The sequence below is a fragment of the Salmo salar genome, chromosome ssa22 (assembly GCF_905237065.1).
Source record: "Salmo salar chromosome ssa22, Ssal_v3.1, whole genome shotgun sequence".
In the NCBI taxonomy this organism is placed as follows: Eukaryota; Metazoa; Chordata; class Actinopteri; order Salmoniformes; family Salmonidae; genus Salmo; species Salmo salar.
In genome coordinates, this window is record NC_059463.1 from 3,753,490 (window position 1) to 3,825,578 (window position 72,089).

A 72,089-nucleotide genomic window follows, 5' to 3' on the forward strand; every position below is an offset into this window, starting at 1 on the left:
AAGAAATGAGAGAACATCTCCAAATTCAGGTGTGCCATGCCCAAGAAGACTTGAGGTTGTAATCGCTGCCAAAGGTGCTTCAACAAAGTACTGAGTAAAGGGTCTGAATACTTATGTAAATGTGATAGAATAAGGCTGTAACGTAACAAAATGTGGAAAAAGTCAACAGGTCTGAACACTTTCCGAAAGCACTGTTTAAGAAGGTAGAGCAGCACTTTTATTATGGACAGACTTCTTCCCATCTTAGCTATTGTTGTATCAATATGTTTTGACCATGACAGTTTCCAATCCAGGGTTACTCCAAGCAGTTTCGTCACCTCAACAATTTCCACATTATTTATTACAAATTGTTTAGAGTTTAGTGAATTAGTTTTCCCAAATAAAATGCTTTTAGTTTTCGAAATATTTAGTACTAACTTATTCCTTTCCACCCACTCTGAAACCAACTTCAGCTCTTTCTTAAGCATTGCAGTCATTTCAGTCGCTGTAGTAGCTGACGGGTATAGTGTTGAGTCATTTACTCAAAGCCAGTGGCATGTCGTTAGTAATAATTGAAAAAAGTAAGGGGCCTAGACAGCTGCTCTGGGGAATTTCTGATTCTACCTGGATTATGTTGGAGAGGCTTCCATTAAAGAACCCTCTGTGTTCTGTTAGACAGGTAACTCTTTAGCCACAATATAGCAGGGGGTGTAAAGCCATAACACATAGTCTGCTGCTGGAAAAATGTATGATCGATAATGTCAAAAGCAGCACTGAAGTGTATATATACAGTACCAGTCAAAAGTTTGGACACACCAACTCATTCCAGGTCTTTCCTTTATTTTTACTATTATCTACATTGTAGAATAATGGTGAAGACATCAAAATTATGAAATAACACATATGGAATAATTTAGTTACCAAAAAGTGTTAAACAAATCAAAATATATTTATATTTAAGATTCAAACTCTAAAAGGTCTTTACCTATCACATCTATAAACAGTCAACTTATTCATCATAACCTTGTTTCATATAATCATGCTGAACAGCTGTACTTATGATTCAGCACTACATAAATTGGTTTAATGATTTACTAGCTAATTAACCTGTTAGGGCTAGGGGGCAGTATTGACACGGCTGGATAAAAAACGTACCCGATTTAATCTGGTTACTACTCCTGCCCAGTAACTGACATAATTTAATGTTTTGCTTTCGTTGTAAAGCCTTTTTGAAATCGGACAGTGTGGTTAGATTAACGAGAGTCTTGTCTTTAAATAGCTGTAAAATAGTCATATGTTTGAGAAATTGAAGTAATAGGATTTTTAAGGTATTTGAAAATCGCGCCACTGGATTACACTGGCTATTGCGTAGGTGGGACGAATTCGTCCCGCCTAGCCCAGAGAGGTTAAATGGGAACACAGGAGAAACATACACACTCTGCACCGGTTATTGACTGGAGACGTAATACGCTGAAAATAAATCCCTAGTGGAATGACAACAACATTGATGCTTGTTAAAGAAGAGATGGGGAGAGAGAGAGAGACACAAACACTAACCTCTTACATCTAGACGTTCCGCTAGCGGAACACCTGCTCCAATATCCAATGATAGGCGTGTAGCGAATTACAAATTCCTCAAAAATACAAAAACTTCAATTTTTCAAACATATGACTATTTCACAGCATTTTAAAGACAAGACTCTCCTTTATCTAACCACACTGTCCGATTTCAAAAAGGCTTTACAGCGAAAGCAAAACATTAGATTATGTCAGCAGAGTACCCAGCCAGAAATAATCAGACACCCATTTTTCAAGCTAGCATATAATGTCACAAAAAACAAAACCACAGCTAAATGCAGCACTAACCTTTGATGATCTTCATCAGATGACACACCTAGGACATTATGTTATACAATACATGCATGTTTTGTTCAATCAAGTTCATATTTATATCAAAAACCAGCTTTTTACATTAGCATGTGATGTTCAGAACTAGCATACCCACCGCAAACTTCCGGTGAATTTACTAAATTACTCACGATAAACGTTCACAAAAAACATAAATTATTTTAAGAATTATAGATACAGAACTCCTTTGTGCAATCGAGGTGTCCGATTTTAAAATAGCTTTTCGGTGAAAGCACATTTTGCAATATTCTGAGTAGATAGCCCAGCCATCACGGCTAGCTATTTAGACACCCACCAAGTTTAGCCCTGACCAAACTCTGATTTACTATTACAAAAGTTTGATTACCTTTGGTGTTCTTCGTCAGAATGCACTCCCAGGACTGCTACTTCAATAACAAATGTTGGTTTGGTTCAAAATAATCCATTGTTATATCCAAATAGCGGCGTTTTGTTTGTGCGTTCAAGACACTATCCGAAGTGTAAATAAGGGTCACGAGCATGGCGCATTTCGTGACAAAAGATTTCTAAATATTCCATTACCGTACTTCGAAGCATGTCAACCGCTGTTTAACCTGTTAGGGCTAGGGGGCAGTATTTGCACGGCTGGATAAAAAAAATGTACCCGATTTAATCTGGTTACTAATCCTACCCAGTAACTAGAATATGCATATACTTATTATATATGGATAGAAAACACTCTAAAGTTTCTAAAACTGTTTGAATGGTGTCTGTGAGTATAACAGAACTCATTTGGCAGGCAAAACCCTGAGACATTTTCTGACAGGAAGTGGATACCTGATGTGTTGTATTACATTTAAACCTATCCCATTGAAAAACACAGGGGCTGAGGAATATTTTGGCACTTCCTATTGCTTCCACTAGATGTCACCAGCCTTTACAAAGTGTTTTGAGTCTTCTGGAGGGAGATCTGACCGAACAAGAGCCATGGAACGATGATGGCCCATTAGACACCTGGCGCGCGAGTTCATGTTGGGTACCCTCGTTCCAATACGTTATAAAAGAGTATGCATTCGTCCACCTTGAATATTATTCATGTTCTGGTTAAAAAAGGCCCTAATGATTTATGCTATACAACGTTTGACATGTTTGTACGAACGTAAATATATTTTTTCCCCTCGTTCATGACGAGAAGTCCGGCTGGCTTAGATCATGTGCTAACAAGACGGAGATTTTTGGACATAAATGATGAGCTTTTTTGAACAAAACTACATTCGTTATGGACCTGTGATACCTGGAAGTGACATCTGATGAAGAGAATCAAAGGTAATGGATTATTTACATAGTATTTTCGATTTTAGATCTCCCCAACATGACGTCTAGTCTGTATCGCAACGCGTATTTTTCTGGGCGCAGTGCTCAGATTATTGCAAAGTGTGATTTCCCAGTAAGGTTATTTTTAAATCTGGCAAGTTGATTGCGTTCAAGAGATGTAAATCTATAATTCTTTAAATGACAATATAATATTTTACCAATGTTTTCTAATTTTAATTATTTAATTTGTGGTGTTGACTTGACTGCCGGTTATTGGAGGGAAACGATTTCCTCAACATCAATGCCATAGTAAAACGCTGTTTTTGGATATAAATATGAACTTGATAGAACTAAAAATGCATGCATTGTCTAACATAATGTCCTAGGAGTGTCATCTGATGGAGATTGTAAAAGGTTAGTGCATCATTTTAGCTGGTTTTATGGTTTTGGTGACCCTGTCTTTGACTTGACAAAACATTACACACAACTCTTGTAAATGTACTGTCCTAACATACTCTAAATTTATGCTTTCGCCGTAAAACCTTTTTGAAATCGTAAAACGTGGTTAGATTAAGGAGATGTTTATCTTTCAAAGGGTGTAAAATAGTTGTATGTTTGAAAAATTTGAATTTTGACATTTATTTGGATTCAAATTTGCAGCTCTTGAAATGCACCTGCTGTTGATGGAGTGCACCACGGGGGGGGACGCTAGCGTCCCACCTAGCCCATAGAGGTTAAAATCAATTTTTATGCCATTTTTCTTGTAAAAAAGCGATAATATTCCGACCGGGAATCTGCGTTTAGGTAAACAGACGAAAGAAAATAAAGCATGGGGTCGACTCGGGCACGAGCCTGAGTCTCACAGTACTGTGACCAGCCACTACCCAAACGCGCTACTTTTTTTCAGCCAGAGCCTGCAAAGCCACGATTCAGCTTTTTGCCGCCTTCTGAGAGCCCATGGGAGCCGTAGGAAGTGTCACGTAACAGCAGAGATCCTCTGTAATGGATAGAGATAATCAAGAAGGGCAAGAAATTGTCAGACAGGGCACTTCCTGCATGGAATCTTCTCAGGTTTTGGCCTGCCAAATGAGTTCTGTTATACTCACAGACACCATTCAAACAGTTTTAGAAACTTTGGAGTGTTTTCTATCCAAAGCTAATAATTATATGCATATTCTAGTTTCTGGGCAGGAGTAATAATCAGATTAAATCGGGTACATTTTTTATCCGGCCGTGAAAATACTGCCCCCTAGCCATAATAGGTTAACATTGGTACATTCAGAAACTACTCTCACATACAGTAACCACATTGCACACGAATCGCTGCCCGCTTTGTGTAAGAAATGCCTGGGTTTGCTGGGGATCTCTCGGTGAACAGTGCAGCCTTGGAAAGGAGGTTGGGGCCTCCCGAGTGGCAAAGTGGTCTAAGGCACTGCATCGCAGAGCTAGCTGTGACACTAGAGATTCTGGGTTCGAGTCCAGGCTCTGTCACAGCCGGCCACGACCAGGAGACCCATGGGGCGGCCCACAATTGGCCCAGCATTGTGCGGGTTAGGGGAGGGTTTGGCCGGCAGGAATGTCCTTGTCCCATCGCGCACTAGAGACTCCTGTGGCAGGCCGAGTGCAGTGCACGCAGATACGGTCACCAGGTGTATGGTGTTTCCTCCGACACATTGGTGCGGCTGGCTTCCGGGTTAAGTGGGCATTGTGTCAAGAAGCAGTGCGGCTTGGTTGGGTTGTGTTTCGGAGGACTCACGGCTCTCGACCTTTGCCTCCTCTGAGTCTGTATGGGAATTGCAGCGATGAGACAAGACTGTAACTACCAATTGGTTACCACGCAATTGGGGAGAAAAAGGAGTAAAAAAATAAAAAAGGAAAGACGGTTGGGCCTTTTTGTGGCACGTTTGTAAGGCTCTGATTGTCCGAAATGGTTCCAACAAGTCTTCTATTGTTGTCCTTCTTTGTGCTGTGCCTTCCAAAAGTATTCATCTCCTTGGCGTTTTTCCTAGTTTGTTGCATTACAACCTGTAATTTAAATTGATTTTTATTTGGATTTCATGTAATGGGCATACACAAAATAGTCCAAATTGGTAAAGTGAAATAAAAAATATTACAAATGGAAAAGTGGTGCGTGCATATGTATTCACCCCCTTTGCTATGAAGCCCCTAAATAAGATCTGGTGCAACCAATTACCTTCAGAAGTCACAAAATTAGTTAAATAAAGTCCACCTGTGACTAATCTAAGTGTCACATGATCTAACCTGTTCTGAAATGCCTCAGAGTCTGCAACACCACTAAGCAAGGGGCACCACCAAGCAAGTGGCACCATGAAGACCAAGGAGCTCCCCAAACAGGTCAGGGACAAAGTTGTGGAGAAGTACAGATCAGGGGTGGGTTACAAAAAAATATCTGAAACTTTGAACATCCCACGTAGCACCATTAAATCCATTATTCAAAAATGGAAAGGATACGGCACCACAACAAACCTGCCAAGAGAGGGCCGCCCACCAAAACTCACGGACCAGGCAAGGAGGGCATTAATCAGTGAGGCAACAAAGAGACCAAAGATATCCCCGAAGGAGCTGCAAAGCTCCAGCAGAGATTGTAGTATCTGTCCATAGGACCACTTTAAGCCGTATACTCCACAGAGTTGGGCTTTACAGAAGAGTGGCCAGAAAAATACATTGCTTTAGAAAAAAAAGCAAACATCTTTGGTGTTTGCCAAAAGGCATGTGGGAGACTCCCGAAACATACGGAAGAAGGTACTCTGGTCAGAGTAAAATGTTGCTTTTTGGCAATCAAGGAAACACTGTCTGGCGCAAACCCAACACCTCTCATCACCCCGAGAACACCATCAATCACCATCACACCATGAATCATGGTTGTGGCAGCATCATGCTGTGGGGATACTTTCATTGGCAGGGACTGGGAAACTGGTCAGAATTGAAGGAATGATTGATGGCGCTAAATACAGGAAAATTCTTGAGGGAAACCTGTTTCAGTCATCCCGAGCTTTGAGACTAGGACGGAGGTACACCTTCCAGCAGGACAATGACCCTAAGCATACTGCTAAAGCAACACTCGAGTGGATTAAAGGGGAAACATGTAAATGTCTTGGAATGGCCTAGACAAAGCCCAGACCTCAATCCAATTGAGAATCTGTGGTATGACTTAAAGATTGCTGTACACCAGCAGAACCCATCCAATTTGAAGGAGCTGGACCAGTTTTGCCTTGAAGAATGGGCAAAAATCCCAGTGGTTAGCTGTGCCAAGCTTATTGAGACATACTCCAAAAGATTTGCAGCTGTAATTGCTACAAAAGGTGGCTTTACAAAGTATTGACATTTGGGAGGTAAATAGTTTTTGCACGCTCAAGTTTTCAGTTTTTTTGTCTTATTTCTTGATTGTTTCACAATAAAACATATTTTGCATCTTCAAAGTGGTGGGCATGTTGTGTAAATTAAATGATACAAACCCCCCAAAAATCTATTTTAATTCCAGGTTGTAAGGCAACAATATAGGAAAAATGCCAAGGGGGGTGAATACTTTCGTAAGCCCCTGTAGTTGTGTAGTATCCAGTGACTTGTCATGTATTCCTGAACAGAATTAGAGTTGACTTTCCTTTCATTCACTCTTGAAGAGGCTTCTTTGAAGATAGGCTAGCCAGCCGTATCGATTGTTGGAGCAGAGTAACAGGATGGTCCTACTTAAATTCTCTTTCAAAGATACTTTACTTAGGACAGCTAATCAGCCGTACCAGTGATTGTCCGGGTGGTGGGTTTATCATCTCCACCTGATGTTGAGATTCAAAGTTCAAACCACTTTAAATACACAGCTGCAGCTTCACTACCTTGGTCAATGTGTTTTTTTTTCATAACCCATCATTTATACAGATTGCTTGAAAGCTGCAACTCCGGCCGGCTACTCACTGTGCAAAGTTTGTGGAAAACAATTATCTCTTATAGCTTCTCAAATCACATCCCTCTCATAACAAAAACACTTTCATCATTGTTAATATTACATGCACAACGCATAGTATGGAAACTTTGTATAGGATACGAGCATCTGCTAAATGACGTAAATGTAAAAAATATAGGTATACTTTCCAAGATACAGTATTTCCTTTCTAACATTTTTTATGACATCACAAAATAACAAACAAACTTACATTAGTAAGTCTGACCATTCCCCATGTTCTATGTTAGAAATGTTGTTCCAGTATTTGCTTTTGAACGTGTTAGAGTTTCAGCTGGAAAAAGTGTTGAAAAAGTACATTCCTTTGGTGAATCTTGAGAGCGCAGAACTGAATTTTCTCCCTTGATTTACAACAGGGCGTAAGTTGGTCCTCATGAGAGCCAGTTTCATCATAGCGCTTGATGGTTTTTGCGACTGCACTTGAAAAGCTTTCAAAGTTCTTGTACATTTGCAGATTGACTGACCGTCATGTCTTAAAGTAATGATGGACTGTTGTTTCTCTTTGCTTATTTGAGCTGTTCTTGCCATAATATGGACTTTTACCAAAAAGGGCTATCTTCTGTATACCCCCCTACCTTGTCACAACACAACTGATTGGCTCAAACATATTAACAAGGAAAGAAATTCCACAAATTAACTGAATTTGAATTGTTTGTTGAACCCCTTTATCGACAAGTTTCCCAGGAGCCTAGCTTCACCCTCTCCTCAAGCTAGGTCACTTAAAGCTATTTGTGATGCTCTGGGGTATGCTGATGTCTGGAGAACCTTTCATACCTCCAACAGAGTTCACATTTTCTCTGCACCTCATGGATGTCGGACTAAAATAGATTACATTTTATGCCCAGGACATGTTTGCAGACTGTTTTATCTGCTAATATAGGAAGCATAGTCATATCTGATCATGCTGAGGTGATCCTGGAACTACAACTCATAGGGGCACCCAATCCATCAAGACATTGGAGATGGAATACAACCATTCTTAAAGACCATACACTTACATCATATTTTATTAGAGTTCAAAGCATTTTTCTCTACTAACTCTCAATCAACAGATAACCCCTCGCTCCTTTGGGAAACATGTAAAGGGTACGCCAGGTTTCTGATTATGTCATACTCAGCCACTAAGAGGTGGAAAAAAACATGTAAAGCAAAAAAAGTTAAAAGGGTGAATTGGCAACTAAAGAGAAGGACTACATTCAAATTCCCACTCCTGCCCTTACAAAGCAAATATCAGTCCTTAGATCAATGTTGGACTCTCTCCTAACACAGGACGCTGAAAAGAAAATTTGATTTGTCGGGCAAAAGCTTTATGAACATGGCGATAAACCAGGAAAATATTTGGTGTACCTAGCTAAGAAGAGAGCAGACTCAGTCAATTGCTACTATAACTGATTCTAATGGCAACCATTTATATGAACATAAATGGATAAATGAGTCATTTAAGAAACTCTATGCAAATCTTTTTTCCTCAGAACTAACAAATGATGCACCCAAACTGATAGAGGACATATTTTCTAAGATAGTTCTTCGGAAATAGTTTGGAGCCCAGAGGTCTCTCCTTAATGCCCCTATTACAGAGGAAGAGACAATGTTTGCAATTGAGAATCTGCAAAATGGTAGGGCCCCAGGGACCAGACGGGTTTAGTAGTGTGTTCTATAAGGAGTTCCATGGACTGGTCCTTGAGCCATTGCTTGATATGTTTAACCACTCATTTTTAGATGACCGCCTCCCTCAAACGCTGAGGGAAGCTAACATATCACTTATTCTCAAAAAGGGAAAATGCCCAGTCTTGTTCCTTGTACAAACCTATTGCTCTTCTGAATGTGGATAGAAAATTGCCTTCTAAAATCCTAGCCACATGACTAGAGGACTTATTGCCATTAATTGTGAAAGGGGACCAAACTGGCTTCATTAAGGGCCGTAACCCATGTAATAATGTCAGGTGGTTTCTTAATGTTATTCAAGTCTACCAATGAAGTGCTGTGGATGGTCTTGTGCTCTTCCTAGATGCTGAAAAAGCATTTGATCGTGTGGAGTGGTCCTACCTATTCTTTGCTCCAACTACATTTTGTCTAGGTGACAACTTTATAAAATGGGTTAAGGTTTTAAATTATGATCATCAGGTGACTGTCCTTACTAATGGGCTAAGGTCAAATAGCTTCACACCACATAGAGGTACTAGATAGGGCTGTCCTTTGTGCCCTGTCCTATTTGCGCTCCTTTTTTAATTATTTGTAACCTTTATTTAACTAGGCATGTCAGTTAAGAACAAATTCTTATTTTCAATGACAGCCTAGGAATAGTGGGTTAACTGCCTTGTTCAGGGGTAGAACGACCGATTTCTACCTTGTCAGCTCCGGATTTGATCTTGCAACCTTTCGATTACAAGTCCATGCTCTAACCACTAGGCTACCTGCCATTATGGAGCCACTGGCCGATGCAATCTGTGTAACACCTGCTATACAGTGTCTGCTTGGTGATGTTCATCATAAAATAAGCTTGTACGCTAATGATGTTTGATATTCATCTCCAGCCCCGAGACTTCCATTACATATCTTGTTAATAATAGGCTACAAGAATAATTTAACTAAATCAGAGGCTATGCCACTTGGTAGTCTTCACCCTGTACCTACTACCTTTCCCCCCTTTCCTTTTAAATGGTCTCCCTCAGGTTTTACGTATCAGGGTATATTCGTAACTCCTAAGTTCCAGCAAATGTACAAAGCCAATTTTGTTCCCTTATTTGATACAATAAGACAGGATCTGGAGCGCTGGAACTCTTCTGATTTCATGATTGGGTAGAATATCCCTCTTGAAAATGAACATTTTACCTAGACTACTTCACCCAATCCAAATGATCCCAATCTTTCTTTCCAATAAGGTAATGACTTAATTTAAATGGCTGGTTAAGTTCCTTCATATGGAGAAAATGCAAGCCAAGACTTAAGATGTAAATATTACAGCTGCCAGGCTTGATCTGCCCAATATTAGGCTTTATCAGTGGTGTGCCCACCTATGTTATATTTCTGACTGGATCCCAAATAATGATGACTCTATTTGGTTAGATATTGACACTTCTTTTTCAAAACATCCCTTGCAGGATCTTTTATTTTCCCGAAGCTTCAAGTCAGTAAAAGATCACTGCAATAATCCCATTACACTTTACACAAAGCATGGAGAGCAGTTCAACATTTTTGGGGGAAAGGTCCAAACTAACCTTTGCTCTTACCTCGATTCTTAACAACCCAGATTTTGTACCAGGATTGCTGGATGCTGGCTTTAACATTTTGGCTTGATAAGGGCATTGGCAGACACAATTACTTATTTGTTGATAAGATTTGATTGTCATTTGAGCAGATGGTTGAGAAATATCGACTCCCAAAGCAGGACTTTTTCCGCTTCCTACAAGTAAGACATATTTTGAAGAGCACCACCTTGATTGGCAACACTGATGTATCTGTCATTGAAAAAATGTTTTTTTTTTGCTCACAAAGGAAAATGTCTGTTCGTTTATTTTATGATGCTTTGAGGTCCTTTTCTACTGTTGACACACAGGGTCAAGCGAGTGTGGGAGAAATAATTGTCTGCTTCTATTGATGAAGAGACGTGGGAGGACATTTGGAGATATGCAAAAACAAAATATATCTGTAATCGTACTAGAGCAATCCAAATAAGAATAATACACAGATTGCATATTCCCAAATCACGACATGCTTTTAGCCCCTCCTCCTCCTCCTCCTCATCCTCTCCTCAGTGTCTTAAATGTAAAACTGATACAGGCACCCTAACACATTGTTTATGGTCATGTTCCAAATTACAAAGATACTGGTCTAATGTTCTTCAAGAAATTGAAAAAATCCTCGGGGTTGACCTAGAATTGGACCCTGTTTCTTTGCTGTTAGGTCTCCCTTGTAGGCATATTACTTCTGTGGGTAAGAGGAGGCTTTACAACATCCTTACCTTCACAGCGAGGAAAAACATCCTCTTACAGTGGATTAATGAGAAGGTCCCTTCTATTCTTTCCAAGATGGCGTAGCAGTCAGACGTCTATATGTCTTGTCCCGTCCCATGTATATGTTGTTTTCTTCGTATATATTTTTTTGATTTTTTATCTCAATTTCCATCTACGGACTGAACATATTCTCCTGCAACCCGCCTCACCCAATGTGGTACGGATCTGATATTTTTTACACTTTAGAACCCTCATCAGAATCTAGCCAGCTAACTAGCTACTAGCTAGTAGTCAGTTAGCCACTGCAAACGGTCATCACCGTTAACTCGGACATCAGCCAGCCTCAGCCTGGTCAATTCCTGCACAGCGCAATATCAACCCAGAGCATATCGGACTGCTTTCTCTACCACATCTCCGTATTCCTCCCGCAAGCTCTGAACCTTTACACCGGATCATCGCAGCTAGCTAGCTGCTATCCGAGTGGCTACTCCTGGCTAACGTCTCTGTTCCGAAGCAAGCACCAGTTAGCATGGAGCTAGCCTCGAGCTAAGCCCATCTCCAGGCTAGCCGAAGAGGTCCTTTACCCAGATTTCTGGGTGTGGAAGAATAGATTAAAGGCATAATGTACAGACAAGGGTATGGTAGGATGTGAGTACAGTGGAGGTAAACCTAGGCATTGAGTGACATTGAGAGAGGTTTCGTCTCTAGAGGCACCAGTTAAGCCAGGTGAGGTCACCGCATGTGTGGGGGGTGGAACAAAAGGGCTATCTAAAGCATATTGGGCAGGGCTGGGGGCTCTACAGTGAAATAAGACAATCACTAACCAAAACAGCAATAGACCAGGCATATTGACATTAGAGAGAGGCATGTGTAGCCGAGTGATCATAGGGTCCAATGAGTAGCAATAGATGAGTCAGGGAGCCGATTCAGTAGTATCTACTACTACGCTAGGCGAGCTACTATCACTACCGCTCTGAGATCAAGGACTGTCGCCTTGTAGATTAGGTCATCTGTCCACCAAAGCCTTTAACAGGGACACGACTGTCAGAATTGGAGGCTATTTTACTAGCTTGTTGAAGATTACAACTAGCTAACTGGTAAATTAGACTTTTCCCCAAAGCCCGTTGGCAAGACCGCCAATACATACTCACCTCGCACAAAAGGCTTGAAATGCTTGAAGTTGGTCATTACTATGTGGTGTTATTTCTCCTTTTCAGAAAGGTCCATGACTGAGTTTTTCTCCCCAGTTTTTGTTGGCTAGGCAGGTAGCCTAACTTTAGCTTGGCTTGTTGAGTTCTCTAGTGGGGTCGTTTCAAATGTACGAGGAAGCATGTGCCTGCAAATAGTGTGCATATGCAACCAATCAAAAAGTCGTTCATAATACCCTCCATTCATTAAAATCACAATTTAACCAACACACAACTATTTTTGTGACGACCTGGACCAACCGCTTGGTTTTGAAGTATTGAAACCAAACCATATGGATTTGAATGAAAAGTATTTGAATAAACATGAAAAGGTGAATGTAAGAAGCATAATTTCAAATAGGCTACATCATATTAAACAGCATATACACACTCTAAACAGGTCAGGAGCCAGACAGGGAGCCTAAGAAGGAACAAAAATGAATTATTTAGGCTATATTATTTCAATTATTTTAATGGGCTGGTAGGAACATAAAGCGCTCAGTATTTAAAAGACATTTTGTTGTATTAAATCATTATAGTCTATAAATTGCAAATATAAGCTGTAATTTACAAATTAAATGAAAAATGACTTACTGGTGCCTTTGAATTCATTTTTTGAAACACAAGTTTGGCCGGTCTGTGGCCTCAAGCTGGAGAGCAGGCCAGCAGTGGAGAACACCCTCTCCACACTTGCAGAGCCACTGGGGATGCTTAACACTCTTTTGGCCACTCTAGGCAGAGATGCAGAAGTTTGTTTTCTATAGGTAGGCCTAAAGGTTACTAGCCCAACCACTTGGCTACCTGCCGCCCCGTGAAGTGAGCGCTACTGCAGTGAAATTGGAATGGGCGAGAAGGCCGATGGTCCAGCCTTTGGGAATCTCGCTCAAATTGGGCAAATTGAGCGTCTCCTCACAAATGTATTTTATTTATTTAACTAGGCAAGTCAGTTAAGAACAAATTCTTATTTACAATGCCAGCCTACACTGTCATTGTCACATACTCTGGTTGGGGAATGCTGTCAGCATGGCCGTGGCCTTTAAAATACATCACTCATTGCTTCAAGCCACACCTCGCCACACCCACCAAACAGGAGCAAACGTACCTCAAAGTCTGTTCAATAACGTACAAAAACGTTTTTGGGAAGTGTTTAGTTCAGTACAAACCGTTCCGCAATGTAGCAAACGTTCAAGCGAACTGAGCGCACCTCAGAACAGTGAGTCACAGCCAATGCTGTATATATAAATCATTGGTCACAGCTCGCCGTGTATTTACATGGTTTACGCATCAGCCAGACTGTATCCATGTAACGGAACAGAATGTTAGCTCGCTAGATCAGGATGGTTCGTACGAGGCTAGATGCGCGTACGCATGGTCTAAAGTTTGCGGGGAGCTGAGTAAATTTTTATAAATGCCAACTTTTTGCGCACACACATTTTGGGGTGTATGTTGTAAGTATGCACGGTTTATAAATGAAGCCCCTGGGGTGTAATCATTAGTCCAAACTAAAACAAGTTTCTAATGGAAAAATTCCGGTAGATCCCTCCCCGTTTCATTCCGTTTGCTTCCGATTTAAGAAACGTTTTGCAACAGAATCGGCGTACTGAATACAGTTGTTAATGTGTCAAGTCTTTGAGATACCAGAACCTAGTACCTGGTATTTTGGTATTTTATTAGCATCCCCATTAGCTGTTGCGAAAGCAGCAGCTACTCTTTCTGGGGTCCACAAAAAAACATGAAATAATACAGAACATTAATAGACAAGAATAGCTCAAGGACAGAACTACATCAATTTAAAAAAGGCACACGTAGCCTACATATCAATAAATACACACAAACTATCTAGGTTTAAACGGGAGAGGCGTTGTGCTCTTCTCAGGAACATTGGAAACTGTAAGGCTGATGAATGTAAAAATACTTACTGGAGTATAAGTATAGAAGTAGTCGTCCTGTATTTCATAAAATAAGAGTTGGCTACACCATAAACAGTTTTCCATTCATACAACGTGTCTGGTAAATTTCCACCGTAGATATGCCATGGTAAACGAGGAAATACTTTAATGGAGTTGTACGGAATGATTTTCAAACAGACAAATCGCCTGTAGTCTGCACATAAAGTATGACTAAGTTGTTGTGACGATAATACCAACCAGAGGGCGAAATAGTCTGGAAAAATGTTGGCTGCAATCAAGGCTAAGAGAGAACCTCAACATCCGCATTAGGGAGTGGTAAATTGCTGACAAATGTTGGTGGCAAACGAGATCAACTGTGCAGGTGATTTTAGGGCATATTGATGGTTTGAGACATCAGCTGGCGATAATCTGGTGGCTTTCGATGGTTGCAATTGGCCCTGTATCTCCTTGGACACCAGAGGCTCACCCCAGCCTACAAAAAGTTAATTCACCTTCAAGAAAAAAAAAAAAAATCCTAATGCTTAGGTTTAAACGTTAAATGTGTTTGCTACCTGTCAGGTATTTTATCTGTCTGTAATATCGATTTGTTAACATTTGTAATGTCTTCAATGTAAAATGTAAGCGTTTTTATTGATGTGTTGGACCCCAACAAGATTAGCTGGCATCAGTTAATGGGGTTCCTAATAACTTCAAATTCCAGCCTACAATATTGCTGATAGAATATCATAACTGCATTGATTTCAATAAATAGTTTCCTCAGTTATTTACAGTAGACATAATAGAACCAATTTCTTATTTAGGGTCTTAATGGGCTCTAGCATTTCAGTGTGCCAGGTTTTTTCAAGCCCCTTCATTATTTATTTGCATTAAAGTTCAGGCTTTAGTAGTCAATGTCAAATTATATTTATGAAAAGTTGTGTTTGTAAGACATTCTTACTGTGGTTCCAAGATGTCGCCCCTGCCTGGCCACCTGAAACAAGAGCCTGCCAGAGGCTGAGGGCTGCAGCTCCTCTCTGGGCCTCCCGCCATGAAGGAACTGCTCTCCTTGTGCTACTCTTCCCGTGTTGCAGTGAAGCTCAGGCTCCAGTGGTACATTTTGTGTCCAATTTTGTAAGACATAATTCAGACAATTTGAATGAATTTGGTCAAAGTAACACATTTTCTCTCTCACCCTTTTGAAATCAAACATCTGATCAAATTACTGGTTATTCCTTTAAGTTCTTAGAAAAAAATACATGTGGAACCTGTCCAATTTAAGCCCATGGATCTGGTTGGGTGAAATGTGGTGCTTCTGTTACAAAAGGGCACAATTCTTTGCTCTAGCTTCTCCATTATTGCAGCATAAACAATATGCTTGGAACTACAGCATATGAATCAAACAGTAAACACAAAGGGATAATAGTGGTAAAAATAAAGTGTGACAAAGGCAAACATCTGTTTTCAACAAAAATGTTTTATTGAGTGAAATGGAAACTCCAGACAATGAACCTCTTTGGCCGTGGAAAACAATCACACTTGGCATTACAAGTTTGCTTTGCATATACCAACAAATCCCACCTGCACTTTTTGCGATAGAGCTTTGGCAACTTCATTTGTCAACCAGAAATAAGGACAATCATGAAAAATGAAAAGAAAACAAATAATTCAAAAGTAATAAGAAAATACAATGCGTCTTTCAGCTCTGGTACTGGAGTTGCACAGAAGAGAATAGAGAAACTGCGGAAATAAACAGTTAAACCTTATATTTAAATTACTTCATGCCTAACCATTCCTTAAGCCACCCCCCAAAATGTATATTTTTATTAAATTACTTATTTAAGTATACATCATCTCCGCCATATGTGACATTTTCTTGGGAATATAAAGATAGTACTCCATGTAACCAGAAAGATCCTCTATTGTGATGTCATCAACATAGGCCCGAGCCTGTTCGGAACAGGAACGCGGGGAGGTTGTTGTGGTGGACCCATCGGTCTGAGTTCTCTGTTGCAGGGAGGTCTGGGACGTATCCTCTGGGCTCGCCAGGTTCCTTTCGCACTCTGAGAGGATGTTACGGAGGCCCGTGAAGGAGTAGACCTCTACGCCCTGCCAGCCCGGGCACTGGCACTCGCTCTGAGCGCAGGGGCACGGGCCCCCGCCCTCGTGGAGCTTTGACAGGGACCTGAAGTCAGAGGGCACAGCTCCGGTTTTGGCTTCAGCCCCTTCGCAGTGAGCTGCCTCTGGGACACCCTTGTCGTCAGACAGGGGCCGTCTGGGGCTGCCCTCCAGCCTGGCTGTGGGGCCTTCCCCAGAGGCAGCAGGGGTGTGGGGCTCATAGCCAGCACTGCCAAACACAGGGGAGGAGTGGCCCGAGGAGAGCAGTTCCTTCTTGGCGGGGATCTCCAGGGAGGAGCTGCAACCCTCAGCCTCTGGCAGGCTCTTGTGTTTCAGGTTGCCAGGCAAGGGCGACATCTTGGAACCACAGTAGGTGAACTTTGGAGGATGGAGAATGGGAGACTTGGATCTCCGGCGTCTTTGGCTTCTCACGGCTCCTCTTGACGTCTTCCTCATACAGCTACTACATAGAAAAACAAAAATGTGAAAACCAAACATAACTATGATGGTAAAATAAAAATGGACCCAAACAGTCATTCTGATTCCCATGCCTTTTGAGTGACTAAACTACCAGGCTAACCCTAACTACCAGGAAGTTTGAAAAGATAGGCTGAGTGGGCGGGGAGCTTACACTCATGATCTCGCCTTGAGTGACAGCTCTTTGAAATGCCCATGTCAAGAAACTTGGATGCAGTAAACAGTTGCAGTAAAATCATCTCAAGCTAATTTAGTGATACATAAAGCAACTCAAACATTGAAATTGCATCAATGATGTCAATTCTTTTATACACCACTTGTTTGGCATGTCTTTTGTGATGTGGTTCATAGCAACACTGACAACTGCATCAGAACGACCCTTTCGCCCTTTTGTTCCATGCTGGCTGAATACCGAGCTAGCCAGTTACTAGTTAAGACCATACACAAATGAAAAGGGAAACATAAGTATCTAGCTGAATAGTGTAAAGTTTTAATTATATTTGCTGACACCCTACAGTCAAATTTTGGCACCAGTAGAATAGCTATCTTGCTATATAAACCTCACCCCTCTGCAAACACGCTTTGCGGATGTTGGTTACAAGGCAGTACTTATAAAATTAGATAAGATAATGTTACCATTGGTGTATTAATAATGCCACCTCGTGAATCCAAGTGTTTGACATTGGGAGGGGAACAGTAACTTTATGATCAAACTTCATCAATGTAGAAGCAACAGTAGTTGTTCACACTTTGGTCATCATAGTTTGATTTGGTATCATCCAAATATCATAACATTTCATGAAAAACATGATTTTGAATATTGATGAGTCTTTAAAATGCTACAAAGTAAACATTAACTGTAGGAGCACGTAGCAAGATGCTAATCTCCTTTGCAGTTCTTGTCATGCAGCTATCAAGTTGCAGAAAAGTGGACCATACTTCCCTGCACATGCACAGATGCTCTGTGTGGGTGCTTTAAAAAGTGCTGCTTCTTGCATTGCTCTCACTCTGCAATATTTTTGGTTCACACTGCCACTGGTGGTCATGTCTTATTAAGTGAGTTTATAAACTGAATCTATTGTTTGGTATGAGACATTGTTTACTTGTGTAATGACATTAGGGCTGTCCATGTATCACCATTTTGAGATTCAAAGCAGATTAGTAATTTCTTACGAATATTTGTCAAAGATTTGCGCCCGTTGCTCGTGGCAAAATATTATTTTGCAAATATTCAAATCAGCAAAAATGATTTGAATCAGAGTGAAGGAATGGAATCAGAATATATTTGGATCTTTGGGGTTAGCCATAAATGACCTTGATAAACAATGAAGTTATAAATTGACAAGTTGACGGATTTCACTTAGCAGCGTTAAGTTCGGTTTTGGTATTCCAGAATACAGTATGTGTGAGATGTTAGCCGCTGCTGTGTGTTAAATCGGTTGTTGTTTCAGCTGAAAAAGAGTTTGTGTTTTCCCTAGGATTCTTTTCAGCAGTGGTGACAAAGGAAGCTTGGGGGCCCAGGGGCATGCCCAGCCAAGATAGTCCTTCTACAAAAAAATTGAGGTCACTTCTGGTGACTTTTTGAAAGGACATTCTACATGACAACAAAAAAAAAATGCATGAAAATACAATTGTGTTGACACCATCTGAAACATAACTGATGAGCGCCACTGCACGGTGATGAGGAACAAGCGGTGATTGTGTGCTCGTGGCTCTCATTCATGCTAATGCTCGCTCAGTTTTCTACAAATATACATTGTAACTTGTCACTGATGTTAAGGGATAGTGATAGATTTTTTACTCACCCATAGTCAGATGAACTCATGGTTACCTTTTGAAGGTATCTGCGTGCAGTTTGAAGGAAGTTGAAGGTAGTTTCGTAAGCCATTGCTAACTAGCATTAGCGCTAATGCTAGTTAGCAATTGCACCAACGCTAATTAATATTAAATGGTATCCATGAGTTCATCGAACTCTGCGTAAGTCGAAAAAGGACTTTGTTGCCAAAATATCGCACAATCCATTTAAAAGCGCGTCTCGGCAAAAAAAAAAAAATGTATATACAGTTGAAGTCGGAAGTTTACACACACTTAGGTTGGAGTCATTAAAACACATTTTTCAACCCCTCCCCACATTTCTTGTTAACAAACTATAGTTTTGGCAAGTCGGTTAGGACATCTACTTTGGGCATGACACAAGTAATCTTTCCAATTGTTTACAGACAGATTATTTCACTTATAATTCACTGTATCATAATTCCAGTGGGTCAGAAGTTTACATACACTAAGTTGACTGTGCCTTTAAACAAATTGGAAAATTCTAAAATAAGTCATGGCTTTATAAGCTTCTGATAGGCTAATTGACATCATTTGAGTCAACTGGAGGTGTACCTGTGGATGTATTTCAAGGCCTACCTTCAAACTCAGTGCCTCTTTGCTTGACATCATGGGTAAATAAAAATAAATCTGCCAAGACCTCAGAAAAATAATTGTAGACCGCCACAAGTCTGGTTCATCCTTGGGAGCAATTTCCAAGCGCCTGACGGTACCACGTTCATCTGTACAAACAATAGTACGCAAGTATAAACACCATGGGACCATGCAGCCGTCATACAGCTCAGGAAGGAGACGTGTTCTGTCTCCTAGAGATGAACATACTTTGGTGCAAAAAGTGCAAATCAATCCCAGAATAGCAGCAAAGGACCTTGTGAAGATGCTGGAGGAAACAGGTACAAAAGTATCAATATCCACAGTAAAATGAGTCCTATATCGACATAACCTGAAAGGCCACTCAGATAGGTAGAAGCCACTGCTCCAAAACCGCCATAAAAAAGCCAGACTAGGGTTGGCAACTGCACATGGAGACAAAGATCGTACTTTTTGGAGAAATGTCCTCTGGTCTGATGAAACAAAAATAGAACTGTTTGGCCATAATGACCATCGTTATGTTTGGAGGAAAAAGGGGGATGCTTGCAAGACAAAGAATACCATCCCAACCGTGAAGAACGGGGGTGGCAGCATCATGTTGTGGGGGTGCTTTGCTGCAGGAGGGACTGGTGCACTTCACAAAATAGATGGCATCATAAGGGAGGAAATTTATGTGGATATATTGAAGCAACATCTCCAGACATCAGTCAGGAAGATAAAGCTTGGTTGCAAATGGGTCTTCCAAATGGACAATGACCCCAAGCATACCTCCAAAGTTGTGGCAAAATGGCCCAAGGACAACAAAGTCAAGGTATTGGAGTGGCCATCACAAAGCCCTGACCTCAATCCTATAGAAAATTTGTGGGCAGAACTGAAAAAGCGTGTGCGAGCAAGGAGGCCGACAAACCTGACTCAGTTACACCAGCTCTGTCAGGAGGAATAGGCCAAAATTCACCCAACTTATTGTGGGAAGCTTGTGGAAGGCTACCTGAAACGTTTAACCCAAGTTAAACAACTTAAAAGGCAATGCTACCAAATAGTAATTGAGCATATGTAAATTTCGGACCCACTGGGAATGTGATGAAAGAAATAAAAGCTGAAATAAAAATCTACTATTATTCTGACATTTCACATTCTTAAAATAAAGTGGTGATCCTAACTGACCTAAGACAGGGAATTTTTTCTAGAATAAAAGGTCAGGAATTGTGAATAACTGAGTTTAAATGGATTTGGCTAAGGTGTATGTAAACTTTCGACTTCAAATGTATACGGAACCAGTAAAACGTTTGGACACACCTCATACCAGGGTTTCCCTTTATTTTTACTATTTTCTACATTGTAGAATAATAGTGAAGACAAATTATGAAATAACACATATGGAATCATGTAACCAAAAACATGTTACACAAATCAAAATATATTTATATTTGTGATTCTTCAATGTAGCCACCCTTTGCCTTGATGACAGCTTTGCACACTCTTGGCATTCTCTCAACCAGCTTCATGAGGTAGTCACCTGGAATGCATTTCAATTAACAGGTGTGCCTTGTTAAAAGATAATTTGTGGAATTTCTTTCCTTTTTAATGCATTTGAGCCAATCAGTTGTGTTGTACAGAAGATAGCCCTATTTGGCAAAAGACCAAGTCCATATTATGTCAAGAACTGCTCAAATAAGCAGAGAGAAACAACAGTCCATCATTACCTTAAGATATGAATGTCAGTCAATTCAGAAAATGTTAAGAATGTTTCTTCAAGTGCAGTCGCAAAAACCATCAAGGACCATGATGAAACTGGCTCTCATGAGGACCGCCACAGGAAAGGAAGACTCAGTGACCTCTGCTGCAGAGGATTAGTTCATTTGAGTTAACTGCACCTTAGATTGCAACCCAAATAAATGAATCACAGAGTTCAAGTAACAGACACAACATCAACTGTTCAGAGGGGACTGCGTAAATCAGGCCTTCATGGTCAAATTGCTGCAAAGAAACCACTACTAAAGGAAACCAATAATAAGAAGAGACTTACTTAGGCCAACAAACACGAGCAATGGACATTAGACCGGTGGAAATCTGTCCTTTGTTCTGATGAGTCCAAATGTGAGATTTTTGGTTCCAACCGCCGTGTCATTGTGAGACACATAGTAGGTGAATGGATGATCTCCGTATGTGTGGTTCCCACCGTGAAGCACGGAGGAGGAGATGCAATGGTGCTTTGCTGGTGACACTATCAGTGATTTATTTACAATTCAAGGCACACTTAAGCAGCATGGGTACCACTGCATTCTGCAGCGATATGCCATTCCATCTGGTTTGCACTTAGTGGGACGATCATTTGTTTTTCAAAAGGAAAATGACCCAAAACACACCTCCAGGTTGTGTAAGGGCTATTTGACCAAGGAGAGTGATGAGTGCTGCATCAGATGAACAGGCCTCCACAATCACCCACAATCAACCCAATTGAGATATTTTCGTATGAGTTGGACCACAGAGTGAAGGAAAAGCAGCCAACAAGTGCTCAGCATATGTGGGAACTCCTTCAAGACAGTCGGAAAAGCATTCCTCATGAAGCTGTTTGAGAGAATGCCAAGAGTGTACAAAGCTGTCATCAAGGCAAAGGGTGGCTACTTTGAAGAATCTAAAATCTAAACTGTTTAACGTTTTTTTGGTTACTAAATGATTCCATATGTGTTATTTAATAGTTTGTCTTCACTATTATTCTACAATGTAGGAAATTGTAAAAAAAATAAAACATTTACAAAAACCCTTGAATGGAGTAGGTGTTCCAAAACTTTCGACCAGTGAGTGAGTGAGTATATACATACACACACACACACACACACACACACACACACACACACACACACACACACACACCATATATACTGCTCAAAAAAAGTAAAGGGAACACTTAAACACATCCTAGATCTGAATGAAAGAAATAATCTTATTAAATACTTTTTTCTTTACATAGTAGAATGTGCTGACAACAAAATCACACAAAAATAATCAATGGAAATCCAATTTATCAACCCATGGAGGTCTGGATTTGGAGTCACACTCAAAATTAAAGTGGAAAACCACACTACAGGCTGATCCAACTTTGATGTAATGTCCTTAAAACAAGTCAAAATGAGGCTCAGTAGTGTGTGTGGCCTCCACGTGCCTGTATGACCTCCCTACAACGCCTGGGCATGCTCCTGATGAGGTGACGGATGGTCTCCTGAGGGATCTCCTCCCAGACTTGGACTAAAGCATCCGTCAACTCCTGGACAGTCTGTGGTGCAACGTGGCGTTGGTGGATGGAGCGAGACATGATGTCCCAGATGTGCTCAATTGGATTCAGGTCTGGGGAACGGGCGGGCCAGTCCATAGCATCAATGCCTTCCTCTTTCAGGAACTGCTGACACACTCCAGCCACATGAGGTCTAGCATTGTCTTGCATTAGGAGGAACCCAGGGCCAACCGCACCAGCATATGGTCTCACAAGGGGTCTGAGGATCTCATCTTGGTACCTAATGGCAGTCAGGCTACCTCTGGCGAGCACATGGAGGGCTGTGCGGCCCCCCAAAGAAATGCCACCCCACACCATGACTGACCCACCGCCAAACCGGTCATGCTGGAGGATGTTGCAGGCAGCAGAACGTTCTCCACGGCGTCTCCAGACTCTGTCACATGTGCTCAGTGTGAACCTGCTTTCATCTGTGAAGAGCACAGGCCGCCAGTGGCGAACTTGCCAATCTTGGAGTTCTCTGGCAAATGCCAAACGTCCTGCATGGTGTTGGGCTGTAAGCACAATCCCCACCTGTGGACGTCGGGCCCTTATACCACCCTCATGGATTCTGTTTCTGACCGTTTGAGCAGACACATGCACATTTGTGGCCTGCTGGAGGTCATTTTGCAGGGCTCTGGCAGTGCTTCTCCTGCTCCTCCTTGCACAAAGGCGGAGGTAGTGGTCCTGCTGTTGGGTTGTTGCCCTCCTACGGCCTCCTCCACGTCTCCTGATGTACAGGCCTGTCTCCTAGTAGCACCTCCATGCTCTGGACACTACGTTGACAGACACAGCAAGCCTTCTTGCCACAGCTCGCATTGATGTGCCATCCTGGATGAGCTGCACTAACTGAGCCACTTGTGTGGGTTGTAAACTCCATCTCATGCTACCACTAGAGTGAAAGCACCGCCAGCATTCAAAAGTGACCAAAACATCAGCCAGGAAGCATAGGAACTGAGAAGTGGTCTGTGGTCCCCACCTGCTGAACCACTCCTTTATTGGGGGTGTCTTGCTAATTGCCTATAATTTCCACCTGTTGTCTATTCCATTTGCACAACAGCATGTGACATTTATTGTCAATCAGTGTTGCTTTCTAAGTGGACAGTTTGATTTCACAGAAGTGTGATTGACTTGGAGTTACATTGTGTTGTTTAAGTGTTCCCTTTATTTTTTTGAGCAGTGTATATACACACACACACACACACACACACACACACAAAATATATTTTTTTAAAACATACACACAACAGGGTTTCCATTAGATGGAAAAAGACTGCTTTCGGCCGATAAAATATAATTGCTGGCCAAATTGTTCCTGGAAATTTTTTTTATTTATCCATAGCAAAATAATGCTTTTTAGTAATTCATGGAAATACCAGTCGATGTGCTCCAACTTCAAAGGCAAATAGACTTCATAGGCTAATAAATCCTCCAGCTGCTTGGAAATTACTGTCGAGTGTGTGTTTCTATTTTTACGCAAGGTCCACTTAAGGGACTTCAGTAAAGTGTACCCCAACTGGACAAAACTGGCAAAGATTGTGTTAATTTCCAGTGTGCCCGCCGATCTTGAGGAAAAAGTAACAAGGCTGATGCGCAACGCAAGCTGCTCCAAAGAGTTGGACAGTTTTGACTTCCCAACAGCAGCGGCTCACTTTGAGCATGCCCAGATCCACCACAAACGCAAGTAAATTAGAGGCCATTTATTGTGTTTGTCAGGCTTGGTCCTAGCACTTCTGCTGCCGCCCTAGGCAAGACCAACATATGCCGCCCGTCTCATGTATAGTATAAAGACTTGGAATGGATTGCTACACTAAAGTAGCGGGTAATGATATGTATCATGTGCAATTGGTGATGTTCAGTTCAGCAGAACTTGGAAACGAAACATCGTTGCCAACTATTCACATCAGAGAGTGACAATGTTGCAATCACCAGGCAGTCAACTGCCTATAGTAGAAAACAGAGTTGTTATCAATTCAGCCCCACAGTGGAGGAGTCATAACACCCATAAAACCTAGCGGTCAAACACAAAAATGGTTCCAATTGTTTTTCCACCATGGATTTTAAAAACAGTGTTTCGTGTAGGTGTCCTAAAAGATATATTGAACATTTGAATTTACAGTTCCATCTTTTATTTAACTAATATTTGTTTTATTTATGCATTTGGTCTTGTACAGAATACTATCCTAGTAGCAGTCAGATATTTATAATGTTCCATGAATACTACACTAGGTTTTTGCCAAGAAGCTATATATCTAGCTAGCTAGATGACATTAGCAACATACCTTTATTTTAGCAGATCCTCTTCTCCTTCAGACAGAGGTCTTTATTTAATCCATTATAATTTCTGCCAACTATATGAACAAGGTCAAATCTATTTCAATGAATGCTGTCAGAATGCACTGCTGTATTAAAGCAGTTCAGATCTAACTTGACATGTTCTGTTTGCAGATTCAAAGCCCAATTAACTCATTGCAGAATATATCCATAATCATGAATGAATAAGCATATTTATTTGACAAAAATGCACCTAGTGTCACCCATGAATCACAGACACCTGAACTCCAACAATCACATTGTTTTAAATAAATCAAAATAGCAAACAATGCATACATATTCCTTTCATTCATATTTGTATATGTTATGTTAAGTAAACATTCAATGATTTATTAATCAATGCCACACACCTGGGACATGGAAGAGCACCATATGAACTATTAACACTATCCGAGAGCGAACAGATTCTTCTATGTTTCCCGTTTTAGAAATTAGACCAGCACAAATAATACAACATGTAAAGCAGAATATTGTGATTTTGGTGGGTGGGTTACAAATGGAGAAACTGGATGCGTAAAGTAGGTTTTCTATAAATTACTAGCCAACTCCAGCAACAACAAAAATAAAGTATGAAAATGTATGCACTCACTACTGTAAGTCACTCTGGGTAAGATCGTCTACTAAAATGTAGAAATATAAAAATGTAAAAAGAGAAACGCACTTAGGACTCAAAACAAGTTAGCAGCAATATCAACACCCTTCTTGTCAATGTTGCTTCTGTCAATTGTGAGCAGCACATTTACCACTGCATTCAGTCTGAACCCCAGAATAAGCAGCATTACACAGGTGAAAAAAAGGTAGCAAAAACAGTACACCACAACACTTAAATGTGTTACTGAGTCTTGATGTTATCAAATCAGGAGAAGAACAAGTGAAGGAAGCAGCATAGGGGAAATGGGTGATGGTAGGGTGGAGAGTTCCAAAGTGTCTGAAGTTGAGGGACCATGGGATATAAAAGACAGTGTGAAATAAGGGTTAGCTAGAGATCTGGTTGGCCATGGAATAAAAATAAAACGGGGTGCTGGTGTGCTTCTGCACCCCTTTTAGGTAGTGGTCACAAATATCCGGCCCATGTGCAGTCATACTCGGGGTCTCTGCGTGTGTCCCTCGACATCATGACGTCTCAGTTGCAGCATTCAAATCATGGTCATCTTGTGTCTGTGGATCACAACATTAAAGACGATGCGTGATCACAGCATTTCCAACAAGTTCAACTTCAACTTGAGCATGTGCCATAGCAATATGGCAAGGACCAAATAAGGTTACATAACCTTGCCTACTACCTATACTAATGATCTGCTGTCCAGAGGGTAACAGCACACATAAATGTTTTCCCGCAGTACAGTAAGCACACTGTTGACTTGAGAGAATGCTAATCAGTCCATCTATGAAACCTCTCAAAATGCCAGACTAAAATAATACAGCTAGCTAGGGTAGCTACAAGTAAACTAGTACTTGAAGTAGGCTACCCACAGACACAAACAAACATGATCAAGAACTCATAGCCCTAGAGCGTCACCATCTAAGCTAGCTTGTTAGTTAATTAGCGAGCTAAACTGATGACTAGTGAGCTATTGTTGGTTTATAGAAGCCAAAAGAAAGCTAAACTTGTTTTTCTGAATTTCTCATGCATTTTAATGGCTAGACAAATAGACATCTAATGTAGCCATCTAGCTAGGCTAATGTTGCTAACTAGATAACCATGAGCTAGCTAGATAAACAGGCATTTTCAATGTAAAACTTGCCCAAGACAGTTGGCAATTCTGTGAACTGAAACAATTTTAGCCAATGTATTAATTACTAAATGTTGCTAACATTAGATAGTTAATCCAGAGAATCTTACCTTTGCCTCGATTCGGCAGTCTCGTCTAGATCATCATGGCCCTGTTGAGTGACTTGAAGCTTGAGACAGGAATTTGTAGTTCTCTATGTCAGCCACATTGAATACAGGCGAATATATTGATAAAAAGTCACCTTGTCCTGGACAGACTTATATGGTTATCAAAACGCCACACCAGGGTAACTCTCCACGAAACACAGCCCTTATTCGAAGTGTTTCTAAAATCCACAATGGATAAAATGAATGGTGGAAAAACAATTGGAACCATTTCCGTGTTTGACCGCTAGGTTTTATGGGTATTATGATTCATACCGTGGTAGACTACACAACCCCACGATAGTTCAAATTACAGTAAATATACAATTTATTAACATCATCCAGTAGAACTGTAAAAAGAGTTTGACAGAATTTGAGCTTTGCAAACAAGTGATTTCATAAATGCATGGCATAGGCCTTGTTTCACAGGAGCATTGTAAAATAAGCTGTCACTCAATGAACCAGCCTTAACGAATTTCGTTTATGTACGCATTGAATTTTATTGCACAACATCAGTTTAATAATGTATTAATTTTGTGGCTGCCTAGTGTCCTCTTTCAACTGCTTGTGGTGCTGAATCGCAGATGGAATATGGAGAGTGGGACAGCAGGCCCGGTCATGGCTAGAAGGGATCCCAGCTTTTGTCAAATTAACGTCAAAGGTAAAAATATAAATACATTTTAGCTAACCTTAACCTAATTCTCCAAACCTGCTACATTAATTATCCTAACCTGCTGCTATAAAGTGATTTATAGCAGGGATGAACACACAATGGGCAATGTTTTTATTTTCTATGAAACCTGTCATGTTGGTATAAGAACATCATTCTACTTCATTTTATTACAACTTTACAGGCAAAATTCTATTCTGTTAAGATGAATTACATCTAAATGTGATTTTGAGCACTGTGGGTGGAAGCCCTAATGCGTTACGCACCCAATGCATATGGATGTCAATATTGGCAATTTTTCAAATGTCTAGTAAATTAAAATCTTACTAGTCACGTTGTCAGGTGCCAAATTTTCCTAACAGAAAACCTGAAATACACTGAGTGTACAGAACATAAGGAACACCTGCTCTTTCCATGACAGACTGACCAGGTGAAAGCCATGATCCCCTATTGAGGTCACTTTAGATAAAATGGACGAGACAGGTTAAAGATGCCTTGAGACAATTGAGACATGAATCTGTGGCAGTTACAGTCAGGACCAAAGTTATTGGCACACCTTGATAAAGACAACTGGAAAAAAAAGATTGTATACAATAAATAATACCAATTCTGAGCTATTTTTATATACCAACATTTTAAAATTATATTATTTTATACCAATAAATTGCTCAGATGGCGATTTTAACAATCAATAAGTTTTTTTCCTCTCAAAAAGATAGGGAGTCAAAATTATTGGCACCCGTTTTCAATATATCACCTTGCAAGGATAACAGCACTGAGGCTTTTCCTAAAATGCTTTATTGGAGAACACATTGGGAGGGATCTTAGACCATTCCATCATACAGAATCTTTCCAGATCTTATGGACTGCCCTTTTCAATTCAAACCACAGGTTTTCAATAGGGTACAAGTCCAGAGACTGAGATGGCCATTGCAAAATGTTGATGGTCAATTAACCATTTCTTTGTGGATTTTGATGTGTGCTTGGGGTTATTGTCTTGCTGGAAGATCCACTTGCAACCAGATTTTTGCCTAAAATGTCCTCATACTGGGTAAAGTTCATAATGCCATTGACCTTAAGGGCTCCAGGACAAGTGGAAGCAAAATTGCCCAATAATATCAAAGATCCACCACCATATTATACAGTAGGTATGGGTTTCTTTTCTGCTTACGAATCCTTATTATTTCGATGCTAAACCCACCACTGGTGTGCGTGGCCAAAGAGCTCTATTTTGATGTCATCTGACCATAGCAATGGTTCCAATCCAAGTGCCAATGCCGTTTAGCAAATTCCAAGCGTTTACATTTGTTGGATGACATGAAAATAGAGCTCTTTGGCCACACACCAGTGGTGGGTTTAGCATTGAAACAAAGATTTATAAGCAGAAAATAACCCCTAACCTACTGTAAAATAGGGTGCTGGCTCTTTTTTGTATTACTTGCTAGACAAAATCTCTTTATCTGAGCAATTGTATTAGTATAAAATAAAATCATTTCATTTTTTTTTGCATACAATATAGCTCAGTATTTGTGTAATTTATTTTATACAGCCTTTTTTGCACTCATTTTAAACACAATGTGCAACATTGTATTACAAAATGTGTACATTTTACAAATATAGAATTTAATTAACTGAATTTGGCCCTAGGGGTTCTAACAAGTTATTATACTTAAATAATAAAAAGGAACAGACAATAGAGAAGCAAAGCAAGACGATACTTATAAAACAGTGGACAATGATTGTAAGAGAGCCTTTCCTTACCCATGCCAGTTCTCCTTGGGGCAGCTTAGTTTGGGCTTGGCACCCTCTAGAAAGGCTCGGCTAACCACTCTTGGAGTGATGGTCTCACAGACGTGCAGCGTGGCAGGCAAGCTAGAGAAACCAACAAAAACTCAGACCACAATATACTGAACAGCAGAAGAACTTAAGTGAGACTTCAAATATTACATTAGTCCTGGAAACTGACCCTAGATCAACCAGGAAGGAAGGACCTAAAACGTAATAGCCATTAACAGTACTACGAACCTTTCAGCATCTACTCGGAGCTTTTTAAAGGCAGTTTGTAGGGTCTCATCCTCACAGTCTTTTCCTCCTGCCTCCATAGTGGGAGGAGGTTGTAGTGACCAGCCACCCAGCTATAAAACAAGAACATTTCATTAGCGAGGTATCACTGCTGACGCAACGTGAGTGATTTTAAACAGCGTTTGACATGCTTCGAAGTACGGTAATGGAATATTTTGATATTATTTGTCATGAAATGCGCTCGCGCGTCACCCTTCGGATAGTGACCTGAACGCACGAACAAAACAGAGCTATTTGAATATAACTATGGATTATTTGGAACCAAAATAACATTTGTTGTTAAAGTAGAAGTCCTGGGAGTGCATTCTGACGAAGAACAGCAAAGGTAATCCAATTTTTCTAATAGTAGTTTTTCTAATAGTAGAGTTTGGTGAGCCCCAAACTTGGTGGGTGTCAAAATAGCTAGCCGTGACGGCCGGGCTATGTACTCAGAATATTGCAAAATGTGATTTCGCTGAAAAGCTATTTTAAACTCTGGCACCGCGATTGCATAAAGGAGTTCTGTATTTATAATTCTTAAAATAATTATGTATTTTTTCAACGTTTATCGTGAGTAATTTAGTAAATTCACCGGAGGTTTTCGGTGGGTATGCTAGTTCTGAACATCACATGCTAATGTAAAAAGCTGTTTTTTGATATAAATATGAACTTGATTGAACAAAACATGCATGTATTGTATAACATAATGTCCCAGGAGTGTCATCTGATGAAGATCATCAAAGGCCAGTGCTGCATTTAGCTGTGGTTTTGGTTTTTGTGACATATATGCTTGCTTTGAAAATGGCTGTGTGATTATTTTTGTCAGGGTACTCTCCTGACATAATCTAATGTTTTGCTTTCACTGTAAAGCCTTTTTGAAATCGGACAATGTGGTTAGATTAACGAGAGTCTTGTCTTTAAAATGGTGTAAAATAGTCATATGTTTGAGAAATTGAAGTTATAGCATTTATGAGGTATTTGTATTTCGCGCCACGCGATTCCACTGGCTGTTGACTAGGGTTTGCCCAGGGAGGTTAAGCAATTTTTCTACTTACCCAGAGTCAGATGAACTCATGGATACCATTTTTATGTCTCTGTGAGCAGTTTAAAGGAAGTTACTAACTAGGTTTGCGCAATGACTGGAAGTCTATGAGGTCAATTAGCATCCATTCATTGCAATCACTCGCTAAACTACCTTCACCTGACTGAATCTCGCACTATCCCTTTAAATCAAACACATTTGTAATGCCGTTTGGAGATGGCAGCTATTTTACGATCCCCTAACCAATGCTGCTATTGTTTGTTTTTTCACTTTATTTGTAACTTATTTTGTACATAAAGTTTCTGACACTGTGTGTTATGACCGAAAAGAGCTTCTAGATATCAGGACAGCGATTACTCACCCCGTACTGGAGGAATACTCTTTCTTTAACGAGTCGGACGGGAAGGATTTATTTCAGACGCCCGACAAGGCCCTCATCCACCTCATTTGCTGGACAAAGAGACAGCGATATCGGCGATGAGTGGATCCGACGATGAGTGGATAATCTGCCTTTACCATCAGTCCTATTAGCCAACATACAATCATTGGATAATAAAATAGACGAGCTACGAGCACGTATATCTTACCAACAGGACTAATAATAGGACTAACTAATATCTCATGTTTCACCGAGTCGTAGCTGAATAACGACATTTTTAAGCAGGTAGCACCAGTGACTCGGTCAATAAGAAAGTAGTCAGATGAAGCAGATGCTAAGCTACAGGACTGTTTTGCTAGCAGACTGGAATATGTTCTGGGAATCTTCCGATGGCATTGAGGAGTACACCACATCAGTCACTGGCTTCATCAATAAGTGCCTCGATTACGTCATCCCCAACCAGAAGCCATGGATTACAGGTAACATCCGCACTGAGCTAAAGGGTAGAGACGCCGCTTTCAAGGAGCTGGAATCTAACACGGAAGCTTATAAGAAATCCCGCTACACCCACATACGAACAATCAAACAGGCAAAGCGTCAATACAAGACTACAAGACTAAGATTGAATCGTACTACACCGGCTCCGACGCTCGTCGGATGTGGCACGGCTTGCAAACTATTAGACTACAAAAGGGAAGCACAGCCGCGAGCTGCCCAGTGACACAAGCCTACCAGACAAACTAAATTACTTCTATGCTCGCTTCGAGGCAAGTAACACTGAAACATGCATGAGAGCACCAGCTGTTCCAGACGACTGTGATCACGCTCTCCGCAGCCGATGTGTGTAAGACCTTTAAACAGGTCAACATTCACAAGGCTGCAGGGCCAGACGGATTACCAGGACATGTACTGCGCTGACCAACTGGCAAGTGTCTCACTGACATTTTCAACCAGTCCCTGACTGTGTAACACCAACATGTTTCAAGCAGACCACCATAGTCCCTGTGCCCAAGAACACTAAGGTTACCTGCCTAAATGACTACCGAACCACAGCCCTCACGTCTGTAGCCATAAAGTACTTCGAAAGGCTGGTCATGGCTCACAACACCATAATCCCAGAAACCCTAGACCCACTCCAATTTGCATACCGTCCCAACAGATGATGCAATCTCTATTGCACTCCACACTGCCCTTTCCCACCTGAACAAAAGGAACACCTATGCGAGAATGGTATTCATTGACTACAGCTCAGCATTCAACACCATAGTGCCCTCAAAGCTCATCACTAAACTAAGGACCCTAGGACTAAACACCTCCCTCTGCAACTGGATCCTGGACTTCATGACAGGCCACCCCCATATGGTAAGGGTAGGTAACAACACATCCACCACGCTGATCCTCAACACGGGGGCCCTCGGGTGCGTGCTCAGTCCCCTCCTGTACTCCCTGTTCACTCATGACGGCATTGCCAGGCACGACACCAAAACCATCATCAAGTTAGCCAATGACAACAGTGCAAGGCCTGATCACCGACAACGATGAGACAGCCTATAGGGAGGTGGTCAGAGACCTACCGGACCGTGTGGTGCAAGGACAACAACCTCTCCCACAACATGATCAGACAAAGGAGATGATTGTGGAAAAGGAGGACCGAGCATGCCCCCGTTCTCATTGACGCGGCTGTAGAGGAGCAGGTTGAGAGCTTCAAGTTCCTTGGTGTCCACGTTACCAACAAACTATCATGGTCTAAACACACTAAGACAGTCGTGAAGAAGGCAAGACAAAGCCTATTCCCCCTCAGGAGACTGAAAAGATTTGGCATGGGTCCTCAGATCCTCAAAAGGTTCTACAGCTGCACCAGTGAGAGCATCCTGAGGGTTGCATCACTGCCTGGTATGGCAACTGCTTGGCCTCCGACCACAAGGCACTACGGGGAGAGGGCAGTGCGTACGGCCCAGTACATCACTGGGGCCAAGCTTCCTGCCATCCAGGACCTCTATACCAGGCGGTGTCAGAGGAAGGCCCTAAAAATTGTCAAAGACTCCAGCCACCCTAGTCATAGACTGTTCTCTCTGCTACCGCACGGCAAAATTACATAAAATAATTACATTATAAAATGTCACAATAACGTGGGCATTGCCTGACAAAATAGAAAGCATGCTCCCGACACAAACACACTAATGAAGTATGTACATGTGGTAGCTAGTCAGTCTTACCGTTTGAGATGTTTAAAGAGTTATTGATGAGTTATTGTATCATGTCCTAAAACGAGAAAGCGACCAAAAACTGGGTTCCCTTTCTAATGGAATGCATTGTATGGAAAACCAAGTTGAGGCAAACATTCAACGTTGTCTTGGTCATAATAAATGGACATGGTTTTACCGCAACAGAATAGCTACACCCTTAAATTGAACCATTTTTGGTTAAAACGGTGCCACCCATTACAGGTTAAAATGTAATTGGTTGATTCCACTGTCACCCAAATTCTGCCCTAATACAGTTGAACAGCAGATGCCTTCTATCTAGCTTCTGATGGCCTAGCCAATGGCTGATTTAGCTAGCTAGATTTATCTCCCCAGAGACCACCAAAGAAAAATCGCTAAATGCAACAACCAGCTGTTTGAGAGTTGTGCGCTCTGCCAGACAGATTATCTATATGCTATATGTGAGCAGCACATGTGTGATAAATAAATCGACATAACGAACAGCTTAAGGAATCCATCTGCTTTTTTAATCAATTATATAGCCTAGATTAAAAATACCATTATTACAATATTTTGTTCACTGGCCCAAGCGGGTCACTGACGGGGATGATCGAAGGGTTTCCAAAACCTCCCCTGTATGTTGAGCCCTGACACACAGACAGGGGCATTCCCGTGCCGTTGTTGCCTCTTCATAAAGTTGGTTTATTTATGGTGAATTGCACATCATAATGACAAAGAAATTGCAAATTGTGAACCAAAAACGAATGTGACCAGGTAATGTATTGTCACTGGCCAATTCAAAATATGTGTCGCACTGCCAAGTCAAATAGCTTCAAATGCGACTGTTTTTGTCGCAGTATCGAACCCTGTATACCTTCTGCATGTACGTGCTGCGCAGAGAAATCTGTCCCTGATATTCACACTTCTCAATACAACACATTGAATTTAACTCCACACTTTTTACTGTATAATAGAAAAGGCTACTGCAGAAAATCGCTGATTTGCTCATATCCAAAAGGTCTACCTGTGATTGGGCAGGACATACATAGTAAGGAATATAAATGCATAATCTGCATTTTCATTTTGGAAATAAGGGGAAAACACACTAGGCCTACATGAAACCATCACACACACTACTCTTTCTCACACACTGCTCCCAAAAGTTAGGCACCAAACAGAATTTAATTAACACCAGAAAAATAGATTGACTTTCGATTCAGATTTAGCTTAGAATTACATTGGCATATGCATCCTACCTGTGAAGTATCTTTTTTAGTGGGCTATCTATCCCTTTTCCGTGTGACATTCAAATGTGTGCATAGTCAAGTTAACAAGTTGTTAGCTAGCTAGCCAGGTAACATCGCTAAACAAGGTTGTTTGATATCAAACCAAAAACTCAGCCCACGAGTAGTTAATTCTTAGTAATAGCTACTGTAAATTGGACAGTGCAGTTATATTAACAAGAATTTAAGCTTTCAGACGATATAAGACACTTATATGTACCAACATTTGTTTCTCTAAAATCTGCGATCGTGACACAAGGCGCTGCATGATTTACAACTGTCCCGTTGATGGGACACCTATCCCTAAGAAGTTTAAAAGCTTTTTATTTTAAATATTATAAAACAAGTGCGCCAAGGGTTTGGACTAGAGCAGGTGTCACAGTGCTCTGTTTTAAAACATTTTAAAATGGATGGAGATGCACAGAAAGAACAGACAGAGAGAAGCAGCTGAGTTGGCTAATGGCTGGAGATGCGGCTGGCTACTCTCAGCTGTCACACGTGATATTGGATGGAGGACTCATTCTGATATTACATATTACAATCTGAACTCTGATATTCTATTTGTAGGACGCGTATGAATGCATTCAGTGCTCACTCAATTTCAATATGAGTAACATACACCATTATTAATTGGCGGGTGATAATGTTAGTAATGTTAGCTTGCCATCTTAGTTGCTAACGTGGCAGGCTAACGCCAGCTAGCTAAAGTTAACTTTGAGTGTAATAATTTGCGCTATTGAAACATACATGCAACTATAATTTACGTCTTATCAACTATAACCGCAGCATTAGTTTGACCATAGGTTGCTTACCTCGAGTTGCATTCTAAATATCCCAGTCAGGGACAATGTTGCGTGGAGTGTGTGATGACACAGCCGACAGAGAAGGGAATGTGATCACACAGGGAGAAGATCTGATCGACCCGTTCTTTTATAGCTCCATGGGTGGTGCACTCTGCGTCTGTTTACTTTTCACGTGGATGACCTAGTTTGAGATCAAAACAGCAAATATCATCAAAAAGTGACGAGTTTGCATCCCTGTAGCTAGTAGCAATAGCCTAATCAGAGATTTTGTAGGAATAATATGAACGATCTCTGGCCATAATACGGTGAACAGGCTTTACAAATAGGCTCTGCTACTGCGAGGCAACCCCTTTCGAACAGCAGTGTGCAGACCTTAAACACAGACCAGTTTAGAAAAACACCACAACAGCAATGCACAATGATTTCATTAGCTAGCTATCACCACAGCTAGCGGTTAGCTAGGTTCATTTCTATGTAAAATGAACCCATGAGCAACAACATGTGAAGTTCAATATCAAAATGGGTGTCAAATGAAAGCGAAGAGTATATTTTGGGGAAATTAAGGCATATACACATTTTTCAACTATTTTCAATCTTAAAAATTGGTTAGTGCTATCTGGGCTCCTTGTTGGGATGTCCCAAGGATTCCGGATAGCAAGGACCCGTAAAAATTAGGTGTAAGTAATGGCTTTGATTTCTGGTCAAACTGATCGAAAAGGGGTCTTACAAAACCTCTACCAGAAAAAGTCTTAAAAGGTATTAGAAATACATGTAAAGACCCCTGCCAACTAATATCAACACATTTGGTTTTGTAGAAATGATTTGCCTTCTGTAAGTTTAAAAAACATTGCCGTGTGTCTTGTAATTCTGTTACCAAAATGTTTTACCTCATGAGGAAGGACAATGAAAGTTAACAGAAGTAACAAGGTAAACCTACCAATTAGTTTGTGTTTTTACTAATATAATTTTTGGTTTAAGTGATTAAAACTCGTAATTTTGTTACCAAATTGGTAACAAAATTACCTATACATTTATTTTATTTTCTAAATACGCTAATACTGCAATTGATTTGGCTACAATGGAAAATCATAGTGGTCACAAACCACAGTTGGGTCACCTGCTACTGTTCTTCCTTCCACTGGCATACTGTTGAGATCCCGAGTGGCGCAGTGGTCTAAGGCACTGCATCTCAGTGCTATAGGCGTCACTACAGACCCTAGTTTGATTCCAGGCTATATCACAACCGGCCGTAATTGGGAGTCCCATAGGGTGGCGCACAATTGGCCCAGTCGTCGTCCGGGTTAGGCTGTCTTTGTAAATAAGAATTTGTTCTTAACTGACTTGCCTAGTTAAATAAAGGTTAACTAAAAATTATTTAAAGATATGTTCAGCTCATAACTGTTTTCTTTCTCTTTTAGTCATCTGGTGGTCAAAGCGAGTGTGAACAGTCTGGACAAACCCTCTCTCTCTAGTTAATGATACCTCTACCGGCTCTTACTGACACCTACCCATGACTCCCCCTCTTTCCACTTACTGTAACCAGCATCCACACCCACTGAACATGGACGTTGAAGTGGTTGAAATTTGGTCAGTCCGCCCTGGCCTTGATTTCAACATCCACAAACGTCTATTTTTGGGCCGGTCCAAAACAGCCTTGATTTGGCCCAAACATAGATGTTAGGGATGCACGATATATCGGTAAGCATATCGGAATCGGCCAATATTAGCTAAAAATGCCAACATCACCCGATGTCTGGTTTAAAGCCGATGTGCAAAACCGATGTCAATGCTGACGTGCATACTTGCATACCATGACGTAATGACGCCACGAAAAATACAGCGCTACACAGAACAAAAGCAGAAAAATACTAAGCGCACACTTCCAACAACTAAACAAGTTCAAGTCGAGCAGTCATTTGAAATAGTAAGAAACTTTCAGCGAGACAACTCAAAGGTGAAATCCATTAACGCCAAGGTAATGGAATTCATTGCCCTTGACAATCAACCTTTCTCTGTCGTGGATGATGTTGGCTTTCGCCGACTGGTCGAGCACCTCGAGCCCCGGTACACACCACCAAGCGCTATTTTTCAGATGTTGCCCTACCGGAGTTACACAGTATTGTTGAAACACACATCCCTGAGCTACTTGTTATGGGCATCCCTGCTATTAGCTTCACAACTGACATTTGGACCAGCGATGTCAGCCCCATGAGCATGCTGACTGACAGCACAGTGGGTCAATGAGGATTTGGTACTGAGGAAAGCGTTACTGCATGCTCAAGAATGTGCTGGTTTTGATACCGCTGCTGCCATTTCAATGGCATTTGAGAACATGTTTGAAACCTGGGAACATGAACACACTCCTAGCTCCATTCGAACAACTGACTCGAGAAATAAGCAAATCAACTATGTCTGCAGCAGACGCAATACCCTCAGTAATAGCATTGAAACACCTGCTCAACAAAACTGCCGACACATGCCGTGGGGTTAAAACTTGCAAAAGTACTCTACAAGAGGCTGTGAACAAGCGATTCGGTGGCACTCTGAGTCTCTTTACGGTGTCGCCACTATGCTCGATGCTAGGTACAAGGACCGTTACTTTGATTCAGACAAGAAACAGGGTTTACATGAAGTGTTACAGACACAGCTGGACAAGATGGAAAAGGACAGAGCACACCAAGGAAGAGGCCACGGACAGACAGCTGAAACTTCACTGCTTGACATGTGTAGCAAAATCCTGGTTGAGACTGAAAAAATTAACAACGAAACAGCAAAGAAATAGGTTTTGATTATGTTTTACTGGTAATGCGGACATATGTAAATGGCAAATTACCTTTTGGTCAGTGTGTGTGTGTTTCAACTATTTAACTGTACTAGAATGCATAAAAGGCCGCAAAAAATGTAAATATCATTATCATTTTTTTGGGGCAGCCAAAAATGTCATATTGGTGCATCCCTAATAGACATCCATGATTGGTGACCAGACCAAATCTGAATCAATCATAGACGTCGGTGTTTCACAAGTTTGGACAGCACATTACAGTGAAGCAAAGTAGATCACTGTACAGGATAGTCAAGAAAAGTAGAATATAGTTCAGTAGAGTTCAATACAGTACACTAGAGCACGCTAGAGCAGAGTGCAGTATAACTGTATTGTACTGCACTCTACTGTGCTGAACCAAAGATTTTTATAACTAAACCCAGAGACCACAGCCCGTTGTTTAAAATGGGAACAAATGAGTCATAATGGGCAGAACAAGCTGGGGGGGGGGCTGAGCCAAGCATGAGCTAGCGAGATCCTATTGGTGAGTTTTAGCATGCATTTGCATATTTATGCTTGGGACAGTCTACTCTGAAGTGCACATGTGCAATAAGTCAATTCGCCTTTGCACTCCTTAACAACGCAATTTAAAAAAACTTTGTCAAAGGGTAAAGTCTACAAAATGTTGTCCACTCTGTTCATAACAGATTTTAGTTTTGGGAAGAGAACTGTTTTGAGATCAAATGTTTCATTGTTCTATCTGTGGTGTCTCCTCTGCCTCCCACCTGCTGTGCACCGGACTAGATGATTAAGCTAGCACACAGTGTCCTTCTCTCCCGCCATCATTAACATGTGGGAAAACTACCCGATAGGCAGGGACGAAGTACACCGTCTACTGTTGTACGGCTAGCTAGCTATCGTTGTCACGCCTGCCCCTTCTTCTGGGGGGTTTATTGGGAGCTGGCATCCAACATTATTGTGCATTAGCGCCCCCGCCTGTCCTAGCTTAAACATTTACCAATAGAAGTATAAAGAGGAGTTCCTGCAGATGTGGGAACACCCCAAATTGCAGGCCGCAATTGCACCAGTTTCCAATAACTAAATTCACCCCTTGCACTCCTAAACAGTATTTTTTTGGGCAAAGGGTAAAATCTACAAAACTTAGTCCACTCTTAGTTTTGGAACAGCAAACTGTATTGAGATCAAATGTTCCATCGATAAGAAGAATGTCGGCCAAAAGTCATATCACTCCATCTCCCACTGCCGGCCACTGGGCTTCTTCTCATCACCATATCTGAAAACGTCAACCGGATGCTTTACACGTATACATCAGTGAGATATCTGGCTCATTGTTCTGTGGCTGTACAGTCCAAACTTGTGAAACAGAAATGTCAATGATTGGTTCAGATTTGGTCCGGTCGAACAAAATTTGGTCTTGTTTTGGTGCAGAGCTGATTAGAATAATAGTCAGTGTGTAGAATAATACTCATATATGCAAAAAAGGATATTGCTTATTTCTTCCATGGTGTACCTATTTAGGATAAGTCACCATGAAGGTAATGATATTCATATCCAGATCAGGGGCCGGATTCACAAAACATTACTTACACAAAAAGTAAGAAGTAACCTGTTTAGGATAGGGGGCAGTATTTTCACGGCCGGATAAAAAACGTACCCGATTTAATCTGGTTATTACTCCTGCCCAGAAAATAGAATATGCATATAATTATTTGATTTGGATAGGAAACACCCTAAAGTTTCTAAAACTGTTTGAATGGTGTCTGTGAGTATAACAGAACTCATATGGCAGGCCAAAACCTGAAAAGATTCTATATGGGAAGTGCCCTGTCTGACCATTTCTTGTCCTTCTATAGCCTCTTTATCGAAAATACAGGATCTCTGCTGAAACGTGACATTTTCTAAGGCTCCCATAGGCTCTCAGAAGGCGCCAGAACGTGGAATGATAACTCTTCAGTCCCTGGGCGAAAAACAGTAGGGGTTTTGGAAAGTGGTCGTTCTGAGAACAATGACACTGGCGCACACGTGCATGTGACGACTCCATTTTACTTCTTTCAGTGTTTGAACGGATACAACATCGCCCGGTTGGAATATTATCGCTATTTTACGAGAAAAATCGCATAAAAATGTATTTTAAACAGCGTTTGACATTCTTCGGTAATGGAATATTTTGAATTTTTTTGTCACGATACGCGCCGGCGCGTCACCCTTCGGATAGTGTCTTGAACGCAAGAACAAAACGCAGCTATTTGGATATAACTATGGATTATTTGGAACCAGAACAACATTGGGTGTTGAAGTAGAAGTCCTGGGAGTGCATTCTGACGAAGAACAGCAAAGGTAATCCAATTTTTCTTATAGTAAATCTGAGTTTGGTGAGTGCCAAACTTGGTCGGTGTCTAAATAGCTAGCCATGATGGCCGAGCTATCTACTCAGAATATTGCAAAATGTGCTTTCACCGAAAAGCTATTTTAAAATCGGACACCGCGATTGCATAAAGGAGTTCTGTATCTATAATTCTTAAAATAATTGTTATGTTTTTTGTGAATGTTTACCGTGAGTAATTTAGTAAATTCACCGGAAGTTTTCGGTGGGTATGCTATTTCTGAACAAAACATGCTAATGTTAAAAGCTGGGTTTTGATATAAATATGAACTTGATTGAACAAAACATGCATGTATTGTATAACATAATGTCCTAGGAGTGTCATCTGATGAAGATCATCAAAGGTTAGTGCTGCATTTAGCTGTGGGTTTGGTTTTTGTGACATTATATGCTAGCTTGAAAAATGGGTGTGTGATTATTTCTGGCTGGGTACTCTCCTGACATAATCTAATGTTTTGCTTTCGCTGTAAAGCCTTTTTGAAATCAGACAATGTGGTTAGATAAAGGAGAGTCTTGTCTTTAAAATGGTGTAAAATAGTCATATGTTTCAAAAATTGAAGTTTTGGGATTTTTGAGGTATTTGTAATTCACGCCACGCTCTACCATTGGATATTGGTGAGGCGTTCCGCTAGCGGAACATCTAGATGTAAGAGGTTTTAAGGGAAAAAATAAAAAGTTCATAAGATGGTTTGTAAATGTAATTACTCAAAATGTTCTTAGGAACTTCATAAATATCTTATCTGGCATTGACATTAGTGACGTGCTTGAAACCAATAAATAAGCCTGCGTGACAGGATTTGGTAATTTCGTTATTTTTCACACATTATAGCCATCGGACTAGCTATATCAAAACCAAAAATAAATAACCAAGGAAAGCGCAATAAAAACTTCAGCAAACAGGAGCTTGAAGTGATGGTGGAAGAAATAGCAGCCAGGAAAAGATTCCCGTTGGAGAGACTTGGTAACTGCGGGCTCACTGCATAGACCGTCGAGGGTATAGCAAGGGACAGTGACGCAGTAAAAATGTAGTGGTGCTGAGAGACCATTCATGTGGACCAGCTGGAGGAGAAGGTGTCGTCCATGATAGGAGAGACGGTGGTAGTGGGCCTGCGCGACCGGTAAATTAGGTACCTACGTTAACTAGCTAACGCGTAACGACTTTATAGCCAACATAGCTAGCGACGTTAACTTTAGCTAAGTTCTAAGTGCAAATTGTCGAGATAGCGCTACCTATTTAACACTTCTAGAATATTGTAATATATTGTTAATTACTAACTAGGTAGATAATGCGCGTTTAAGTAGTTTTATTGCTGTACTGAAATATCCGGTAGCCAACTGTGTGTGGCGCAAGAAAACGTTCATGGTTACAAAAGTATCCACTCGTATCAAGACAAGGGTTTAGCTGTCCTAAAGTGAAGTACATTTCCAAGAAGAAATCCTAAAACATTATTTTAAAGAAACCCATTTCTTAATCCCCCCCCCCCCCCCTCCGTTTCTTCCTAAGAAAAAAAAGTAATAACATTTCCAATAACTTTGTTGAGGAATAGCAACTTTGCTTAAATTTCTTTAAATATATAGTTAAGGGGAAAATGGCAGTTAATAAATTAATTTAACAAGAATTTGTGGATTATGTAAATCCGTTACCGTAATCTGATACCAGGTGTAAATACACTTCACTCACTGTAGCCTAGTTCAATAACAATATATTTTTTCAACCTCAAAGGTGTCATATCATAGCGGACACCCCATTCTTTCTGTAGACATCTTTTAATCTTAATTCGGTGCAGATATTTAAGAGTTTTTGGGAAACGTCGCATTAAAAAAAACGAAGGAAGATTTTAGCATAAAGATTCTGTTAGCTAGCCACCAAACTTTGCATCCACAGTTCTTCCAGTAAATTAGTTTCTTACATGTTGTAAATTGTTCAACGTACTGCTAGTGCATAGAGTTGTACGGTTTTTTAAGCTTTGAAATCAATGGTATTTGTTTTGTACATTTTAAAGTGAAATCATGGAATTGCTCCTCGCTAGCCTACGCTGTGGATGAAGTTGAGCATCAGTTCCATAATAATCAATGTGGATACTAGCTAGCCAGGCAATATCGAAGTTTGACATCGTGTGAGAATTGGGGTACTCACAACTCAGGATCTCCTGTCCACAGTCCAGATTGAGGATGGCCTGGACATGCAGGGTTTATCAGGCGCTGCGACAAACGGGCCTCAAATGCAGCAAGCTATTAAGCAACAGTGAGGTGGCTAGCTAAAGTAGCTAACTCGGTTAGCAATGTCTCATCGATTTTCTTCGCGACAGACGCGAGCTATTGCATTTTTCGATTAGGTTTAGCTTTCCACAAGCATCACACTACAATCAATTCAGTTTCATTCTAATCTATTATTATTTTCAAAAGCAGTATTTACTTGGCTAGTTCCAGACTTTTCTTTCTCCAACATCTTGTTTACACACGAACCACTTCGCAGTGACTCTGCAACAACACACTCTGCCCTGACGTAGAACACAGACGCTTCTTCTTCGGTGGGGTTTATCGGCGGTTGGCATCCAACGTTATGTTGCATTACCGCCACCTACTGTACTGGAGTGTGGGCCAGAGATAGGGTACTAAATCCTACCTGCCAGCCCTATTGCTCTTAAAAAGTATAACATATTTGAGACTATATCTAATGACGTTCTACTCAATATACTCTTTAAACTAATTTCCTGTATCCCCTTCTCCCTCAAACTAGATCTCATCCTCTCTCTTTCCCTCCAATAATGTCCACACTGTATCAATACATGCTCCACGGTCTCTGTTTCTTGGCAATACTCACATTTTCCTGTTGGATGCTTTCCTATCACATGTAAGGTGTTATTCAACTGGCTGTGTCCCACCCTTAATCTTGGAAATACAGCCTCCTCCCTTCTGTCCTTTCCTGTCATTCTCCCCTCCCCACCTTTCCTCTGTACTTGAAATAAATGCCTGCCCTTAGTATCTCTATTCAACTGCTCCTGCCATTTCTCCACCATCACTGTCCATATCATACTTTTTGCCTCTACCTTGCTCATTGATACTACCACATCAACATCCCCACTACTTAGTACTTGTTTAGCCAGTACATCAACTGCCTCGTTCCCCTCCACTCCCACATGAGCTCAGATCCATGTAGATATTATCTGTATACCCATTTGTTTACTCCTGCCTTAAGAAGTTTTAAACAAATCAGATTGATCAACACCCTCCCTATCTTTCTGTAGTCTCTCCAATACTTCTAGATCTACTACTGGAGGTGGGAGTAGCCATGATGGATTCACAGGGATAGCTACCGTTGGACTAAACTCCCTTCCATACAGTTCCATCTCCTTCGCCTGGGTATTACCCACCCACCCAAAAATCGTGTTCTGTCTTCACTCATGTTCCCAGCATGCCTGTAAAATCCCTTTCGCAGGATGAGATACCCCATGTCCCTGAAGGCTGACCCAATAATTCATTGCCAGCTGCTGTCTCCTAATCTGCAATGGCATTTCCACCATCTCCACCTGTAATGCAGCCATTGGGGACATCCGAAACGCCCCACTACATATTCTGAGTCTTGTCCCTGTATGACATATAGCCTTCCCAATGATGTACGGGCTGCCGAACCATACACTATACTTCCATAGTCTATTACAGATCGGATCAATGCAACATATATGGTCTTCAATGAGGCACACCCAGTCCTTCCCTGTCAGACAGCGCATCACATTTAGTAACTTCATTCACGTTCCCACCACTCTCTCAATGTGTTCTGCCCAGGTCATTCTAGCATCAAGTATCCCCAAAGTACCTGAAGCAGGGGCGGAAATCCCGGGGGGGACGGGGGACACACGACCCCCCCATCCTGGGAAAAATATGATTTGTCCCCCCCAATATATCACTGAAACATAACTATGTAATTTAAATAATATTAATAATATGCAATGAAAGCAATTGTGCTGATTATAGACACTTAATAGCAAGTTTTTAAGTTTCAAAAGATTGCGACCCCCCCACCCTTTGCCTCACAATGGTTTGATCCACTGCCAGTTCCTTAGTTGGCAAGGTAACAGAGGGGTCTTATCCACTGTCTGAAAGGCACTCAATGAACGTAACTGACGTGAGGTTAATCCAGTCAATCGCGCACACACACTAGCTGAATATGCAGAGCTAGCTCGCAAATATTAACTATTAAGCTAGCTAGTACCTATTCCATTTATGTGGCCTCGTCAAAGATGGAATCTTTGCTATCGTCAATTTATTCCAAGATCAGCATGCAGATGATGTAAGTTAGTGCTTCAAAGTCCCTGTGATAAGGTTAGCGATAAACTGGAGTCCAAACTGAACAGAACTACACTCTCTTCTACCATTGTCTTAAATATATTTAATGGTCTCGTTGCAAAAGCTAAATTGGCGCAAGGAACTTTTATTTATTTATTTTATTTCACCTTTATTTAACCCGGGTAGCAAAGATTATAGCAAACACCACTGAAACGGAATTGGTGCTCGCTAGCTTTGCAAATTCAGCTATTGTTGGAAGCCAGCCAATATGAAACAAACTATTAAAATTACAAAAGGTTGCAGCATATGTTGTGTAAATGGTGAACTCATACAGCTGTCAACTCTTGTCATTTTAATCCGTTTCACATTTGCTAGCTACCTTTTAGATCGAAGCCCAAATAGAATGATAAAAGATAAGATGATAGAAGCCCATCTCCTACTGTAAATAACCTGTGTGTGTAGCCAGCCAGCCAGCCAGGTAGAAAAATGGCAGAAAAATAAAAGACGGACATCAGAGTATTTTTCAGTACACCAAAACGCAAAGTAAGAACCCTAGTAGCCTAATATCTCAAAGACTAGTTGATAAAATGTTCATAAGAAAGAAATGAAATTCTAATGGAAATGTTTCACAATGATGTCATTAGGCAGAGCAGGCAACAGATGGCACACAGACAGCAGAGTTGGGGACAGATATGCAGGGACAGACTGGCAGAGACAGGGAGTCTCAGGTAAGTTTGTTGAGTCTTTGTTTGGCAACATTATGAAAGGTTCTAAATTTTTTTGACTTGTAAAATAGGAACATAATTGGAAAATGCCATGGATACCCCCACTCTCAACTTAAACTGGTGACTGAACTAAGATTTGTTAAAGGCAATGGTATTGCTGTTGTGATTAGTTGTGTAGTTTTGGGTACCGGTAGTTAGGAGTACGGCAAACACCTTATTTCTTTGGTTCCTCAATATACATTTACCCTATTACAATGTAGGCTATGTGTTACAGCACAACTTTTGGTGTCCCCCTCAGGAATTGCTCTTGAGAAAATGTCATGTACTTGTCCCCTCCAAAGTTGATATCAGATTTTCGCCCCTGACCTGAAGGCCCCCACCATCCCCATATAACCTCAAGCATACCTCATCTCCCAACTTCCTCCTGGTAAAGAACACTGTCTCTGAGTTTTTTCTACAGAGAACCTGAATCCCCACATTAATACCCACCGCTCTACCTCATCAATTGCTTCCTGTACATTCCTGACTATATATGGCACATTTCTTCCTTTCTTCCATAAGGCCCCATCATTTGCAAATAACGACCTCCCAATATCTGGCTGTACTTGAGAGTAAACATCATTGATCATGATTGAGAACAACAGAGGACTAATCACGCTTCCCTGTGGTGTACCATTATCCACCATGTAGCTGCCTGAGCGAGACTTCCCCGCCCAAACAGGAAATCCTTTATGCAGTTGTACGTTCTTCCTCCTAGCCCCATAATATCAAGCTTGATTAACAACCCCTCCTTCCATATCATATCATATGCCTTCTCATATGCCTTCTTCTTCACATGTTCACCTGAGCCTTCCTGACCTCTGCTACAAAGCAGAGCACTGGGTCCATTGTTCCCCTACCCTTCCTGAATCCGCTCTGATGTGGCGATACTAACCCCCTGCTCTCCAGGAAGTAAGTTAGCCTCCATTATCATACGCTCCATAATCTTACATACATGTGATGTTAAGGCTATTGGCCAATAGCTTGTTGGCCTCGTTGGGTCCTTCCCTGGCCTCCGGATTTGTACCACTACTGCCTCCTTCCAGCTGCCTGGTAGTTTCCCCTCCTCCCACACTCTGTTGTACAACACCAATACCTTATCCAGTGCCTCATCACTAAGATGGGCCAACATAACATAGCACACCTCATCTTTCCCAGGTGAAGTTAACCCAGCCTTACCTATTGTCCTTTTCACCTCTGCCATAGTAAATGGTGCATTCAATGCATCATTTACATCCTCCCTCCTATCCAGCAGTCCCGGACAGTGGCGGTTCTAGACCATTTCAACTGGGGGGGCCAAGCTGGGGCCAGTTGTACTGTTAGAGGGGCCAGTTACATTAGACGTTATTGTTGTCATATCGTTTTGCATGTGGTACGATACTGTTGTGTTCTGCCTAAAGCCGTCCCTCTAGAAAATGTGTGGGTTAAATTAGTGTTCCGCGTAGCCACTGTCTAATAATGGATGGAAAAAAAGAACGATAGCAAAAATGTGTTATGTAAAAATTATTTCATACTCCACATTTAGGGGGGCCCAGAACCGCTAGTGGTTCCGGATGCTCCTCTGTCGTTCTCTCTCTCCCCCTCTTCTGACAAATGTGCCGAGCTATGCACTTGGACAAACGCTTTGGCCATCATCTCTGCCTTCTCCTCATCTGTTTCTGCCACATTCTTCCCACTCGTCAACACTGGATAATCCCACTCCCTTCTGACCCCACTCATCCTCTTAATCATCCCCCACCGGTGTCGCTCTTCCAATTGTGTCACAGAACCGAAGCCAACATGATCTCTTTGCCTGACGAATAGTTCTCCTCACCAGAGCCTGGGCCTGCTTATACTGAATCAGATGTTTCAAGTTATGTGTCCTTTTCAGTACTCTAAATGCCCTGTTCCTACTCCTCACCATTGCCCCACTCCTCCGACCACCACGGGACTGCTTTCCTCCTCCTCCTCCCTAAACTCTCAGGTATCGCCTCAGTAGCTGCCCCCACTAAAGCTGCGCTCACCCAGTTATTCATACCATCGCACTAGATACCAGAGTATCAATCCTAGTCCCTCGGCCATCATTCAGGCACACCAGACCTTGAACTTCTATCAGATTTTCCATCACTTGGCCATTTGCTTCACTCCGTGAACTTTCTCCCTCTGCGTCATGTCCTTACAGAACACCAACAAACTCCCATCTTTTGACACTTTAGCATTGACAACTTTCCCAATCAACTATTTTATCACAGCCGTCAACCTTATCGGACTCATCGCCCCTACTCCCCCTTCCTCCCTAAACTTCAGAATCACTTTATGCTCCTCCTCACCTCTATGCTCCCCTCGCGTCTTATCTTGCCCTACCTCTGCACTTTCTACCTCTGAACTGCCACTAGCATTAGAAACTATGTTGCTTTCCTCAAACTTTTCTGCCTCCTCTCCACCTCCATAGACCTCTCGCTCCCCTTCAAACCCCTACTCCCTTTCTCTCCCGCTTTCTTTTACTCTTTCTTACTCCCTCCTTTATTTGTACCACTATGCTCCATACTTGCTTCACTTTCTTCTCCATTACTATCTCCTACCATCTCTAACCCAGTCATAACACAGCTGTGCCGAACCGCAACCACATCGAGTAAAGTTTGATTGTTTGTTTTTCCGCTAATTCTAACTGTTCAGACAACGTCGCTTTGAAAACGCCGTCCCCAGCGAGTCTTCATTCTTTGCTCTACCGCCAATGAATCCAGTTGAACACAGACACACCAATGTCATGGCGCTTTCAATGCAGCATTCAAACAACTGGGAATTTGGAATTCTCTGACTTCCGTCTTTAACAGTCATCCAACTCGGAATTCCATGTCGGAAACTCTGGCATCTTTCAAGAGCTTAGAATTTCCGACCTGAAGATCACTGACGTAATGATTTAATCTAGTTTTTTCCCCCGAGTTCGCAGTTGTCTTGAAAGCACCACATTTGTTAGAGCCTATTTGGACATATTTGTATAAAAGACAGAACATTCAGAGCTCCATGTATATTTGTGTAAATATGAATGTATATGATGAAATATTAGGTACGTACCTTTATGATTTATATTTACCTGATTGAGATGTATTCATTTGTTGTTAGTGTAACTTAGTTTTTGGCCCCCCCCCCCCTCTTGCCCATTCATTGTACTGCGGTAAGTGTGTTAGGATAAAGGCAGGTAGTTGGGCCTTCGGGGGGAGGAGTCCTTGCTAGACGCGGGAGCGGTATAGTTTTTTGACCATACAGACATACAGACGGGTCATATTGTGTATTTTCCATATCAAGTAACCTATGTTTTAAGTTGATTGGATATTCATTTTCCTGTTAGATATAAGAAGAATAAACATTTTTGTTGCACCATATCCCTGGATCACATTGAATGTTTGGCTTTTTGGAAACCTTGAGTGTGGACTGTATGCGTACCAAACAACCCCGCTTCAGGCTTGGGCAGTGGCTATGGTAAAGAGGAAAGGAAGCCACTACAACATTTGTTCTTCAACAGACTTTGAGGCACGTTTGCTCCAGTTTTGTGGGTGTGGCGAGTAGAGGTCGACCGATTAATCAGAATGGCCGATTAATTAGGGCCGATTTCAAGTTTTCATAACAATCGGTAATCCGTATTTTTGGCCACCGATTTGCCGATTAAAAAAAAAATAATAATAATAATATATATATTTTTTTTAAAGTAATAGAAAAAAAATATATATTGTTTTATTATTTTATTTAACTAGGCAAGTCAGATTAAGAACACATTCTTATTTTCAATGACGGCCTAGGAACCGGGGTTACCTACCTTGTTCAGGGGCAGAACAACAGATTTTTACCTTGTCACCTCGGGGATTCGTTTTTGCAACCTTCTGGTTACTAGTCCAATGCTCTAACCATCTGCCTTACATTGCACTCCACGAGGAGCCTGCGTGGCAGGCTAACTACCTGTTACGCGAGGGCAACAAGAAGCCAATGTAAGTTGCTAGCTAGCATTATACTTATCTTATAAAAAACGATCAGTCTTAACATAATCACTTGTTAACTAGACATGGTTGATGATATTACTAGTTTATCCTGTCTGGGCGAGGTGGGACGCTTGCATCCCACCCTAGTCAACAGCCAGTGGAATCGCGTGGCGCGAAATACAAATACCTCAAAAATGCTATAACTTCAATTTCTCAAACATATGACTATTTTACACCATTTTAAAGACTAGACTCTCGTTAATCTAACCACATTGTCCGATTTCAAAAAGGCTTTACAGTGAAAGCAAAACATTAGATTATGTCAGGAGAGTACCCTGCCAAAAATAATCACACACCCATTTTCAAAGCAAGCATATATGTCACAAAAACCAAAACCACAGCTAAATGCAGCACTAACCTTTGATGATCTTCATGAGATGACACTCCTAGGACATTATGTTACACAATACATGCATGTTTTGTTCAATCAAGTTCATATTTATATAAAAAAAACTGATTTTTACATTAGCATGTGATGTTCAGAACTAGCATACCCACCAAAAACCTCCGGTGAATTTACTAAATTACTCATGATAAACGTTGAAAAAATACATAACAATTATTTTAATAATTATAGATACAGAACTCCTTTATGCAATCGTGGTGTCAGATTTTAAAATAGCTTTTCGGCGAAATCACATTTTGCAATATTCTGAGTACATATCACGGCTAGCTATTTTGACCCCCACCAAGTTTGGGACTCACCAAACTCTACTATTAGAAAAATTGGATTACCTTTGCTGTTCTTCGTCAGAATGCACTCCCAGGACTTCTACTTCAACAACAAATGTTATTTTGGTTCCAAATAATCCATAGTTATATTCAAATAGCTCTGTTTTGTTCGTGCGTTCAGGTCACTATCCGAAGGGTGACGCGCGAGCGCATTTCGTGACAAAAAATGTGAAAATCTTCCATTACCGTACTTCGAAGCATGTCAAACGCTGTTTAAAATCAAATTTTATGCTATTTTTCTCGTAAAATAGCGATAATATTCCAACCGGGCGACGTTGTATTCATTCAAAGGCTGAAAGAATTTTTTTTAGAATTCTTATGAATGCGCATCTCCAGTGTCACTGTCCCCAGGCTGACCACTCACAAATTCTCCTGCTGTTCTTCGCCCAGAGACAGCAGACACCCCATTCCACTTTCTGGCGCCTTCTGAGAGCCAATGGAAGCCTTAGAAAATGTCACGTTACAGCAGAGATGCTGTATTTTAGATAGAGATGCAACAGAAGGACAACAAATTGTCAGACAGGGCATTCCTGTATGGAATCTTCTCAGGTTTTGGCCTGCCATATGAGTTCTGTTATACTCACAGACACCATTCAAACAGTTTTAGAAACTTTAGAGTGTTTTCTATCCAAATCTACTAATTATATGCATATTCTCGTTTCTGGGCAAGAGTAGTAACCAGTTTAAATGGGGTATGTTTTTTATCCGGCCGTGCAAATACTGCCCCCTAGCCCCAACAGGTTATGTAACGTGTCCTGCGTTGCATATAATCGATGTGGTGCCTGTTAATTTCTCATCGAATCACAGCCTACTTCGACAAACGGGTGATGATTTAACAAGCGCATTTGCAAAAAAATCACTGTCGTTGCACCAATGTACCTAACCATAAACATCAATGCCTTTCTTTAAAATCAATACACAAGTATATATTTTTAAACCTGCATATTTAGTTAATATTGCCTGCTAACATGAATTTCTTATAATAGGGGAGTTGTGTCACTTCTCTTGCGTTCCGTGCAAGCAGTCAGGGTATATGCAGCAGTTTGGGCTGTCTGGCTCATTGCGAACTGTGAAATCCATTTATTCCTAACAAAGGCCGTAATTCATTTGCCAGAATTGTACATAATTATGACATAACATTGAAGGTTGTGCAATATAACAGGAATATTTAGACTTAGGGATGCCACCCGTTAGATAAAATACGGAACGGTTCCGTATTTCACTGAAATAATAAATGTTTTGTTTTCAAAATGATAGTTTCCGGATTCGACCATATTAATGACTAAAGGCTTGTATTTCTGTGTGTTATTATATTATAATTAAGTCTATGATTTGATATTTGATAGAGCAGTCTGACTGAGCGATGGTAGGCAGCAGCAGGCTCATAAGCATTCATTCAAACAGCACCGTTGTGCGTTTGCTAGCAGCTCTTCGCAATTCTTCAAAAATGTTACTCTGTTTATGACTTCAAGCCTATCAACCCCCGAGATTAGGCTGGTGTAACCAATGTGAAATGGCTAGCTAGTTAGCCGGGTGCGCGCTAATAGCGTTTCAAACGTCACTCGCTCTGCCCACGTAAGCCAGATGTGGGCACATTGAGCCTCAACAACACATCAGTTGCCACTTTCGCAATGCCCTCGCCTGTTGTCTCCAATACCCTGTATAGCCCAATAAACTCCTTGAGAGGGACAAGGACATGGTCAACATAAGGCAGGCAGACACTCTCCTGTTCAGCAGCAGAGACATCTTTAGTACCATCAACAACTACTGAAAATTGTACAATCCGAAGAGACCTAATATAAGCTGCAATGCCTCGAATTACTGTATTGACCATGATGTTCAGAATTTCATTCTGTGCCTTGCGGCCTGTGTACATTGTGGTACGATCTGTTAACCATTTCAGTAAAATGAGATCATCCTCTTCTGCCCTAAGTTTCAAAAGCTGGTATAAATTCTCACTGTCATCCGTGTGGACTCTAAAGGCTTGTCACTGTCTTGCTTCATGCCGCACTGAACTAACAATTTTCATCAAGCAATGCCCTGCTGTTTACCCCATGCGCTGGATAACTGGGCACTGATTGGATTTAGCTGGTGTGCTGTTACAGCTACAATGTGGCGATGGGTTTGGCAGTTTTGATGTGCTGTGAATTTTACAATGGCTTTTCTCCAGTTCCTAAATCCTGCACTAATGAAGGCAGAATCTGCTCTTTGGCCAAAATATGGCCAGCTTGAAAACCCTTGGCTACAGTGAAAACACAACACTGCTTTTATTGATGGATTATAATGTAGCCAGGGGAAATGTGCCATCAGTGAGGTAACTGGACAATGCTGTGCCACTGTCCCTTATACTGGTGCAGCTGGCAACAAGGTTGACACCTGGTCCTGCCGTGGCTGTGACACCGTCATCTGAAGTCTCTCTCCGTGACTCTTTCCCTTTCACCACCCTCACTGACTCACAGTTTGTCTCCTAGAAAATAAATAAGGCGTTTCCAATACTCCTAACTACCGGTACCCAAAACTACACAATTAAATCACAACAGCAATACCATTGCCTTAAACTAATCTTGGTTCAGTCACCAGTTTAAGTTGAGAGTGGGGGTATCCATGGCATTGTCCAACTATGTCCTTATTTTACAGGTCTTAAAGAGAGGACCTTTCATAATGTTGTCAAACAAATACTCAACAAACTTACCTGAGACTCCCTGTCTTTGCCAGTGTGTCCCTGCCTATCTGTCCCCAGCTCTGCTGTCTGTGTGTCATCTGTTGCCTGCTCTGCCTAATGACATCATTATGAAACAATTTCATTAGCATTTCACTTCTTTCTTATGAACATTTTATCATCTATTCTTTGAGATATTAGGCAACAAGGGTTCTTACTTTGTGTTTTGATTTACTGAAAAATGCTCTGATGTCTGTCTTTTTTCTTTTTTTTTCTGCCATTTTTCTACCTGGCTGGCTGGCTACACACACACAGTGTGCAGGCTATTTACAGTAGGAGATGGGCTTCTATCGTCTACAAGGGTAGCTGTATAAGTTCACCATTTACACAACATATGCTGCAACCTTTTGTAATTTGAATATAGTTTATGTATTTGTTTTATATTGGCTGGTTTCCCACAATAGCTGAATTTGCAGAGCTAGCGAGCACCAATTCCGTTTCTGTGGTGTTTGCTATAATCTCTGCTATCGTCAGTTTACTCCAAGATCGGCACATAGATGCTTCAAAGTCCCCTAGCAGCAATTTAGCTTTTGCAACAAGACCATTAAAGATATTTAAGACAATGTTAGAAGAGAGTGTAGTTCTGTTCAGTTTGGAGTTCAGTTTTTCGCTAACCTTATCACAGGGAAGCATTACAGCTGCATGCTGATCTTGGAATAAACTGACGATAGCAAAGATTAAATCTTTGACGACGCCACATAAATGAAGGTCAAGCAAGTCATAGAGAAAGCAGACTGTATTGCAATCATCTCTGATGGGTGGTCGAATGTTCGTGGGGAAGGAATAATTAACTTCTTGTGGGCCGGTGGCAGTATTCGGTATTTTGGATGACTGACGTGCCCAAAGTAAACTGCCTGTTACTCAGGCCCAGAAGCTAGGATATGCATATAATAGAAAACACGGATAGAAAACACTCTGAAGTTTCCGAAACTGGTAAAATAATGTCTGTGAGTATAACAGAACTGATATAGGAGGCAAAAAGCCGAGGAGAATCCATCCCGGGAAAAACAAATTGAGCTCACCACTCATTATAATGGCTGTCTATGGGTATATCAAAGGAATACCTCCCAGATTGCAGTTCCTATGGTTTCCAGTAGATGTCAACAGTCTTTAGAAATAGTTTCAGGCTTGTTTTTTGAAAAATTTGATAGAATTTGTAGTTTTTCTAAGTGGCTCCCATTTTGGCTGAAGTGTTGTGGCGCGCGTCGGTGAGGGCGCGCACTTCGTTATTTATCTCTGGTAATGAACATACTATTCTCCGTCTTAAATTTGATCGTTTATTTACATATTAGGGTACCTGAGGATTGATTAGAAACGTTGTTTGACTTGTTTGGACGAAGTTTATTGGTAACCTTTGGTATTCATTTTAATGCATTTTGAACAAGGGAAACCGGTGGATTACTGAATCAAGCGCTCCAACTAAACTGACTTTTTTGGGATATAAAGAAGGATTTTATCGAACAAAAGGACCATTTGTTGTGTAGCTGGGACTCTTGGGATTGCAAAAAGAGGAAGATCTTCAAAGGTAAGTGATTTATTTTATCGCTATTTCTGACTTCCGTGACGCCTCTGCTTGGTTGGAAAATGTTTGTAATGCTTTTGTATGCGGGGAGCTGTCCTCAGACAATCTCATGGTATGCTTTCGCCGTAAAGCCTTTTTGAAATCTGACAAAGCGGCTGGATTAACAACAAGTTAAGCTTTTAAACGATGTAAGACACTTGAATTTTCATGAACGTTTAATATTACGATTTTGTATTTTGAATTTGGCGTGCTCCGATTTCACCGGATGTTGTTGAATTTGATCACGGTAACGGGATTTCTGCTCTGAGGTTAACTACATCTCCACCCCTCAACCAGTATTCTACAAGAGCACAGACACAAGGGATAACAGGCACACCGGTCTCTACATTGCAGATGAACTGAAGGCAGTCATCAATGACCTTGGACCACAGAAGGTATTTGCACTGGTGACAGACAATACTGAGAACATGAAGGCTGCTTGGTCTAAAGTGGAGGAGTCCTACCCTCACATCACACCCATTGGCTGTGCTGCTGATGCATTGAATATGCTCCTCAAAAGACATCATGGCACTGAAAACAGTGGATACACTCTACAAGAGAGCAATGGAAATGGTTAGGTATGTGAAGGGTCATCAAGTTATAGCAGCAATCTACCTCACCAAGCAACATGAGAAGAATAAGAGCACCACATTGAAGCTGCCCAGCAACACCCGTTTGGGTGGTGTTGTCATCATGTTTGACAGTCTCCTGGAGGGGAAGGAGTCTCTCCAAGAAATGGCCATATCACAGTCTGCTGATATGGACAGCCCCATCAGGAGGACCTGGATGATATATTTTGGGAGAGAGTGGTAAGCAGCCTGAAGATCCTGAAACCTACAGTATAGCAGTAGCCATTGCATGGATTGAGGGAGACAATGCCATCCTGTTCAGACTATGCTTGCAGATGTACGAGAAGAAATCCTTACTGCCCTGCCCACTTCACTGTTGCTCCAAGCAGAGGAAACTGCAGTTCTGAAATACATCATAAAGCGTGAAGACTTCTGCCTGAAACCCATACACGCCGCAGTGTACATGTTGGACCCCAAGTATGTTGGCGAGAGCATCCTGTCTGGTGCAGAGATCAACAAGGCCTTTGGTGTCATCACTACCATGTCTCGCCACCTTGGCCTGGATGCGGGCAAGGTTCTTGGCAGTCTGGTGAAGTACACTTTCAAGCAAGGGCTTTGGGATGGAGATGCAATATGGAAGTCGTGCCAACATATCTCATCAGCCACCTGGTGGAAGGGACTTTGTGGATCTGAGGCTCTTTCCCCTGTTGCCTCCATCATCATCCTCCGAATCCCACCAACATCAGCCACCTCAGAGCACAACTGCTCCTTGTTTGGGAACACACACCAAAGCACGCAACAGGCTGACCAATACGAGGGTTGAAAAATTGGTGGCCATCTGGGCAAATTTTTGTCTTTTTGAGCCTGACAATGAGCCATCCTCAACATTGGAAAGTGACAGTGAAGATGAGGCCTCAGTCTGATGTTCATGAGGTGGATATTGAGGAGGTCCAGGGAGAAGACATGGAAGCCTGAGAGGAAGACAACCAAAGCTTTAGTTTCTAGACCATCATTTTACAGATGTATGTTGAAAATGTTTTTGGGATCATTAGGGATTATTCAATATTCCCATTATTTTGTTTTCAGTGAAATCATCCCATGTGAAGAGTGAAATCATTTAATTAAAGTTCAATTCATAACTAAATTGTTTTTTATTTCTATTGGAAGGATTTAATCATTTGCAATTATGTCTACTGATGACAAGGTAAAAGGTCAATGTTTCATTCTCCATATGATATGATAAATATATCCAGTGCAAAAAACATCTACATTTAAATGGTATTAATATACATTTGCATATATTTCCGTTAATTCCCACGGAAAGTTTCCACCTCTGAATATTCCCCAAAATGTGCAACCCTAATGGCCATTCAGGAAAGTTTTTAAGGACATGTTTGAATCAATTGCCACGTCCGAAGATACACATCTGAGCACCCTGAAACCCTTATGTCCAACAAGGTGGAATGTGCGGAATACTGCTATGAGAGCTGTGCTAGGGCACTATGAGCGGGTACTAAGCAGCCTAGAGGAGATGGCAAAAACTGCATCCAAGACAGCTTCAACTGCCAGTGGCTTATTTGAGCACTTCAGCAAAGCCAAGAATGTGTTGGGCCTCACACTTGGCTCTCCTGTTCTTGGAGAGCTTGAATGCCTAAACATTTCACTGCAGAAGAAAACTCAGACTGTCTCTGGTATGCAGGCTGCAGTCGAGTGTGTACAGTCATCTCTTAGGGGCAAGAGAAATGAAGAAAGCCACCTTGCACTGTATGAGAAAGCAACAACATTGATTGACTCCATTGAGACACACTCAGAACTATTTGCTGGATGGTGAGATTGTTTGGCGACCGTTTTGACCAGGACAGTCTAAACGTCCTGAAAAAGTTGGAAAGACCGCTTCCAACGGGGGAGTACCCTGAGCTGAACATAGATTCTCTTTCAGTGCAGTTGCCTCTCTTTCGCAATCAAATACCCCTGTAGCAGCAGTGGAGAGGCAGCAGAGGTCCTCAGGAGGCTTCCAGTGGAAGTGCGTGGGTTGTTTGACCAAGTTGAGGGGCTGATTAGAATTTTGCTTGTGGTGCCAGTGTCTTCATGTGAGGCTGAGAGGCGTTTCAGTGCACTCCGCAGGTTGAAGACTTGGCTATGGGCTAGCATGGGCCAATAGACACTGAACGGCGTAGTTCTCTGTAATGTACATAAAGACAGGCAGTCTTGAGGGAAAATATCTGCCAGAAATTTGTTGGATCCATTGAAACCCGCAAACATATGTTCGGTTCTTTTGTTCAGTAGTGTGTGTATAGCAGTGGTTCTCAACCTTTTTTGGGGTACTGGAACCCCTGCATATTTTGAGGCAAGGCAGGAAAGGTTTTGAGCTGTCCTCAGGGACCCCCACCCCCTCTATAATATATGTAAAGTTACTGGAAACCTTGTGGTACTAAATACATTCATTACACTTTTTTTTTTCACAGACCCCTTGCAATTACACCAGGGACCCCTAGGGGTCCACAAACCCCTGTTTGAGAACCCCTGGTGTATAGTATGATATTTGTTTAGTAGTTTTCAGTTTTTAGTATATGACAGAACACTTACAAATTATTTATTTTATGTTATTTTATTTAAAATTGCATACTTTGTGTGACATACTTGTCCATAGCTGTTGTTTGAAGTGTTGAGACACTGACTGAACAATAAGTATTTTTGAAGGATATTTTGGTTGATTTATTTTGGTTATTCATTGTAGTTCTTTCACTTTTAGAACTGTACTTATTTTGAGCTTTTTGTTCTTGTACAGCTATTGTAGTAGACTCAGGCCAGTGGCACATATTTAATGACTATATAAATGTATCAGAAAAAGTCAAATAAAAAGGTAAATTCAATACTGAGACTATTTTAGATGAGATCGCACTATGCTCATTGTATTTACAAAAACTGCACCCATACACAGTGTATAGTACCATTGCCACCTACAGGCCTTTCTTGGTATTGCTGGTTGTAAATACAAATACCTGCATACAGTGGTTCCTCCTTTTAAAAGTTGCGAGCTTATGTCATGGGACTTACACGGAACTCAAACCGGCTGCGCGTGTGCGCCATCGTGCACAAATGTATTTTGTCCCCGCACACCAAATACGCTCATGACACGCACATTAAAATATCAAAACTCTGAACCAATTATATTAATTTGGGGACAGATCGAAAAGCATTAAACATTTATGGCAATTTTGCTAGCTAGCTTGCACTTGCTAGCTAATTTGTCCTATTTAGCTAGCTTGCTGTTGCTAGCCAATTTGTCCTGGGATATAAACATTGAGTTGTTATTTTACCTGAAATGCACAAGGTCCTCTACTCCACCAATTCATTCACACATAAAATGGTCAACCGAATCGTTTCTAGTCCTCTCTCCTCCTTCCAGGCTTTTTCTTCTCTTGACTTTATTGCGATTGGCAACTTTTATAAATTACGTGCATTACCGCCACCGACCTATTTTGTCTTTCAGTCACCCACGTGGGTATAACCAATGAGGAGATGGCATGTGGGTACCTGCTTCTATAAACCAATGAGGACATGGGAGAGGCAGGACTTGCAGCACGTTCTGCGTCAGAAATAGAACTGACTTCTATTTTAGCCCTTGGCAACGCAGACGCTTGTTGGCACGCGCGAGCATTGTGGGTGCAATAATTGAATAATATAGATTTCTAAATTTATTTTGCAACGCTCGCCCACGCGATGCGAGCGGTGTAGTCAGCCTGTTAGAGGTACCCAGTGTCACGGCTTCATTGCTCCAGACCATGACAAGCGGGAGTTAGAGCACTCATTATGCATTTGGGTTTTTATATGACCAATAATATCGAGTGGTTCCAATGACGAATTTGACATGAGCGACCCCACCCTGGTGACTTTCTTCAGCAAAGATGGCTGACAAAACATTACGGGAAGGCAAATGTAAGTAGTTATAATTTCATAACTAGTCAAGCAAAACAATTTTAGATTGAGAGGAATATGATAGTGAATGTAGAGACAAACGATTATGTCACACCCTGGCCTAACCAAAATAGAGAATAAAACCCTCTCTATGGCCAGGGCGTGACTAGGGTGGGCATTCTATGTCCTTTTTTCTATGTTTTTGTATTTCTTTGTTTTGGCCTGGTATGGCTCTCAATCAGGGACAGCTGTACATTGTTGTCGCTGATTGGGAGCCATACTTAGGTAGCCTGTTTTCCTTTGGGTTTTGTGGGTGGTTAATTTCTGTTTAGTGTTGTTACCTGACAGAACTGTTTTGGCTGAGGTTCGTTTCTTGTTTTGTTTAAAGTGTTCCATTAAAATATTATGATGAGCACTGACCACGCTGCGCCTTGGTCTACTCTTTCAGACGGCCGTTACAGATTATGCATATTTTTTTTGTCATAAAGTTAATTTACGAAAATTGCTATTTTGCTAGTTTTTTTTCTGTCATATCCAATACCAGGTGTATCAAACTCCATTCTGTGAATGATGCTGTGTCTGCAAGTATGTATTACAATTATACACTTCAACAGTGTTTACCACTCCTGCTCCTGGGACATCAATGATTACACATTGTAACTATGCAATAGACTAGAAACATGATTTTGTAATTCATATATACAGAATAAAACAGTACATCCTGCCACCACGCCGACAAGCGTGCTGAATGATGCGTGTAAGAGAACGAGGAAGGAGATGCGAGTAACAATCCAGGCTATTTGCTCTGAGACCTGCATAATAATTTACATTTACATTTTAGTCATTTAGCAGACGCTCTTATCCAGAGCGACTTACAAATTGGTGCATTCACCTATAATATCCAGTGGAACAACCACTTTACAATAGTGCATCTAAATCTTTTAAGGGGGGGTTAGAAGGATTACTTTATCCTATCCCAGGTATTCCTTGAAGAGGTGGGGTTTCAGGTGTCTCCGGAAGGTGGTGATTGACTCCGCTGTCCTGGCGTCGTGAGGGAGCTTGTTCCACCATTGGGGTGCCAGAGCAGCGAACAGTTTTGACTGGGCTGAGCGGGAACTGTGCTTCCTCAGAGGTAGGGAGGCGAGCAGGCCAGAGGTGGATGAACGGAGTGCCCTTGTTTGGGTGTAGGGCCTGATCAGAGCCTGAAGGTACGGAGGTGCCGTTCCCCTCACAGCTCCGTATGCAAGCACCATGGTCTTGTAGCGGATGCGAGCTTCGACTGGAAGCCAGTGGAGAGAGCGGAGGAGCGGGGTGACGTGAGAGAACTTGGGAAGGTTGAACACCAGACGGGCTGCGGCGTTCTGGATGAGTTGTAGGGGTTTAATGGCACAGGCAGGGAGCCCAGCCAACAGCGAGTTGCAGTAATCCAGACGGGAGATGACAAGTGCCTGGATTAGGACCTGCGCCGCTTCCTGTGTGAGGCAGGGTCGTACTCTGCGAATGTTGTAGAGCATGAACCTACAGGATCGGGTCACCGCCTTGATGTTGGTGGAGAACGACAGGGTGTTGTCCAGGGTCACGCCAAGGCTCTTAGCACTCTGGGAGGAGGACACAAGGGAGTTGTCAACCGTGATGGCGAGATCATGGAACGGGCAGTCCTTCCCCGGGAGGAAGAGCAGCTCCGTCTTGCCGAGGTTCAGCTTGAGGTGGTGATCCGTCATCCACACTGATATGTCTGCCAGACATGCAGAGATGCGATTCGCCACCTGGTTGTCAGAAGGGGGAAAGGAGAAGATTAATTGTGTGTCGTCTGCATAGCAATGATATGAGAGACCATGTGAGGATATGACAGAGCCAAGTGACTTGGTGTATAGCGAGAATAGGAGTGGGCCAAGAACAGAGCCCTGGGGGACACCAGTGGTGAGAGCACGTGGTGCGGAGACAGATTCTCGCCACGCCACCTGGTAGGAGCGACCTGTCAGGTAGGACGCAATCCAAGCGTGCACGGTGCCGGAGATGCCCAGCTCGGAGAGGGTGGAGAGGAGGATCTGATGGTTCACGGTATCAAAGGCAGCAGATAGGTCTAGAAGGATGAGAGCAGAGGAGAGAGAGTTAGCTTTAGCAGTGCGGAGAGCCTCCGTGACACAGAGAAGAGCAGTCTCAGTTGAATGCCCAGTCTTGAAACCTGACTGATTAGGATCAAGAAGGTCATTCTGAGAGAGATAGCAAGAGAGCTGGCCAAGCACGGCGCGTTCAAGAGTTTTGGAGAGAAAGGAAAGAAGGGATACTGGCCTGTAGTTGTTGACATCGGAGGGATCGAGTGTAGGTTTTTTTCAGAAGGGGTGCAACTCTCGCTCTCTTGAAGACGGAAGGGACGTAGCCAGCGGTCAAGGATGCGTTGATGAGCGAGGTGAGGTAGGGGAGAAGGTCTCCGGAAATGGTCTGGAGAAGAGAGGAGGGGATAGTGTCAAGTGGGCAGGTTGTTGGGCGGCCGGCCGTCACAAGACGCGAGAGTTCATCTGGAGAGAGAGGGGAGAAAGAGGTCAAAGCACAGGGTAGGGCAGTGTGAGCAGGACCAGCAGTGTCGTTTGACTTAGCAAACGAGGATCGGATGTCGTCAACCTTCTTTTCAAAATGGTTGACGAAGTCATCCGCAGAGAGGGAGGAGGGGGGGGAGGGGAGGAGGATTAAGGAGGGAGGAGAAGGTAGCAAAGAGCTTCCTAGGGTTAGAGGCAGATGCTTGGAGTTTAGAGTGGTAGAAAGTGGCTTTAGCAGCAGAGACAGAAGAGGAAAATGTAGAGAGGAGGGAGTGAAAGGATGCCAGGTCCGCAGGGGAGGCGAGTTTTCCTCCATTTCCGCTCGGCTGCCCGGAGCCCTGTTCTGTGAGCTCGCAGTGAGTCGTCGAGCCACGGAGCAGGAGGGGAGGACCGAGCCGGCCTGGAGGATAGGGGACAGAGGAAATCAAAGGATGCAGAGAGGGAGGAGAGGAGGGTTGAGGAGGCAGAATCAGGAGATAGGTTGGAGAAGGTTTGAGCAGAGGGAAGAGATGATAGGATGGAAGAGGAGAGAGTAGCGGGAGAGAGAGAGCGAAGGTTGGGACGGCGCAATACCATCCGAGTAGGGGGAGAGTGAGAAGTGTTGGATGAGAGCGAGAGGGAAAAGGATACAAGGTAGTGGTCGGAGACTTGGAGGGGAGTTGCAATGAGATTAGTGGAAGAACAGCATCTAGTAAAGATGAGGTCAAGCGTATTGCCTGCCTTGTGAGTAGGGGGGGAAGGTGAGAGGGTGAGGTCGAAAGAGGAGAGGAGTGGAAAGAAGGAGGCAGAGAGGAATGAGTCGAAGGTAGACGTGGGGAGGTTAAAGTCACCCAGAACTGTGAGAGGTGAGCCATCCTCAGGAAAGGAACTTATCAAGGCGTCAAGCTCATTGATGAACTCTCCAAGGGAACCTGGAGGGCGATAAATGATAAGGATGTTAAGCTTGAAAGGGCTGGTAACTGTGACAGCATGGAATTCAAATGAGGAGATAGACAGATGGGTCAGGGGAGAAAGAGAGAATGTCCACTTGGGAGAGATGAGGATTCCAGTGCCACCACCCCGCTGGCTCGATGCTCTAGGGGTATGCGAGAACACGTAGTCAGACGAGGAGAGAGCAGTAGGAGTAGCAGTGTTATCTGTGGTGATCCATGTTTCCGTCAGCGCCAGGAAGTCTAGGGACTGGAGGGTAGCATAGGCTGAGATGAACTCAGCCTTGTTGGCCGCAGACCGGCAGTTCCAGAGGCTGCCGGAGACCTGGAACTCCACGTGGGTCGTGCGCGCTGGGACCACCAGGTTAGAGCGGCAGCGGCCACGCGGTGTGGAGCGTTTGTATGGCCTGTGCAGAGGAGAGCGAACAGGGATAGGCGGACACATAGTAGACAAGCTACAGAAGAGGCTACGCTAATGCAAATGAGATTGGAGTGACAAGTGGACTACACGTCTCGAATGTTCAGGAAGTTAAGCTTACGTTGCAAAAATGTTATTGACTAAAATGATACAGTACTGCTGGCTGGTGGAGTAGGCTAGCTAGCAGTGGCTGCGTTGTTGACTTTGAACGTGTAGCTGGCTAGGTAACCTCGGTAGTTTCAGTACTACACCTTGTCATGATACAAAGCAACTTTGTAGCTAGCTAGCTAACATAACACTAATCAAGACGTTCCTTGTAGTGTATTTAGTTTCAACAATGCTGCTCGTCGGTAAAAGTTGGCTAGGTTAGGAAAAATGGCGTCGCGGGGGACGGAAATAGCTGGCTAGCTAACCTCGATGGCTGGCTAGCTAACAATTATCAATTAACAATTATCAAGCTATGACAAAGACAACTAGGTAGCTCGCTAGGTAACACTGCACTAGTCAAATCGTTCCGTTGTGAAGTGTTAGTAACTACAGCGCTGCTAGTCGGTAACGGATGGCTATCTGGCAGTGGGTTAATGATGACTAGGTGTGTTGAGTAAGTCTGGCGCCGCGTCGCGGCTGGCTAGCCCACCTCGATAATACTCAAACTCAAGCTACACAATTATCTTAGAGACAGCACAGACAACTATGTAGCTGGCTAACTAACACCACACTAATCAAGTCGTTGCGTTGTAATGTAATAGTTTCTGCGGTGCTGTTAGTCGGTAGAAGTTGGCTAGCTAACAGTGATGACTAGCTAGCTAGCAGCTAGCAGTGTTGACTACGTTAGGAGGACGAAGATAGCTAGCCTCGATAATTACTCAGTTACTCTAAACTACACAATTATCTTTGATACAAAGACGGCTATGTAGCTAGCTAAGAAGAATTGCTCAGATCAAACAAATCAAGCCGTTGTAATGTAGCGAAGTGGAATATTACCTGTGGAGCGAAGCGTGGTGCGACTGCTCGCTCCAAACCGGATAGATGGATGTAATGAAACAAGCAGGGAGCAGGTTTTGAACCCTCCACATTCTAGCCCGAAGTCCAGCACGCTATCGACTGTGCCCAAATGTGTTAATTGGGGTTGGGGCCGATTGTGGCTAAAATCACTTTAGCATTTGGAATCTTTAACATGTGGAAAGGGGAAAAAGTATTATTATTAGTTTTTCACAAGCGTAGCCGGATGGGCTATTATCTGAACAATAGACTATTCAACATTTACTAAAGAATTGTCTAATAGCCGAGCTAGGTGTGAACCCCCCCAACTTGAGCTAGATGTGAACCCCCCCCCAACTTGCAACAAATCATTTGTATCTGTCTTTCCACATCTACCTACACACGTATCTACCTACACACGGTTAATGTTCTGAAAATGTTCAGGCTGTATCACATCCGACCGTGATTGGGAGTGCAATAGGGCAGCGCACAATTGGCCCAGTGGGTTTGGCCGGGGTAGGCTTTCATTGGCCGGGGTAGGCTGGTGCTGAAAATATAGCTAGCTTGTTATGCAAGTGTTGCACACCAACAGATGGAGAAAACCTACATCAGTCGAGCATTCATTTCAACAATAATCTTCATTTTAATTTGACTTTACAAACAACATGAGGTCTTAATTGGAGTCTATTTCTTCAGAGCCTAGACTTATATAAAATAACTTAACTGGCTGAGGTAGACTGAGGCTTTATTAGGCCTACTTACAATTGCATTTGGTCAAAAATGTAGCATCCTACATAAAACAATCATTTAAAGAAAAAAGTCTGCACGTTCGAACTAAAACAATGTAACTAATAATTAAAAGCGAACATTTGTAAAACACAAAATCTAAAAGTAATTGGAAGGTAGATACAAATTGTGTGACACAATAAAGAATGTAAATAAGATGTAAACAAGATGCTGTGTTTTTAATTACAGTAGTGACGGACAACTGGAGGCATTTTGAAAACAGGTTTTCAAACACTTGTTTTTCACAACTGTAGCAGGTGTAGCCCATCATACAAATGTTTCCTATTAGCAGGACAAAATACTTGTTATAACCCGCCAACTGTTGTGAAAATCACTCAACTTGCAATGTATTCTATGCTTAAGTACTCTAAAGTGTTACATTTCTAACTCAAAACAGCAGTACAGTATTTATTCAGCAACATCTTTATTATTTTGTTAATAAAATAAAATAACGAGAAAAAAGACATTCAAATGCAGATGTTTATTTAAACTACATTTTAGTCACACCCAGCTCCAGTACCACAGGTAAAACCTTGCTGAGATGATCCATGTATTTATTGCATTGTTGTATCGTCAATTTCTCTAGCCAAAACATCTTGATGGCCTTGACCAGTTCATCTTTGCTTGTCTGCTTGGCAGAGTTACTGATTCATGTTTTCAGTTGATGCCAAACAATTTTGATCGGGTTTAAATCAGAGATGTAGTGATGGAAAAAATATTTTTAAATATACTGTAGGCCTACTGAAGGTGTTGTAGGTCTTTTATTTATTTATTTTTATTTAACCCTTATTTTACTACACAAAGGTCTACTTACTCTGCTGGCGTCTTGACCCAGTTTATGCCCTCATTTGCAATGCAAACCGGGCGGCAGTGTGTTTTGGGTCATTGTCCGCATTTGGAGAAGAAAAATATACATTTAGCCTAACAGCCCAAACTAAGTACAATAATAGAAATATACATGTAAATAGGCCTAAACGTAACAAAATATTGCTATAATCCTACCTTGAAAGAAACGATGTGTACCCAGAAACACCTCTCTGACATAGGGTCCAGCATATCTCTTGATGATTTGTTCCTCAGATAAATCTTGAGCCATAATACCTGAAAAAGGAGGCAAGAGTGAATTATTGTGGAACACATAACAGTCCGTGAGGTGTAGGCTACAATATTTTATGTAACTTTTGCTTTGTAAATAGCAAAACTTAGCATCAAAAATCAAATATGGGCCTGGTCCCTGGCGAGAAATTGCCCCCCACACATGGAGTTTGAGGGGATGCTTGGGACTTGGCTTGATTGTTCTTCTTCCTTTTTTTCTGTAAAAATTTTGAGCATTTTGCTCAAGGGCCACGGTTGATTTGTCTGTGAAGATGACATTATTTAATGTCTCGCCAGCTTTGATCCATGCCTGGGCCTGCAGGACGCAAAGTTCTTTGTTTGTCAGACGAATCATTGGGTTGAAACTACAGAACAGTACAAAACAAGTGAACACACATGGTTAATGTTCTGATCATTAAAAAAATATATATATTGCTCAAAAAAATAAAGGGAACACTTAAACAACACATCCTAGATCTGAATGAAAGAAATAATCTTATTAAATACTTTTTTCTTTACATAGTTGAATGTGCTGACAACAAAATCACACAAAAATAATCAATGGAAATCCAATTTATCAACCCATGGAGGTCTGGATTTGGAGTCACACTGAAAATTAAAGTGGAAAACCACACTACAGGCTGATCCAACTTTGATGTAATGTCCTTAAAACAAGTCAAAATGAGGCTCAGTAGTGTGTGTGGCCTCCACGTGCCTGTATGACCTCCCTACAACGCCTGGGCATGCTCCTGATGAGGTGGCGGAAGGTCTCCTGAGAGATCTCCTCCCAGACCTGGACTAAAGCATCCACCAACTCCTGGACAGTCTGTGGTGCAACGTGGCGTTGGTGGATGGAGCGAGACATGATGTCCCAGATGTGCTCAATTGGATTCAGGTCTGGGGAACGGGCGGGCCAGTCCATAGCATCAATGCCTTCCTCTTGTAGGAACTGCTGACACACTCCAGCCACATGAGGTCTAGCATTGTCTTGCATTAGGAGGAACCCAGGGCCAACTGCACCAGCATATGGTTTCACAAGGGGTCTGAGGATCTCATCTCGGTACCTAATGGCAGTCAGGCTACCTCTGGCGAGCACATGCGGCCCCCCAAAGAAATGCCACCCCACACCATGACTGACCCACCGCCAAACCGGTCATGCTGGAGGATGTTGCAGGCAGCAGAACGTTCTCCACGGCGTCTCCAGACTCTGTCACGTCTGTCACGTGCTCAGTGTGAACCTGCTTTCATCTGTGAAGAGCACAGGGCGCCAGTGGCGAATTTGCCAATCTTGGTGTTCTCTGGCAAATGCCAAACATCCTGCACGGTGTTGGGCTGTAAGCACAACCCCCACCTGTGGACGTCGGGCCCTCATACCACCCTCATGGAGTCTGTTTCTGACCATTTGAGCAGACACATGCACATTTGTGGCCTGCTGGAGGTCATTTTGCAGGGCTCTGGCAGTGCTCCTCCTGCTCCTCCTTGCACAAAGGTGGAGGTAGCGGTCCTGCTGCTGGGTTGTTGCCCTCCTACGGCCTCCTCCACGTCTCCTGATGTACTGGCCTGTCTCCTGGTAGCGCCTCCATGCTCTGGACACTACGCTGACAGACGCAGCAAACCTTCTTGCCACAGCTCACATTGATGTGCCATCCTGGATGAGCTGCACTACCTTAGCCACTTGTGTGGGTTGTAGACTCCGTCTCATGCTACCACTAGAGTGAAAGCACCGCCAGCATTCAAAAGTGACCAAAACATCAGCCAGGAAGCATAGGAACTGAGAAGTGGTCTGTGGTCACCACCTGCTGAACCACTCCTTTATTGGGGGTGTCTTGCTTATTGCCTATAATTTCCACCTGTTGTCTATTCCATTTGCACAACAGCATGCGAAATTTATTGTCAATCAGTGTTGCTTCCTAAGTGGACAGTTTGATTTCACAGAAGTGTGATTGACTTGCAGTTACATTGTGTTGTTTAAGTGTTCCCTTTATTTATTTGAGCAGTATATATATATATATATATATATATATGTAAAACATTTCTTACCGAGCATTTCCGTAAGTCCACGCAAGTTTCTTCAACTGTCTTCTTACTGTATTTAGAGTGATGTTGATGTCGTGCCGTGATGCCAGCAGATTACAGATTGCCTTTGCCGATCGCTCGTCATCTTCATTCATCAGTGAGTCGATGGCTTGAATAGTCTCACTGGAAATGAAATACAATGTGAAAATGTGCAGCATACAAGACCAGCAGTCGATTTATTTAAGCATAATTTTTTGCATTATTAGGCCTACATTAAAGTAGTATCGTAGCTTACTGTACCTGTTCATTTTCCTGGGCTTTCGAGTTCGGTGTAAAACAGGCATCTGATGATAGTGTTTGCGAATAGCACTATCCGTGACCAAAATCCCCAAGTCTATCAGTATTTTTGAAATGTCTCCAGTAGATTTTCCATTCCTGCTGAAAGCCCTAATCTGCTCACTTAAATGAATAGAGATCCTGGTCATGGTGCTACAGTATAATCAAAGTGAGGACAGTCGGCAATCTGCTGTATACTTATAGCCTATTGTAACCTGAAAGTCATGCCTTTCCTCACCCTGCCCAAAACTCCACCCTTAACACAGTTACCATTCAAAAACGAGCTGTTAATATAAAAAATCACATTCTGATCAAAGAGGTCTGTTCTCTTTGATCAGAATGTGATTTTTTATATTAACAGCTCGTTTTTGAAAAATGGACATTGTTTTCATCAAGCCAGCTTCTTTCTATGGTGCTACCTGTTCCAGGGTTAGGACCGTAACCACCAGAGGACTTGAAAATGAGCCAGAGCTGAGAGGATCACCAAAACTAAAGGCATTTTGGATTCAAAGCATTTTATATAAAAAAGAGAAGCTTATCAATGTGTAGGCATACTGTATAATAAAATCAATAATTGTGTACTAAAAACGTGAATGTGTTTTTACAGAGCCTCCAAACATGCCGGCAACCATCCGTGAAGATCAGTGGACAAAGGTCTGGACAACGAGCTGCTCCGAAAAAACACATGGTTGCCAAGAAAGTGGTTAGTTAAGCTAGATTGGAGTATGTTGGAGTCAATTTTAATTCTTAATTGATCTACCGTTTCTATCATAGGCCACTGTAATTGATGGGGGCTCAGGGCGGTACCATTCTGCTCATCTGATGAAGGTGCTCATGGGTGAGATTCAAACTTTGAAGACCGAGATTGAGTCATTGAAGGCAGACCATCAGAAAAAGAAACATTCTCTGAGGGCAGAGATACGGGCAACAGCTGATGCATTGGTCCAGAGCCAGGCGGTATTGGCGGCTAGTCACTCATCATTAGCGGAGAGTCAGATGGCATTGGCGGAGAGTCAGGTGGAGAATGACACGTTGAAAAAGGCGAGGAATGATATGGAGTCACAATCCATGCCAGGCACACCTATGAGCTCTGGAACTCCACCTCAGACAGGCAGAGTCAACATACGTGGCGGGTTCGTCAGGTCTTCGGTTCATCTTGACATTTCCATTTATCTTCTGACAACAGAACTTGACCAACTGCTCACCAGGCACAGCAAGGTCCGCCCTGACCTTTATGCTGTTTTGCTATTCTAAGGATGAGTAACCAAAGAGAGATACCACGAGTGGGCACAGAATACAAACTGTGATGGATCCTGAGGCAAATGTGGTTCACCAGTGAACCTCCGGGTGTTCATCATTAATACTGTGTCTCAGAAGTTTCCGTCCATGACTGATGCAACCCGATAAAGCATTAAAGACAGAGTTAATGAGTACTTGAGGTCACCGAGAAAGTGTGGACATGGCCTGCTCACCCTTATGTAAGGAATTAGGCACTTTCCCACGTTTACTACAGTATGTACTGTATGCTATGTTTACTTGTCAGACTGCACAGTAGCCTAAAAAACAAATGCAGGTGGCTTATATCTTTAAAATGCTTTATTATCCATACGTAAAAACATATATTGTAGAGTACTGTATTTCTTCATCAGCATCTTTAAGCTTTCGTTAATAAAATAAGGATAAAAATGTTCTTTCAAAATGCTGATGTTTATTTAGTTACGGATCCATAACGAATTACTTGTTCAAATATGCCATGATATTCTTGAGATATGTGTTGACTTCAATGAGTCACGTTATTGAAGAAAATATTTTCCGATATACTGTAGGCCTACCATAGGTAAAATGAGTCTCACCTGTATTGAGTAATGTCTAAAGAATGCAAACAATTTAGAATCCTCCAATCCTATAGCCTACTCCCGACCATCACGTTGTACTGGCATTATTTACAAATTAGTGAAAATGTCTCAACCCGTGTTTAAGAATTGCCTTTTTCTTGCTCACTCTAGGTTAAATGAAAACAAAATTTCCAATATATTGTTACTTTTTAAACAAAGCGATTATTATAATTAATTATTTTAGAATTATGTAAAATGTTGAATTATATAAAATATAGATATTCTCAGATATTCTCACAGATCCTAATGGAAAATGCCTCTTAGATATTAATTTAGAGTCCTCCAATCCTCTAAATGTAAATATTGGTAGAGAGTCACATCATTGAAAAAACACACCTACTGTACTCATTCCAGGATTTGTCAGTATTTTTACTATTTTTCACATTGTAGAATAATAATGAAGACATCACATCTATGAAATAACACATTTGGAAACAGTTAAGAACAAATTCTTATTTACAAGGACAGCCTACTCCTTCCTCCCCAACGGGAATTTGAACCCTAGTCTCCCACTTGCCCTGCATTCTGTAGTACAGACATGGCCTGCTCTCCCTTATGTAAGGAATTAGGCACTTTCCCATGTTTACTACAGTATGTATTGTAGACTGCACAGCAGCCTAATAAACAAATAAACACATTTCGTTAATAAAATAATGATAAAAAAATACTCTTTCAAAATGCTGATGTCAACTTAGTTATGAATCCATAACAAATTACTATGGGAATAAATATCACTGGTTTACAGAAATATTGGAACAAAGTTGTCTAATGAAGGCAAACAATTTAGAATCCTCCGATCCCGACCGTCGCGTTGTACAGTGCCATATTTTCCATTCCATCCTAATGGACCCCCGAGGGTTTTATTTTTCTCGGAATAGAAACACCATAATATAAATCAAATGAATTAAGCAAAATTTCTTAAAATCAATCCCATATACTATGTTATTACAAAAAAGGTTTTAAATTCTCTGGTAATGCCAATACGGAATACTATCAAACGCTTCTCAAAGATGTCCTCTGGTGGTCAAACTAGCAATAACTTGCAGTAACAGAAGAAATGGCTGAGAATGAAATGATGTCCCACAGAATGGTGCTGCAGCTCGCAAAGTGTGCAGCGGTATGACGCAACTTTTAAAGGAGGAACTACTGTACATACTTGATTGATAAGGAACACTGCTATAACTATTATTATTAGTAGTATTATAATGATTTAAACATTTGAACAAGTTGGGACAACCCTTCAGTTAACTAACAAACAATTATCCAGTAGTAGTAATTATGATTCCTCAATATACATTTAACATATTACAACGTAGGCTATGTGTTACAGCACTACTTTTGGTGTCCCCCTCAAGAATTGCTCTTGAGAAAATGTAATGTAATTGTCTCCTCCAAAGTTGATATCAGATATTCGGCCCTGTCCTTATATTAAGCAAAACAGTGTCATGACGTTGGCCTGTGGGTAAGGTTTATGACCCCCCCATAAACACCTTTCTCCCTTCCCCTCTCTTTCTGACCCTACTGAAGGACTGCTGTCCTGAAGGACTGCTGTCCTATTAAATATAGAGAGTCTGGGAACATCAAACAAATGGGGAAAGGAACCATATTTTGGTAATAAAACTAGTTGGAAATATGCTTTGGAACGTAATGAGTATGGATGTCAGTTCGGTTGTCATCTGAGACATTATGACTGATGACAGGATGACATAAACTGTACCTGGGAAAGTATACACCCTCTAGTTATCAGAGTCACATGGAATTGTTATGCAATTGAAATGTTTGATATTGAAATTGTTTGTTAGGAGATTAAATGTAATTTTAGCTTCCAAATGAGAGAATTGGGTTTTCATAAGGAAAGTGCCCTGCTTGATCAGTGGCCCACCCCTGTGAAGAGACAGGGGTTATAAACGATGAAACACATCCTTCCCCCTCTCCACTATATAAGCCTTTGACGAAAAGATAACCAAAGTTCCAGTACGTGAGGTCTGCAGCCTCTACGTTAGAAGGACACACGTCAAGTACAGAACTAAGCCAACCTCGGCGTGAGCTTTGGTGGCGAATGGTATGAACTTTGAGCTTATTCACTACAGAAGTGATACTTCCTAGCCGTTGAGTTAGCAGCGGCCGCTGTAGACGGGGGCTAGGAAAGGACGGACGACGGATCCAGTCTAACAGACAGACAAAGATACCACCACGCATCCAATTTACCACCAGAGACATTCTTCCGAGGACAGGAAGATCTGTTGGCCAACCCGGCCAGCATCTACG

The 72,089-nt window shown here is 41.8% G+C and overlaps 1 protein-coding gene across 7 annotated transcripts; it reads right to left on the bottom strand.

The window, feature by feature from the left end:
* Positions 1 to 15,620: 15,620 nt before the first annotated feature.
* Positions 15,621 to 42,772, bottom strand: oser1 (oxidative stress responsive serine-rich 1). Of its 7 annotated transcripts, none has more exons than XM_045705281.1 (5): positions 42,403 to 42,766; positions 35,110 to 35,281; positions 29,354 to 29,463; positions 29,090 to 29,200; positions 15,621 to 16,739 (listed from the first exon to the last, which is right to left on the bottom strand). In XM_045705281.1, exons 2-5 carry the CDS (start codon positions 35,119 to 35,121, stop codon positions 16,001 to 16,003), a joined length of 972 nt encoding a protein of 323 aa, XP_045561237.1. In that variant the 5' UTR covers positions 35,122 to 35,281; positions 42,403 to 42,766; the 3' UTR covers positions 15,621 to 16,000. The 7 variants fall into 7 exon arrangements, with proteins under 7 accessions (XP_045561237.1, XP_014021378.1, XP_014021379.1 ...); XM_014165903.2 differs by having other exon boundaries at positions 15,621 to 16,742; XM_014165904.2 differs by having other exon boundaries at positions 15,621 to 16,742; positions 42,682 to 42,765.
* Between the last annotated feature and the right edge of the window lie 29,317 nt (positions 42,773 to 72,089).

Bases quoted from the DNA above. Each gene is read 5' to 3' on its own strand.
- oser1 (XM_014165902.2), bottom strand. From the start codon at position 42,714: ATGTTGGAGAAAGAAAAGTCTGGAACTAGCCAA. The intron at 29,201-29,353 runs GTTCGTAGTACT...TGGTTTCTCTAG, and splicing joins CTCCGAGTAGATGCTGAAAG to CTTGCCTGCCACGCTGCACG. The intron at 16,743-29,089 runs GTAAGGAAAGGC...TTTTCTATGTAG, and splicing joins CCCAAGGAGAACTGGCATGG to TAGCTGTATGAGGAAGACGT.